General features: G+C 36.5%; 1 protein-coding gene and 2 long non-coding RNA genes across 3 annotated transcripts; 2 read left to right on the top strand and 1 right to left on the bottom strand.

The window, feature by feature from the left end:
• The first annotated feature begins 45,521 nt into the window (after positions 1-45,521).
• Positions 45,522-48,551, top strand: LOC144434715 (uncharacterized). The gene is made up of 4 exons (XR_013480841.1): positions 45,522-45,647; positions 46,714-46,791; positions 48,282-48,360; positions 48,490-48,551. It is a non-coding gene; the product is annotated as an uncharacterized LOC144434715 (long non-coding RNA).
• A 567-nt stretch (positions 48,552-49,118) lies between these two features.
• On the top strand, positions 49,119-50,017 carry LOC144434714 (uncharacterized). The gene is made up of 4 exons (XR_013480840.1): positions 49,119-49,209; positions 49,330-49,412; positions 49,524-49,597; positions 49,910-50,017. It is a non-coding gene; the product is annotated as an uncharacterized LOC144434714 (long non-coding RNA).
• A 7,538-nt stretch (positions 50,018-57,555) lies between these two features.
• On the bottom strand, positions 57,556-58,938 carry LOC144433752 (uncharacterized). Its single transcript, XM_078122114.1, has one exon. It carries the CDS (start codon positions 58,936-58,938, stop codon positions 57,556-57,558), a length of 1,383 nt encoding a protein of 460 aa, XP_077978240.1.
• Between the last annotated feature and the right edge of the window lie 13,151 nt (positions 58,939-72,089).

The raw sequence follows: 72,089 nt of genomic DNA, 5'->3' as shown, positions 1-72,089 counted from the left end.
CCAGCAGAATCCAGTGGTATCTAACATGCTGGATTCTAGCGGTATCTAGCAGAATCTAGTGAGAATCCATTGATATCCAGTGTTGGGGTATCCATCACTGTTATCCATAATGGATTCTTCGAGAATCCACCATGACCCTATCTGTTCACAATCCATTGTTTTATCATGCTGGATTCCATAATGTTATGCATGGCGGGAGGGAACAGGTCATGAACTCGACAGAAACATGTTTTATTCATGAACAGATTAAACATTATTACTCTACATTCTACATTCTGTCCTTGTCAAATATACATTTCCAAAGTGTGCCTTTTTCGTCCATGTTCAAGATATAGGACATTCCACCATGATTACTTGAAAAGCCTTTTCTATCAACCGCGATTAAAGGTTCAAAGCAGGAGTCAAACTACAAATGAAAATGTTACATGTTGTAAATGTTACTACATAACTATGACTGGACCGTTATAAGGAATACTTCATTAATTTGTACTTATACGAATCATTAAACACATCACAGTCCCTCTATCACTGTGCCATGTGCTCCAGCCTCTCTCCTCCAGCACTCACACACCCGTATTATCACACGTAAGTAACGAGATTGACTTGGTCCAAACTCGTGAATTACAACTGAGAAAAGATTTCCGCTTGCCTGGATCACATACCCGAATGTTTGCCAGATGGTTTAATTCTCGCCATAAAATCATGTCATCTCTGACACTGCTCGTTTTACTTGTCATATGAATCTGCTGACATCACGTTTGCCCAGTTATATAATTGCAAGTTTATTCCTGGCCTATGGTCCGCAATGCCGGGACTGTTCCCAAAATTCCGAAATACGATATTTGGATTATAACCTCACTTGATGAAACCGTTAAACCGTATTAACCACAGACAGTCTGATGTGGAATGTCCCATATTTTTCATTTTATTGCACCCAACGACGAAATAGTGTATATAGGTTTTTCTTTTAAAATATTCTCGTTTTGAATGAGTAATATTCTGTTGTTTATCTGAACGGTGTTTCTGAATATTTGCTTACATACTGAGCTAGTAAGTAAAAGAAGTGTCGGGAATCTTTAATCACACCCAGCTTGGTAGTCTGTCTGCTAGACCTCGAATGTTCTTCCGATACAATACGACACACGACCGAACATCGCTATGGGGTAAAAATGGAACTCGGCCGAAAAGGTTTCCATTCTGTGACGTATTGCCAGACATTCCTTTGAATCAATCAATGGTCAATATTCCCACCTTTATTGGTAGGGAGCGGTTAGAGGCAACGAGGGAGGTGACCTCATGTCGCTTACTAGCCTTTACTGCTGAACGATTGGCATGTCCACGATCACAATCCCTCTATCACAGAGAGTCTGTGGTACGATGTAACCGGTAAAACCGCTACAGTCGTACCGGTTGCTCCGTAGTTTATATGAAAACACAGTAGAGTTACTGTGATGAAAATAAAACGTACTTGGTTATCATCAATTCAGTATGAAACAAATTCCCGATTTGTGTGTGTATATATATATATATATATATATATATATATATATATATATATATATATATATATATATATATATATATATATATATATATATATATATATATATATATATATGTACGTCGCCTCCATAGTCATGGATACTGTCAGTATAATTCCTCCAAGGTCACACGACCTCTGGGAGAGAGAGACAAGAAGCCGAGACGTTGCACATAAATTAAAACGTAATGCCCTTCTGTTCTGTTTGATTATTTACTTAGACAGTAATCTCACTTCTCCTGAATTATAAGCTTCACAAAACTTGGCTGTTCATCCGATTAGCTGTTAAAACACCTCTTCCTTTCTTTTGATAGCCAGATCTAGAGACAATAAGATGCACTCAAGTCTAATCGCTTGACACCTTTACTGTTTCGAAAACATTTATACAGATTGTCAGAAATTTAAGGTGTCAGAGGAAGTTAGACCCGTGTGAATAGTGAAGGTACAGCTGTTTTCGCATTGTTTGGTATTAGAAACTCATCCCGATAGTGAATCATATCACAGTCCCAAATCACTGTCCCAGAGGATCAACTCAACCCGGTTGCTCCGTAGTTTATATGCAAACACAGTAGAGTTACTGTGATGAAAATAAAACGTACTTGGTTATCATCAATAAAGTATGACACAAATTCCCGATTTGTGTATATATGTGTAGGTTGCCTAAATCGGATCACAATCGATACGACTTTAACCTGTGCGTTTGGCTTTTTTCTTTTGCTCCATACAAGTATATTCTATACCATTTCGCATGGAATGAAACAAAATAGCCAAATACACCGTAGATAGGGTATTAAATCTAAAGTTTTCCATATCCTGTTATGTATTACATCAACTATCTGTTTGAGAAAATCATTGTAGTCGTACTTGTGGCTGTGTGTAGTTGTGCATGTATTATGAATGTGATGCAGTATTTTGACCTCGTCCACGACATAAGACAGTATACCAGTTATAACCAATCTGGAATCCATTCATACAACTTTACAAGTAATTCATCCACTCATTTCAATAGCCATAATTACTGATACTCGACCAGGGCTGACATTTCTTGTACATTACTGCCATAGTAACTGGCCGGCCCACCATACAAATAATAAAATGTGCGGGTGACCAGTGTCCAAACTAATACGAACGCACGCACACGGGCCGTTTCAGTACGGGGAGATAACAACAACAACTTTATTATAAGTATATTAGTAAATTGGCGTGTATGCATGACATGTCTATGTTAACGGTTATTGATTGATGTCTTACAAACATTTGTTTCTGCTGATCAATAACACCACAGGAATAAAAAAAAATTGCATGGCTGCTACCACATATTCAACGGAAGGGAGATCATTGCATCATATTTCCTTGATTATGTACATCAATACTTTAAAAACTAGTGTACCAAATTAATGCTCCTGAGCATCTTGATTTGTGTAGGTAACTATAACGGACTGTAAGCTACAAACACATCAAGCAGCTTGAGCAAAGCACTGACTCTTTACAGTGATCAGACTGGACGTATAATTGACATGCACAAAACGAAAGACCCACTTTCGTTTATACCAGGTTTTTATATTTTGACAAATACATGTACAACTCCATGATATATTTATTCAATGCGTCGCCGGTGTATCAAAAAGAGACAGTCCGATGTCGTCCATTTCTCGTATAATAGTAATAATACCATTGTTTCGTGGTGTGATTAATTCATATCACCTAGAATATCAATACGTACACATTTAGATTGTCTCTCATGGGAGAGTTTGTGCGACGATACCAAAATGTTCTGTTGTTTCTGGAGGTATATATAACTTAAGTCAATTCTATGAATTTTCTGGCACAATTATAAGTTGTTTTCTTTTTTGCACTCGTTTCCGTGACATAATCGATTACGCTATGCTTCGCAAAGTTGCATATATAAATATGTCATGTTATTCATTTTATCAATTTATTTGACGGGGGTGGGTGGGGTGGGGGTTACACAAAGAAACTCCCATGCTTGAGCCGGCTCAATTCATACTGTACCCATAGGCCCTTCACCAATGTTGGTAGAGGGTCTATGCTATAACTGAATAATCCATACATTATATGAGGCAACAACGACTATAATTATGTGTAAGATAAGCCATGCCGTTTGGAAACCACGGATATATCTGTGTGAAACCGTAACTGGGCGCTTACTGCTATTTAACTGATTTTGTGTGAGTCGTTTTCGGTCAGTCGAATGATCATGTTAGAAGAAAGTTTTAACTGTCACAAACATGATTAACAAATATACATGAATATATAGAAGTTGCGTTTGTGAGTATTGTTTCAGTATTATAAGTTGCGCACAACATGAAAGATGCAGTCGATCAGGTAAATTCGTAAGAAAAGGCGATGATATCACAAAGGTGCAGCCAACGAGACATTTCTGAAATTATTACAGCGAGTCAAAAGAAAATAATAAACACCATGTACACTGTTTGTATCAAGATTAAAGGGGAAAGTGGAACTTGCTTGCATTTGCCCTCCAACTGCAGTGTTACATCCCGGTGTTACATGTATGATCTACCCTTTCTCCCCTCTCCGCTGCTCTCGTGGATAAAAACGAACCCCGACCGCAAATATCTTTTATGGTATTTGGTTATCCTGTGTAGCACAAAGGCACCAGGTTTTGTAACAAATGAGGACAAAAAGCACTGGTATAACACCATTGATTTATATCTTGTGAAGTTTATATATACCAAAAATAACAAAATGTAATAACTTCTGGGAAAAAAACACACCGAGACCGCCTGCTTCCAACTACCTTTTCCCATTCCCTTGCAGCTTATATACGTTGCCCGGTGAAGTATCGGGTCGGCCCCCAGCTCTAGCCAATCCTTCCCTGACAATAGAAAAGACAAAAGGCCGGTGTACGAACAGCTTTTCGCACAAACAGCTTCGTTGGCTGCACATGCGATATGAACAATACCATGCACAGTACCAATACCATGTTTGAATGTCAAGCTACGTACTCAAATATGCGAATTTATTCCTTCGAACATCAGTATTTATAACTCATGAAATTGATTGTAGACGGCATGCTTGTGAAACCAGTCTATACCATATTACAATGTACCGCAATGTCTGAAAGCTAATAGCGTGATATTTATGTATTCTCAAAGTTGGAGAGTACCTGTACGTTGGGTCACTTGTTTTGAAAGCACTTGGGTTATCTATGCTTATTGCAATGGAAAATAATAATTATACGGTAAAACTGACCCTTTCTTTTTTATTCTGGTTTAGGATCAACGTCGATGTTGACTTATATTATCCTAGCAAAGCGAGCAACGCAGCTCTTTGCCATATCCAACATCTAAGTTCGGTTCGCATTTGAGTTTTGACTTGATATTATATTTTATCATACATTGACCGTCATTGTCCGATGAAAGGTACCCTTGTGGTATCTTGCAAAGGCTGAAGAGGCGAGGGCAACGTCATAGAGTTATTGACATGTTTAATACTAGTACACTGTATTAGATTGTAACCTCCTAGAGGTTATCCAGGGAAAATACCAAATTGAGGTCATTACGAGACGGACGGTATTATGTTTCATAATATTATACATACTCTAACTTATAGTTTATGTCAAATATTAGACAGCAAATGATATTATCAGACAACAAACAGCAAAGTGTTCGAAATCTACTGTTTATTGTGAAAAAATTGAGTGTGACAACAAGAACTAAGGACAAAGCTGCGCGAGGAAAACGTAGTAGCTGCTACATTGGGGTAAAGCCAAATGTTCGCTAATTTGATATTCTTTGAACAAAGAAATACTCATAGTTGCTTTTGAATTACTTAGTTGTTACTGAATGGCAGTGGAACGAACCCCAGGCTTATAGCTGAAACTAGTATCGCAGGTTGGCATATGTGCATGCGAAACTGTTCACATAAACGAAAACATTGATTGCGAACTACTCATATTTAATTTCATCAACCAACCAACCAACCACCCACACTCACATATACTAATACTGGGTATATGCACACACATGCATATCTGTATATACATTACATGAATCTATATATCTCTATCTGAAACTATATATAAGTTTCATTCAAATTTAGGTCAAATGCTCGTGAGTCGATCGTGAATGATGGGGCAACAACCATGGAGTCATGATGGGTGAATGGTTAGGGAGCCGTCAGTATTTACAGGAGGGGGCGGGCCGGAGGAAATCACACGTGTTCTGTTAAGTAAAACGTGACCCTCCCCATTCTCCATTTGTAAAAAGTGACCCGCCCCTTTGTCCAATATTGTAAAACATTACCCTCCCCATGACAACTGCATAAAGTGGGGGTTGTGTATTACACGGGGTCAGATGTGTGATGGCGGCGATCACCCGGAACAAAACAAATGTCACAACATGATGGAAATATAGATAAAGACAAGTAGCCGCTTTTTGGTAAAAAAAAACACGGATTGTAAAATGTGACCCTCCCCCAAATATTATAATGCAAAATATGACCCTCCCCAAGAACAGGTGTGTAGAATGTGACCCACCCCCTAATTCAATATCAATCTGTTCTTACAATTGGAAATTTCCACTCACAGAGTCAAAAAATACAACTTAAAAGTAAATTTTGGATTCACAACCAAATACTTTTTGACTCTGTGAGTAGAGATTTTCCTTTGTAACTATGAACCCAGAGACTGAATATTCATTCTCGCATAATCTGTTCCTATAGGCTATAGTGGCCCGAGACTGAATGTATTCATTCCACCATAGAAATACAGATCCATAGATTGTAGATAATATTGGTGAATGAATAAATAAATCTACATTATCTGCAATCTCTAAGAGGTGACAGTCCTCTCCTTCCTCTCTGTACGATTCACTAAATTCTGAATCACACAATCCAAAGTCGTCTGTGTCAACAGCTAATGACAATGTAGCTTTCCCATCCTTAGCGAACTTAGACCACAAATTCATCATAGCAGAAAACTGTGTATTCGCTTTATTTCAATTTCCATCCACACAGTGACACGGTCCGGTTTCGTCTTCCTTCAGTCTCATATGTAATGAAGCCCCCCTCCCATGAAGCCCTACCCGTATACCCTACCGTGCACGGTGTATTGAGTATCGTCTCTGACTGTTTGTGTAAGAAATCTGACCATGATGAAGAGAACTATGGCTAATCATGTCTTACAGTGCGAGTTTTTTTGACGTGGGAACGTGATATGGTAACTGTACTGTAACGTGTCAACCACTACGTACCCGTGTTTGGCATGATGCAGTATTTTTCCAGATACAACAATGGCAACAAAAATGCAACATTTCTAAGTTTATACGTTGATTACAACATAGCAGGACATACATTATCATATGCATCAAATTGAAAGCAATCAGACTACGCATTTTTTTTTACTGTTTTTACAAATAAGACCAATCGTACTGAAGATATCTTACGAAGTGTACCTGCCTTCTTTATCAGTTAAAACGCCATTTTCAGAGTAGTTTATGTTTTCCGTCAGTTTGTTTTGATCATGGCCACACACATGGGGAACTCCGTTAAATTGATCGGGAAACCCGCTAACATTTACCAGCTTTAATACCAGCCTTTTAAAAAACAGTGTCTGTTTCGTCTTCTTCTTCGGAAGCTCATTTCCGCCTTCCAAATATCGCCACATACTTTATAAATTACAACGTGGAACTCAAACACGTTAAAAGTTTCATACACTTCGCACAGTAAACTTTACAACAGTGATTACTGTATGGCGGAAAGTAGACGCATGTGCTGAATGCGTAAATTGAGTCTGAATGTCTATGACGTTCTGATTAGTCAGACACAAATAATTAGAGAAATTCAGCCAATCATGTGTTTGCTAACATAATTTCATAAAGTAAATGATGTATGCTACGTCATATGTAGACATGATATCAACATTGACAACAGCACATAGCGAGCTAGCTCCGTGTCGCTTGACTTGAACGAGATGTCGAGAGTAAAATAGGTAACACAAGATCAGATCCATAGTTGAAATTGAATCTATCTTTGAAAAAATGATATCATTTACTCCAAATTTCAATTGGTCATAAGGACCGATAAGGTAATTCTGAAAAACTGTCGGTCCGAACGGAAATCTGTTGGTCTCGGGCCGAAGGACCGGCGTTAATTTCGCACACTGGTCGCTGCTTGCTGTTTGATTCTGAGTGGCTCCTTGGGCATGGATTTGAACCATGACTGTGCATCAGTCAACCCAGCTGTATAAGTGGGGACCTAGTTGGATGTAGGTTGCAATGTGGAGGCTTTAATCAGGTGCGCTCGAATGGCTGCACGGATTGTATGCTCTCCGGGGAGTTGAGGAAGTTTAAAGGGTCGCGTTGTGCCGTTCTGATCCGATGCCAGGTAATAATTGTAAAGCGCTTTTATAACGGAGTGGAAGAAAGCGCTATATAAGAACTAAACATACATGGCAATACGGGGAAGGTCCGCACAAAGGGTGTATTTTTATGTTTCTTATCCTGATTGGTATGAGGAAAGGCATACTTTTCATGAGGTTTTGGTATGATCGGGTGAATCGAAATTGATGTTAATTAACAGAAACTTGCAGCTAACACTGGAATCTGGTGTATGTCTACCTTCAAAATTTCCGAACTAACGTCATTTATGCCACACTAGATCTGAGCTCCTCGATCCTTGGAACCCCAGTTGTGAGCTCGAGTGACGTACGGCGTATGCTCCCTGTAAATATTCTTTTAACAGTGTAAGCTGAGTAAAACGCCCTAAAACAGTCAAAATGTACAAATTAACTGATAAGGTAGCATGATATCAGAAAGGATATTTTTGCCTAAAATATTGGTTTTGGTTATTCCCCGGGCGGAGTAACTCCAAGATTGCAACCCTACAGTTTGCATGTAAAAGCAGCCTGAACCAACACTGACATCCATTCAAACTGATTGTTACGTTGTTCCTACTTTAGAGCAGATCGGTTGTTTTGGAAAGCTGCCACATTTCTCATCATGAATGAGCGCAAGAGCTCGAGTTCTCTGACGATTATGGCCATTACACATTTCGATTGATATTCAATGTCCATCTTGCTAAGTCGGGAACTCCGATCAAAGTCCCAGAAGGGACAGTGTCAAAATCGAGTAAGACAGATGGTAATATGCGCGGGTAGTATCGATAGGCATAGCAGTATTTACAACACATATATAGATCGATTTTTACCGACGTTGTAACTGAACATAAACATCCAGGCCACAGCCGCGAGTAACTGTACATGCATGTACTCGTATTGTACAAACTAGCCAGTTTATTACAATGTGACAATTATAATTAATGGAAGAAATGTACATTGTTTTGCATCCAATTTGTCGACATGATTCTCAAAATGCTTCAGTTGAAAAAATTGCAAAGTGTATTTCATTCATTCTTGGAAGTCGAAATTTATTAGAATCTAGGAAAACAAACAATGCAAGGAAAACATTTTCAGAATAAGACTAGTGTAGTGCAGATGAAGTACATTGTACATTTAAGGCTGGATACTAGTTTTAATTCAATTATTTTCAATTTTAAAAAAAATTGAGTTTGTAATTTTTGCATAGATTGTCGTGATTCTTGTCAATTTGGCTAAGAAATGAATTACTATAAAATTAACTTGAAATAAATGTAATGAATAAATTCTTGTTTAATTAGCTACATCTTTTGCATAGAAGTATGTGACCTAAAGTTGACTGTTTAATTTTTAGACATTTTGAGAAACTTTTCAACTTTCATCGCTGAGGGGCAATGCAATATTCAAAACCTATAGTTACAACAATCGTTGGGTTCCGGTGAGATATATCAACCAACGGTTCAAACGTAAATTTCAGAGAGGATTGCCAGTGTGCCATTACCATACCACCGCTACACGGTTATACCCACAATTCCATGCGCTGATCCGCGTAACTTCAGCACTTCCTGCAGCTGATTCACACAACTCAGTTGGTCAGTTCCAGGTCAGTTGTGCGTATGCTTGCACCATCGCGACCATGGAAAGAAACAAACGGCGCACGTTGAGCTTTAGTACCGGAGAGGTGATCGGGCGCTGTCTTCTCAGCCCATAGATGAAACGTCCTCTACAACAAGTTCAGGTGAACCGCTGTCAGACTATTCTACGAGTGATGTGAACAAGAGACAACATGGTCGTCAACTAGTCAGATCCCCACCACCATCAGCAGCAGCATCAGACAGATATTCAGAATCAAGTTCCAACACTAGTATTCAAACACCACTCAACCGCTTCAGGTATTTGCAGGGTCGCCAACAAACCGAAACAGGTATTTATTTACGGTGTACTGATTTATTGTTTTGTTTTTCACGTTGTCCGGTTTAGCATCTTAGCATTTGCAGATAATAAAACAATCATTTGAGTCTTAACAGTGACTTTACGATACTAGTAACACTGACAAAAATCCAAACCGCAATAGATGCAAAATGTATCTATAGACAGATAGTCGAATGCGTACGGAATTATCATACCGAGAAAGATATTTTCACACAAAAAATTACCATTAACATTCCGTGCAGTGTTTTGTATCAATGTATCAGTTAGTTCAGTCTGTTCACATATGACTGTACTCTGTGTCAAGTCGATATTTACAACGACGACTATCCTTTCCCATTGAAAGTTCTTTGGTTTGAAAAAAAGTAAATGGAGAGCTATGTGACAATGATTTAGTTGCTTTCCCACGCTTGAAGTTTCCCCGAGATGACTTCGAGACAGTTTGGCTGCATCCTGTCGAAGGTGGGAATGAGTTTAGGGGACGACAAAGGGTTGTTAATCTGATGATTCGCACCAAAGATTAACAACGATTTACTGCACAGACGGACGACAAACAACTATAAACATGCTTTTTGTTTTTCAACATTTTGTCTTAGACGCTGTGAGAAGAATATGTTCCAGTATGGAGACAAAACTAGACGACTGGGGCGAACAAATCATAGGCAATCAACAGATGTTTATTGAACACTTGGACACCAAAATAGATTCATTAATTTCAGAAAAATTAAAGAAACACATCAGTGAGGAAAGGAGTGTTAAACACCAGCAGAGCTAAGTGTAAGTACTACATTCATATCACAGGTTGTCATTTACTGAGTTACTGTTCCCTACTGACACATCACTCTCCTTATACACAACAAAGGCATTGCAGTGTTGCTATACGCTTGTATATATACTCTTAGTTTTATCATGGATGTATTAGCCTCACTAATAACTCAACCTGACAGGTATGTCTTGCGAAGAATTTGGCAATTGATACTTAAGGGAACAAGCAGCAAATATTGTTTTTTACAGTCTTTTTTTAAGTACAAAATTAAATAAGACAGCCTCCTTTAAGTAAACAACAAGATTTGTACAGGGTCATCTTACTTTTGTATGCTGTTAAATAAACAATTACATCATTTAGATAGGGGAAAAGAAAAAAATAGTGACCACTTGTAATTCTTGTTTTCAGTGGCTGTTAAAAACCGCTATGAGTGAAATTTCGAGAGAATGAGAATGCTGAATATGGAAAGAAAGGAGGAAGATGAGGAGTAGACAGTACAAGGTAAATAATTGTCATGAATAACTTAAAATTATCATTCATAGTGATTATTAATATATAGAGGATTATGGCGCTAATCTGTGCATTTGTGGGGAAATAATTCAAACTGCTGTATGGATCATCAGCTTCTGGGTATAGTTTTCAACATTTGTCTGTACCCTGAGAAACACTCGGGTCATGAAGCATGTATGAATTGTTTGTGAATGTCGTAGGATGGTAACTTGGTACACAAGTTAGTTGAAAATCAATCTGTTTGTTTCATAGAGTGTAAAACCTTTCAAAATGAGACAAATTCTCCTGCAAACAGCTGTTTAGATTGTGTGTCACTCAGGATTATGTGTGTACAACCCAAACAGGGAATGTTTGGGTAAAGGCATGACTGTCTGGTCCTATTTTTGCATACTAGTATGAATGTCTGTATCTTTTGGGGTGGAGATTTTGTGATGACTCACTGGCAAGTACTCACCAAAACATAAACATTCCCTATCTGGGTTCTTCACATATAATCTTGAGTGACACACAATCTAAACAGCTGTTTAAGGAGAAGTTGTCTCATTTTGAAAGGTTTTTATGTTCTGTGAAACAAACATTGATTTTCAACTGATTTGTGTACCAAGTTACCATCCAACGACCATAGGTTGCAACAGGCATGTAAAACTTGTAATTGATTGAGTGGTTGATTTATCATTTAATTGATTGAATGGTTATTTTTTGTGGTGAAATCTTATTTTGTGTGGATGTTTACACTCACTGCATAATGCGATAATTGGGCAAATAACCAGTGAGTTTGTACTGGATAAACAAGCCACTAATTAATGTAAAGCTGATAATCTCTGATAAGACATTGCATGATAGGAAAGAAGAAAAAAACAGTAAGAGGAAAGAATAATCATAACTTTATTTGAAATGTAAAGAAATAATATTAGAAATACAGAAAATCATGAGAACAAAACTGATTGTTTGTCCTTCACCCTGTGTAGGTACATAAACTTTGATAAAGCATATTTTCACAGCAACCCATTTGTAGGTATTTATGAGATTGGGGTTGGATTTAGATAAGAGAAAGATAATGGACAATATGTCTTTATTTAGGCAGTAAAGAGATATACAGTTGAAAGAGAGAAAATGAAAAAAAGTTTCGCCACATTTTACCACAAGGTTTATATCGTCACAAATCAATGAGTTACTTTATCAATATCATATACAAGGTAAGATTCATTTCGCCACAGAAAAATAAACAATCAATCAGTTACATGGTCGCAGGTCCCTGTGCTATGACATACACAAATATGTGCTTCATGACCCGAGCATTTCTCAGAGTACAGAAAAAATACTGAAAACAATAACCAGAAGCTTGTGCTGTGTACAGCAGTTTGAATTTCCCACATTTGCAAAGATTGGCCATATTCCTCTTTATATGTCGGGTTGCTCTTTCTCTCTCTACTCAAGATGATCATGTGTCTTTTCTATTGTTGACTGTGCCTTTGCCTTATTCAATCACCAGAAGTTTGTATATATACATATGAAAAAATACCGCTAATCACACTAAAGGGCAATATCAATTATCACTATTAATACGGTTACCACTATTAATATTTATTTCTGATAACAATATTAGTAATCTAAACTATACCAAATGCTCTCAATATACAAATAAAGTAATCAAATTTGATATTTATCTTGATTTTCAAAGATTGTAATTATTCAGTTCTTTGACTGGTATTTAATATATCAATCATGATGATGAGCCATGTCATCTTAAAAAATCAAGATAACTTTCTTTTTCAGTTAAAGCAGCTTAGAATTTTGACTATGTTGATAGTAAGCTCTGTCTTGTGTGTGAAGTATTTTTTATTTTAATGAACTTGTAACTCACTAAAACATTATCTTTTCAAACAGATGATGAAAAGACGAGAGACAAAACTGATTGAGGAGGAAAGGACTGTGTGGAAGGACGTCAGAGCTGAACTGATGAGCGATGAAGAAGTAGAGGAGGATGGTACAGTGAATGTGTGGCGGCCGAAATGGCGTACACATGAATTAAATGCCATTATAGACAGACTGAATGCACGTTTGAAAGAGTGTCCAAAAACTTCAAAGTTAATGAAAAGGCGGAAATATGTTGGAACTTCAACGAGAGAAAGGCCTTCGAGGCCGTATCCCATCGCTCTAGTTAGTCATGCCTGAGTATAGAGTATAGACGTATAGGTGAATCATAGGTGTCCGTCAACTTTTTTTATTTTCATCATCTTCTCCGAAAGTAACGGCCAGAATACTTTGATATTTGGTGTGCATGTTCCCTGGGATGAGGCTATTCAGATTTGTTCATGCCAAGTTGATCTGTATTTTTTAAATTTTTTATGATTTTTTTTTCAAAAATGATATTTTCATCATCTCCTCAAATACTACTTGTCAGATTGCTTTGTGTGTTGATGCACAGAGGGTAGCTTACTCAGATTTGTTAATTTCAAGTCAGCACGTCTTCTTTTCTATTTTTGATGATTTTTTTTTGTAATTTGTAAAAAAGGATTAATATGTTAACGAGCATTATGACTGACACCATATTGGAAATCAGTCCACAAGACTTTAAGTAAACTGCCACTTTTCAAAAGACACTATTGACATCAAACAAGCAATGTAAAAAGACATGAACGTGTCTTGCCATTTCCAAAATGCAAATATTTGGCAAGTAAAAATAATTAAAATAATTACAACTTTGCATTATGTTTTTCGTATCTTTCCCCGTTTTACATGTAAATCCGAAAAGGTTCTCTCTGGTCATGCCAGTGGTTAGCCCTGCTTACATACGACAGGCGGTGCACGAGTCTATATTGCTGACTTGACTCTAAACAAATAGTAGGGACAATTGTCAGAATCGAGTCCCAGATTACTCTGTATTCAAGCACGACTAGTCAGTGATCATACCGGGACTGCTTTGAGTACAAGCGAGGTGAGGCATGTTGAGGTATTTTGTTGACAATTATAAATATTGCGAAATATCAAGTACAAGGTTTAAATACAATGGAATGATGAAAAAAAATTGGTCGAGCTCTTTTGATTGTGTAATGTCTTTTGCTATTTTTATTTTTTTTTGTAATAAATATTACGGGAATTCAATATAACTTACCTGTGTTTATCAAGTTTTTGTTAATTTGTGATATTGTGTGAGTGTTGTTATAGTTGATTGCATTGAGTGTGAGCTACAAACATACAGAGAATAAAATAGTTGTAAAAGAGTTACCTGCAGGATAAAGGAACTCGCTGTCATTGATTACCATTTGGAAAAAATATGGTGATAAAAACTAGATCTAAAGAAGAGTGAGAATGAACCCAATATTTTATCATTCAAATGTCAAGCAGACGTGCCTATGCACATAACCATGAAAGAGACCCCTTGCCATCCATGACAGAAATGAGACTCTTAATATGAATATTGATGAATATAGGGATAATATTTAATTGCCAGAATCCAGTAGTGGATATTGAGAAGGATTCTCATTTAGATATGAATATTCATTATTTTAATATTGATTTTAAGGATTGACCTCCATTTCTATTCATTCATGACTTTCTTCGGAATCCAGCAGAATCCAGTACTGGATAGAACAATGGATTCTAAATGTTCCATATCCAAGGGAATCCACCATTGGATAGTTGATGGATTCTCTACAGAATCCATAACATATACCACAGGATTCTGCTGGATTCTTACAGTATCCAGCATAGAATCTAAAGGAATCCATGATGGATTCAGCCCTTTTCACACAGTGCTAGCGAATGTCATTTTCAAACCGGACATTCCATTGAGATTACGATAAGCGGTGGGTTGGGCCATATATGCATATGTATACTTTAATATATTCAATCTCTGCATGGAGATGTTGACAAACACATTTATGTCATTACTATGTCTTATCAGTTTATGGTAATTGTGTTTGATGAGTGTGTAGACGTTGTCATTCACACATTTTAGTTAACGCATTGGTGGTTATTTTTACAAGCCCCTCCTGAGGATGAATATGCATGAAAATTTAGCTATTGTCCTCTGTTTGTGCTTGTCGCTAATACGGTTCTCTGATTGGCAGTTATTTATATCCTGATGACATTCGCTAGACCTCGGATGTTCCATCCTCGATAGCGTTGTTCGGCTGTGTGTCGTATTTTATCGGAAGAACATCCGAGGGCTAGCTGATAGACTATGCATTTACTTATACATGAACCCAACTTTAAAAGTGTTTAGCTGTTCATATCTTACCTCTTTTAACAATCACATAACTCTGTTTTTTCAATGTCCGTAGTCTTAACCCATGAACCTTCAGTAGTTATAGATGGGGGGAGGAACAGACCATTAGCGGTCCAAGTGCAACAAACCCGCGGGTTTGCCTGGCGAAAACGGGTGTCATAAAAGTTGTTTGCATCTCTAAAGCTGTTTGTAGCGTTACTTATAATAGCCTAATAAATTGATAACAACTTATATAAGACGGAGATAAGGTTTGCCTCAATTGCAGTCCATGCAGACGGCCGAATAGAGGTTTTACAGCTGTTTACTTGTGTTATGTAAGAGCCCATCATCACATGTGTAAATATTGGTACTCTTTGATAACAAGTCAACTTGCTTGGCTAATGGCTTGTCCCAGTAATGAATGGGACTCGGAGGGGAGGGGTCAATTTTACAAATTGAGTCACAAAGTGGTGACATATTTAGCAAAGCATGTACACCTTGCCACGTTTGACCCTAGCCAAACTTATTTTCTATGTATATAAATTAGTGAGTGTTTAGTTTGTGTTTTACTTGGTAAAAAGTAAATTATTATGTTATAATTAGACTACCAGTCGTTTGTAAATCAGTAGGCATTCGCATATTAACCTACCAGATTGCTGAGTTGTGCTAAATAAGACTATTGAATTTGCATACGCTATAAAATGGACAGTGTGGTTGAGACTTTACACTTAAATATTATTCCCCAATATTTTTCTCCGTTCAGCCAAGGAAATTATGAGTGACCTAAGGGGCCCTGTCACTACGAATCGGTAGACGAGTAGTGACAACCCTTAGGTCATGAATATTTTCCTACTGAATGACGAAAATATTGGGAATGATGCAATTACATCATAGCCAGAATATGAAAAAAAATCGAGGAAAGTAATTGCAATTTTGAACATTTTGACGTATTTCGAATACAACAGCGTTGTCGTGACATGGAACGCCCAGAGTAATTATACCGCACTGTTTGTTATACCTGGCTTGTGCACGGTATAATGTACTGCATAATCTTGTCTTAATGTATAACTGGGCTGCAGTATGCTGTTTCAGTAATGTATCGAAGAAACCTGGCCTGAACCCTCTGTCCTTGGGCATACTTATAAGACCTTTAACTTAACTGCTATTCACTTCTTTTTCCTTTCATCTAGATCTTACCAAGCGACATATGGATATTTGTGGGAAATTATTGAAGCAACCAGAGTTTAGTCCAAAATTAGAGTACGAAGAAGATTGATATCCTGCTGGATGACAATCGTACACTTGACATTATCATTGAACATTTTGAATAAATAAACGATTGATAACATGGGAAACGAACGTATCAATCTTTGAGACAGGTTAGATTAGTATCTTTAATGTCAGTCACTATTCAATTCGTGGTGCAGTAGTGTGACTTATTCTTAATACTACTCACCACAACAATTTTTCTCCGTAATTAAGTTCCCCTCGTAATTTTGGCAAACTAATTTGGTCCGAGCCGTACTCTTGCATTTCATTTTTGAGACCATGGAGGCTTCCCTTATGCTTCCATGTTCAGGCATATGTTTTCTGACTTTGCTGGCTTGGTTTTCCTTCCGTAAGGAAGAGATGTATTTGGTGGGTGGAAGTCTGTGTGTTTACTATATTATCGTAGACATTTAGCAATTGTGTCAATTCACGTAACATTACACCTACAAACTATTAGGCGAAAGTTTGGAAATTGTTTTACGAACACTGTACACCTCCAAATTTTAATAAGCTATTAAAATGTAACAAGTATCGCGTGGGTGTAATGTAGTATTTTAGAAATCCTAAATATACACGTAAATGGTTTGAGACTGTTATATTTTGCTTTGTTTTATTTTATTTAGTTTTTAAACGGAAATGATATCTCGAAATTAAATGTGTCTATATTTTGTTTTGGATGGGCTAAAATATGATCTCGAGATATAATCTGTTAGATTTAAGAAAACGAACGACAACTTTCATTCCAGTCAGGCAAAGTTTCTTTGCTTTTGAAAATGATCACGAGGTAGATTTTGCTTTCAGAAAATAACAATATCTCAAATTTTTGTTGCTTTCGAACGTAGAAAATGAAATGCAACTTGTTATATGTGTAATAAGATGAGAAACAAGTGACAAGTGGTTCCCACATACTGTAGATTTCCTGTGCATTGAAATATCTGATTCATCATTTGAAAACTAATCTTGGTAATCAGTAACCATAATGATAATGCTCAATGATCGCTAGTATCAATAAAGTCAATAATAAATATATACCTACATTTGGGGGGTGAAGATGTCGCGAAGCTGAACAATTGATCAAAACGGCTTCTATTGTTATTGACAACATTGTTTACATTACGAATGAACAAAACCAGAGACTTGAGGGCGCTGTATTAAATTCTTACTGGACTGGATTATCAGCAGTTACACATCTCTGCAAATGCATATCTATTTAACTAAAAAAAATAAATTATACATTTGCACTTAGGTAGCAATTAGTGTTTAGTCTAATGATCGCAATTAGTATTTATCCCTGTCAGTGGCAATGAGCAATACGAATCTTTGGATTTGACTCTCTATTACCGAAATGGCAGTGGTAAGTATGTTGTACCTTCCGTACCAAACCATCCGTACCATGTTTTTTTCAGCAGCAGTGTATAATAACACAAACAGGTATATATACCATAGGTAGCAATATCATTATCAGAAATTAATTTATGTTGCTTTCTGGTTAACATTTGTAAAAAAATAATTTTAATAGAAAAAGTTGTATTAACTGCAAGTAATGATAGTCTCCCATGGCTTTAGGCTGTGTACTGAGATACCCTGACGATATTACATGTTCCATAGATTCTAGATAAACATGTACAAAGAAAACTAAATTTTACCAAAAGTAATGTGTTTAGTGGTCTAGTAATAAATAGCAATATTCCATTATATTCATATGGTGTGATAATAACATCTCACAGTGCGACCTATAAAATGCTATGTTAAAATATACAGTGGTGTGTGTGTGAAGGGGTCATTGTCGAAAATGAGGTCGTTACTGGGGGGTCACTTTGGCTTTGGTTATCAGAGCTCTCATCGAACTCTCATGTTTAATGACGGCCTCCTTTATTCGCTTTGAGATTCTTTGTATGCCTCAAGGTAATTGCAGTCTGCAGTACACATATATTTTCTTTAATGCATCACATTGTTTCTTGATTCGATTCAATGCTTTTTATTTCAACCGTAAAGATTGCCTTTTTATTTCATAATGTTGCAGTGGCGTAGAAGTGTTCTCTATTCCATGTAGTAAAGTGTGACAGCTTTTCCAACACTGTGTGTTCACTATCACTATATCTTTCAATGTTGTGTCCCACGTTATCAGTACATGGCCTAGTTGTAGTGAGTTCTTCATTACTGCATTCGTCAGTAATATTCATTCTTCCAAATTACGAATTTTTTGTGTCGGTACCGGTGCTTAGTTCATTTCATAGTGAGAGGTAGTCGCAATTTGTGAAATTTGCAATTTGCATTAGCATAGTCAGAACATATTGATGAACAATTATAACCACCGAGGTCACATTGGTAATATCACTCACTGACGATAACGCTACGAACTTCAAAAATCCACAGTCAAAGCGAGTTCATGCGTTTGGACAAGACATCTCCCAAATTCGGTTACGAGGATCGTTATCTCAGTCACACTATGATTCATACTCAAGGCATTTAGGTGAAATACAGGGTTGTTATTTCTGTTAACTATTCATACATACTATAGTGTGAACGTTTTTCGAAAGGTGTTCATTGTCACCATATTTAAATGTTGTGTCCCGCTTTACCTGTTGTTGTGAGTCCTTCATTGCTGCGTAGCTAGTCCACTCCGCACTCATTTCAATTAACAAAGCAAAAGGACGGAGGCCAAGGTTATCTTTTAGGTCATGGCTTAGTTCATTTTATAATGAGGGGTAGTCGCAATTGTGATGCATATAACCGAAGCACTATATTGCCAGAACATATTGACCGATACATTATAGCCACTGAGATCGCATTGGTGATATCACTCATCGACGATTACGCTGCGAACTTCAAAACGTCTTCTCTCAAGACTAAAGACAGTCAAGGTGAGTTGATGATTTTGCAATAGAGCTTCTCCCAAACTCGGTTACGAGGATCATTAGCTCGTTCACACCCATGGGTCATATATATGTCATTTAGGTGAGTTGCAGGGTTGCTATTTCTGAGGCGAGAATTGTTTTAACAAAATGGTTTTCTTAAAAGAAGCTGTGGTATGTAGGTGCTTAATGATTACGTACTGTGTCATTGATATTTTTTTGCTATCTTAGTTTGCTACCATAGCCTGGTCACATACTAATGTGCAGCTGATGGTACATTGTATTCTCATATTTGTTTTGAATTTTGTATACAGAAATGATGGATTCACACACCAAAGAAGGCAACGACAAAGCCAAATCGAACATATCAGCCGTATTGATGGTGTGCTGTGAATTTAAGGACCGTTGCATTGGTTCCAGAATCGATGCTATCCCAAATGGTACCAAAGAAGAGTTTGATTTTTATAAAGTTAAATGGGACAAAGAACAGGATCTGCTCCAATACATCGAGCGGTGTGCCGAGGTTATACGCAGTAATGGAATACAACAAGTTATAAGTATGGATGATATTGGTGCCTTGGTACATGCTACCTTAGCGGAAATGTTTCTCCACATCACAGGACCCTCGTTGGAGTCCGTATTACTGTCATTCCACAAGTACTACACACGTATGTATCTTGACCCGAAGGAAGCGACGCTAAATTACACCATCATAGATGTTGACGAAGCAGATGAAAACATGTTAAAAGAAGCTCTAGCTGCAATGGGAGGTAAAGGATTTCTGAAGCCATGCACTGATACTGCATCATTTGGAGTAAAACGTGTCTCGTCAGTAAATGACATACAGAACTACTTAACAACATGGTCTCAAAGTCAAAGTCATAGTATGCATGGTTTTACCAAGTCATTCATGGATAAATATGCCAACTCAGAAATGTACCCGTACCTTGTAAAGAACTGCCTCATCTTAGAGGAACATGTCATGGATAAAAAAGTGTTATGTGCAGAAGGATGCGTCTTCAATAGAAAGGTCTATCACTTCGTCCTGCTTGAAATTACGTTCTGGAAAAGTCACCCTTTGTCAATGAAAGGCGAAGTACTTCTACGTTCGGAGACGAATCCCTATCTTGCAGAAAGACTGTGGGCATTGTACGACGCCACAGTTAGAAAAGCCATTGCTAAGGGTTTTGACAAACAGTTTTTCAATATAGAATTCTTTCTGTTGCCCAACGGTGATATCAAGGTGTTGGAGGTCAACCCCCGGATGAATTCATCTACATCACCTCTAAATCGTAGCTGTGTTGAAAATGCCGACCAGTGTGCAACCTTGCTAAACATTAACAGGTGTGTTGAACCAAAGCCGCCCGTTTCAAGTGGTCTTGATGGCATGTGTGGTTTTATTACCACACTTGCCACAGGTAAAGCAGAAGACCTATTTGATTTTGAGAAAGCAGCGGAAATTGGAGAAGTTATTCCAGTGTATAAGCCTGGTGAGGAAATAACATCAGTTGGAGAAGGGGGTACAACTCTTGGTTTTGTGACCATCACAGGCAGTACATACACAGGTAATAAAAATGTCCATGTCTGTCTCCATAAATGTATGTACACACATTTTGCATTTACTTATACATGAACCCAACTTTAAAAGTGTTTAGCTGTTCATATCTTACCCCTTTTAACAATCACATAACTCTGTTTTTTCAATGGCCGTAGTCTTAACCCATGAACCTTCAGTAGTTATAGATGGGGGGGGGGGGAACAGATGAATGGGACTCGGAGGGGAGGGGTCAATTTTACAAATTGAGTCACAAAGTGGTGACATATTTAGCAAAGCATGTACACCTTGCCACGTTTGACCCTAGCCAAACTTATTTTCTATGTATATAAATTAGTGAGTGTTTAGTTTGTGTTTTACTTGGTAAAAAGTAAATTATTATGTTATAATTAGACTACCAGTCGTTTGTAAATCAGTAGGCATTCGCATATTAACCTACCAGATGGCTGAGTTGTGCTAAATAAGACCATTGAATTTGCATACGCTATAAAATGGACAGTGTGGTTGGGACTTTACACTTAGATATTATTCCCCAATATTTTTCTCCGTTCAGCCAAGGATATTATGAGTGACCTAAGGTCATGAATATTTTCCTACTGAATGACGAAAATATTGGGAATGATGCAATTACATCATAGCCAGAATATGAAAAAAAAAATCGAGGAAAGTAATTGCAATTTTGAACATTTTGACGTATTTCGAATACAACAGCGTTGTCGTGACATGGAACGCCCAGAGTAATTATTCCGCACTGTTTGTTAAACCTGGCTTGTGCACGGTATAATGTACTGCATAATCTTGTCTTAAAGTGGCCATATGGATGAGAATTTGGTATTTATTTTGGATTTTTATTTGATAAAACAGCTTCACTATGTTTTTCTACTTGAAAAAATAATGCGAAAGAACATATACTAAGTCCATGTTCATAACGTAATGCATTGCAAAATGATGCAAAAAGCGTAAAAAGTTTATTGTACGTACAATAACAAACATTTTACACATTGTTTAATGTTTTGCCGTTTATTGAGATGTGAACATGGACTTGGTATATGTTCTTTCGCATTATTTTTTCAAGTAGAAAAACATAGTGAAGCTGTTTTATCAAATAAAAATCCAAAATAAATACCAAATTCCCATCCATATGGCCACTTTAATGTATAACTGGGCTGCTGCTGGTATGCTGTTTCAGTTATGTATCGAAGAAACCTGGCCTGAACCCCCTCTGTCCTTGGGCATACTTATAAGACATTTAACTTAATTGCTATTCACTTCTTTTTCCTTTTATCTAGATCTTACCAAGCGACATATGGATATTTGTGGGAAATTATTGAAGCAACCAGAGTTTAGTCCAAAATTAGAGTACGAAGAAGATTGATGTCCTGCTGGATGACAATCGTACACTTGACATTATTATTGAACATTTTGAATAAACAAACGATTGATAACATGGGAAACGAACGTATCAATCTTTGAGACAGGTTAGATTAGTATCTTTAATGTCAGTCAATACTCAATTCGTGGTGCAGTAGTATGACTTATTCTTAATACTACTCACTACAACAATTTTTCTCCGTAATTAAGTTCTCCCCGTAATTTTGGCAAACTAATTTGGTCCGAGCCGTACTGAGACCATGGAGGCTTCCCTTATACTTCCATGTTCAGGCATATGTTTTCTGACTTTGCTGGCTTGGTTTTCCTTCCGTAAGGAAGAGATGTATTTGATGGGTGGAAGTCTGTGTGTTTACTATATTATCGTAGACATTTAGCAATTGTGTCAATTCACGTAACATTACACCTACAAACTGATTGAGAAACACGAAACACTTACACACATGGTATCTATTTCCCGTGCGAGAAGAACGGCCATTTTCTAGTCCTATAATGCTAATAGTCTATAATACTAAATTGGAATTGTTTGTTTGTGTCCACCATTTACGGCGGCCCACAGGTGACAGACGAAAATTTCTGCTATAAATAACTGATTTTTGAGGGCAAAATATTTAATAAAAGGATAACACTTTTATTTCATATGACAAAACATTAATTTCTTGGGTCAATAAAGAAATATCAAAGCAAAAAACTACAATTTCTGTGACAAATAAATTCTTTTTATGGAGAAGAAAATTAATTTGCGAAACGAAAATTTTCATTCGTGTGGCCCAAACTTTATTTTCGAGTGATAATATTTAAGTTGCGGGATAAAATGTTTAATTGTTGGTGTAATGTTTGAAACATTAGAACCGTTTTTTCTAAAGTTTTCTAACAATACTTAAAATACCTCATTGCAAACTATTAATCCTTAGAGCAGTACACCAAGTTTTCGTGAAAAAACTCTGAATTTGTGGAAAAAGTATTTAAATGTCAAGCCGGAATATGAATTTAAGTCCCTTACAATCTTATACTCTGACTGCAGAAACTCGCGCAAACATAATAATCACCCCCGTGTTTTGTTTTAGAAGTCAAAATGCCGCGTGAATCAATAGCAATTTAAAAGTGTTTTTTTTTTTCCAATGTCCATAAATAAAACCAGTTATCAGTACATTGTAAATGACATTTCGTCTTATAAGTACTTTTTAAAGTTTTGGTAGTGTGTTAACGTGGGCAAAGTAGTAATGATATGAATACATAAAAACAATGGGTGAATCTCAATTATAGATCTTGGTGAAACTAACTTTCCTTTTCCAAGGGATTTTGTTTACAGAATCTTTTGATTTCATTGTATGTAAGAGGCATCTCTGAAGTAATTCATGATATATTGAAGAATAAGCTTACTTGGCTAAACATCGAAAAATGTCGGTTTCAAAGTATTCATTTACACATACATATACATACATACATACGGTAGGGCAGATAGGGGGTATTTCTAATTTCATCTATCTATGAGTTAAAAAAGTGCCCGTACAATACTCAAGCCAGGTTATTATCTTTGAACAGAAAAAATGGATTATGTACCATGGTCGTTTTATGTATGCGTGACGACAACCCATGCGTACGTCACTGGTTTTGCGGTGCTCGAAATATATGTCAAAACGTTCCAAATCGTAATTATTGTGGGGTTTTTTAATTTTTTTGAAATAACTTAAGCTTGAGGATGTCTTATTATGTTATTCCGTAATATGTTTCTTCATTCAGCAGGAAAACACTCGTGACCTAAGGGTTTCTCACTACTCGTCTAGCCATTTGTAGTGACAAAGGCCCTCTTAGGTCACTCGTATTTTTCCTTAGCTGAACGAAGAAAACTGTTTGGGAATAATATCTACATACATCGCACAAAAGTGACAGAGAACAGCATTGTGCACTTCTTACTAACCAAATTGTTCCTTAGCAAATATCTGATCAAACGTCAATGGTTGATGAGAATTGATTTGTTTGTATTCGCAACATATAGATTAAAACAGTCGTTGGAAAACGGTCAAGTCGTACGTTGTGTACACAACATCATTCTAATGTTTGCATAGCGTTATTTATTGAGACAGGTCGTACCCAAAATCAACGTTGCGGTTAATCATATACTCGAAACAACCCATATGTTTTACTTGTCACTGCATTACACTTGGACTTTGCTGAGTGATGGGAATCTAAATTAACTAATGGGATTTCATCATGAATATCTGGATTGCGTATAATAGTTGAAAATATTGCATATTTAGACAAAAACCAATTGATTTTTTTTTTTTTTTTTTTTGGGGGGGGGGGGGGGGATTAGGCCCTGCAACATATTTTTGTCTGTCACCACGTGCACGATAGCAATGTTTTCCAAGGGAAACTAGAGAGCTATTTGATTGCCTAGTAAGTTTACAGTAATTATGTGCATATATGCTTTCAATTTCACCATTTTCCTCACGTAGCATTGTATCATACATACATACATACATACATACACACATACATACATACATACATACATACATACATATACATACATACATAACATACATACATACATACATACATACATACATACATACATACATACATACATACATACATGATGAATGGATCTTATCCTAAATGTAGGTAGTAAAATTGGAAAGTAGGTGGTCAAAATAGAATCAGAGTGTGAGGGGGATAAGATCGGGGGGGGGGGTCATGTTTTAGAGAAAGAAAGTTGGGGGAGTGCCACTTTTCAACACTTAATAAATTCGGGTGAGGGTCACATTTTACGCAACAGCCGGAGCCTGTTTTTCCCCCGGCCCTATATATATGTATGTATGTATGTATGTATGTATGTATGTATGCCCCCCTCCCCCTGAAGGCTCCCTAGTGTAGGGTACGTAGACTAAATAAAACTAAAGCAACTACGTCTTTGCGATCAGTATGCAGTAATATCATGGTTTGTCAGGACAACACGTTTGATGATGGTGTACCTTGGTGTTCACCATAGCACTGATGCATCACATACCTAATGTGAACAGCGACACCTACGTTGGCTTTTAGGCAACTTGTCACGACATCGGATAGTAGCCATAGGGTGATAAATTTCCAAAGTGAAATCAAGACCAGCCAGCAAAGTGTTGACCACTCTAGTACATACGGTATTTGACTTGAGTAGAGAATGGACTTTATTATACAAATCTCTTGCTCTATCCTCGAGAGGCGCCCTAAGGAAATGAGAATTACCAACAGTACAATAAAAAAAATGTACAGTATATCTGTCACTGTGACAAACACAACTTTCCGATGTTCGTAACTTTCCGCAATTGTATGACTCGGATGTTTTAGATTTGAACAGATGTTTTATGTGTAACGCGAGGTCATCGTGATCGCTCAGCTTTCATGAATTGAATAAATGCTTTGAACAATGCTTGCATTTCGCAAACAGTATTCTTCTGGAGATGACAACATTATGTTTCACCAGTGTCAAATAATGACTAATTACAGACCAGTTGGAAGGACAACTACTCATCGATCACATTGTTTAGCCACTCTTCATATTTGTCAATAATATTTGCATTGAATTAAAGCAAGGACAATTTTCAGTCTAGTCATTCATGTTGTTGATGATTTTATCATCCAGTCATTTGAGTATAGTATAATTTATGTTTATAAGAATTTAAAGTTGGGATAAAGATTGCTTCACTTCAGAAGGGAGTTAGCTGATGACGGAGACAGCTAGGCCTAGACAAGAACCTTCTATCTGCTTCGTATCTACTTCTAAAGTTGTTCCAAGTTAACCATGAACTTTAAATGAGTTATTCCCCTAACGTTCAAGGATCTCGGATGTAAAAGTGGAAAGAGTTTGCAGAGAGATTGAGATCTGTGTGGAGAAATAACGTTAACATTACAGACCGACGTGAGGCAGTGACGTAGTAAATACGACGTCGATCTCATTTTGTTACAAAGGTGGGAATTCTACTCGAACAGGAACTGGTAGCATATCAATTGCAGTGATGGGATAGAAAATCACACGAGGAGAGTATGCGTCCGAAGGCGTGGAGTTGTGAATAGATGCAAAGCGATACAGACTATATGACAAATGCTGTAAATGTTGCAGGTCAACGAGAACCAACTAGTTGACATAGCGGAGATAAGTCAAGGACGCCTATTGAACAGTTTAATGTTCAAGAGATCTCGGACTCTCATGCAGACCAGAATGGAACAGTTTGCACGTGAAGTACATGTTTAAGCCTTTTGATGGACAAAGAACTGAATCATACGGTAGTCATTTTTTTTTTACAGATTGACATTATTTTCATTGCTCAAATTTATTTATGTTCGTGATCAACTATTTTATTATTGTTTGTGCAAAGCTGATATGACCTATAGAGAAATGTTCCTACAATGCCTTACATTCAATATGCATTTCAATAATAAATGTCTTCAAATTTATTAGTTTCCAGAGGGATGATATAGGACGGTTGGCAGATTTACACTGCAGCTCCCAAAAAGAATGGTCTTCGCTGACAAAACTACTACTTCAGGGACTGAAGCCCTGTGTATTTTTTTACGAAGACTTGCTTATCCGAATAGTTTGGTGGACCTGGAGCAAGTATTCGGAAGGGCAGCAAGCCAGTTGTCCATTATCATCAATGAGACGCTGGATCACATTTATGGCAACTTTGAGCACCTAATCCATAAACTTAGGCAGCCATGGATGGACTTGCAACACCTACAACTGTACTCTAATGCAGTAACTGTTAAGGGTGCACCGTTAAACAAATGTATTGGGTTTATAGATGGCATAGTAAGGCCCATCAGTAGACTTACAGTCTTTCAACGTGCATGCTACAATGGGCATACGCGTACTCATGTTATAAAGTTTCAAAGTGTGGTGTTGCCAAACGGCATTATTTGCAGCTTATTTGGTCACATGGAAGGCAAGCGTCACGATTGTGCCCTATTAAATGAGAGTGGTTTACTAGCACAGCTACAACAGCTACCCCAAGATGTGGAGGGCAACTTCTACATCTATGGAGACCCAGCATACCCCGTCCGACCACAGCTTATGTGTCCATTCCGTGGTGCCAACGTAACACAAGCACAACAAGCTTTCAATGCCGATATGTCAAGTGTCAGAGAAAGTGTGGAGTGGGCTTTTGGTAAAATCACAAATACGTTTGCGTTCCTTGACTACAAAAAGAACTTGAAACTGTTCCTTCAACCTGTTGGCAAGTTGTACTCGGTTGGGGCTATCCTTACTAACTGTCATACATGCTGCTATGGGGGGGGGGGGGGTTGTTAGTGATTTCTTTCAAGTCAATCCTATGACCCTTGAAGAGTACTTGTATCCTAGAATAAACTGGACATTGAGAATTTGACTAGACTGTACTTAGTGAACATTGTAACAATTTGAATGAAGCACAGTCTAAAACTAAATACAAAGTCATGAACTGACAGGCACAGAATCAATCTGTAGTATACTAGTATATAATCGTATAAACTATACTTATAAAAACATATACATACTGCAGATTAATTCAAGTGCCTGTGCATGAACTAGAAGTACTAGTAGTACAAGCAGTAGAAGTAGTGCATGATTCAGCGAAAGGAAATTAGCTTACCGAAATGAAACTCTCACTTGTTCACCGGTCATTGAACCTAAATCCATTCTTGGAATGTTTGGATTGAATCTGATATTCACTGAATTGGCTTCCAGCATGAATATATCTACAGCTTCGTTATCATTTTCAAGTAATGGTTTCCAGTTGAATATAGCAAGTGCTAACAAATATTTACCATGATTTTTAGCACAATGACTGAAATTCAAATAAAATTGTGCTATATCCATCATGTACATTTTCTCTGTATTTGATCATGTACATGTATACAAATATATGTGTGTGTGTGTGTGCACATCTTAAATAACTCACTAATTGCTATGATATTCGTCGGCCAGGTACAGAAAGATACAGACATTCCACCACCATATAGAGGAAATGGTGGTGTGCTATCTGGAAAAATGTTCCCTGACCTTGCAGACTTTGATATTTGATGGAACATTAATTATGGTGTCTTGACGGGATGTTGTTCAAATAAAAAATAATATCACAACTTTTTGATTTCGGTCAAAAATTTAAAAGTCAATTTATTGACCTATTAAAACCAACAAGCTCATTAAATTATTTTAGCTCAACAACCATTACACAAAAATTTACTTCTTCTCCATTGCCGCCTTTAAAATGTCAAACATGAGTTTATCCCAAGCCTTGTCTGCTTCCATTGTCTGCTCTCTCTCTCTCTCTCTCTCACTCTCTCTCTCTCTCTCTCTCTCTCTCTCTCTCTCTCTCTCTCTCTCTCTCTCTCTCTCTCTCTCTCTCTCTCTCTCTCTCTCTCCTTTTCTAATTTAAACTTTTCTTTTTCAAGTTCAAGTTCTTCTTTCTTTAGGCCCAGTTCTTCTTGTTTCAGCTGATTTATGACTCTCTCTCTCTCTCTCTCTCTCTCTCTCTCTCTCTCTCTCTCTCTCTCTCTCTCTCTCTCTCTGCTATTATTTGCAGATATAGTCTATTTTTTTTCTTGCTTTGTTATTTTCCCTTGCGAAAAGAATTAGATATTTGGAAGAAACAAAATTAAAAGTATTAAAAAGTATGAATTGATAGTTTTCTTTTCAGTGAAGTTGTGTTTGTTTACATATAGTTGAATATTTTTGTATACATTGTGATTGGCCTTGTCAAAAAGACGACGTGTAAATAACAAGTAGCATGAATCCTACCTCTCTCCTCCTTCCTCTTCAGGGCTGCCTGCCTGATGGCAAGAGCTTCGTCTTTTTCCTTTTCAACTTTTTTTACTCTCCCTCCATCTTTCTTCTTTTTTTTTATTAGCGAGGCAAGGTCTGTCAATAGTTGCTCTCTTTCGCTGAATTCTTCTGCTGTTCCAGATCTGCAATTTGTTTTTAAAAGTTTGTTACTACATAATTTCAATTTTACAAGGGTAATAAGCAACATACAATAGTGGTGATGGGTATAGTTATAATAATATAGAAATCATAATTTTGATAATTTTATTTTGTTAAAAAGAACCCTACATGCTTACATACAAGTTTTCTAAAAATTCTTGGACTGAATTTGATTGATCATCATCATCATCATCATCATCATCATCATCACATTATTAATAAAATGACAAAAACAACAACTTCAAGTGAAGTACAGTGGCCATTAATTTCAATAAAAGCCTTTCTCACTTTCGTGCACTCTCCATCTCATCTTTCTGAATTTTTTGCAGGAGATTTTGCGTCCTCTCTCTAACAGTGCGGTTGGTGTTGCCAAGGACTGTTCCTCCCCAAACCTCTCCTTTAACATAAGGTTAAATTCGCCTGCCACCTTCACCCATCCACCAGCATTTTCAATGGGGCTCACCAGCAGCACTTCCTGGAGAAGGAGAATATCGAGTGCTGGGGTGAACCTCACAGGGTTTTTTTCTGACATACTGTAATCAATAATAGATTACATGATTAGCCTAAATATTACATTAATGTTTTGGTAATATGACAAATAGTGCAATGACAATAACCGTATGGCTCGACATTATGACAAGACAAATAATTAAGCAGATATATTTACTTGAATAATCTCGTATGTTCACAATAAAATCACCCTGTAGTATCGACAATTGCAGCTATGTCATCATCATCATACATCGCGCATCGTGATTTCTGTGCAAAATCAGTTACATGAAGGCGCTAGGCAGCCACAGATTCAAGGCTGCATTTTAAATATATTATCAAGGAAAACAAAATTACTGAGGTGTATTATGTTGTGAAGGGTCAACCTTGCTAAAAGCATCAACATTTTTGATTATATTATTGATGATTTTACAACGAATTTTAAAAGAAATTTCATGTTGTCTACTTACGTGTAAACAGCTGTCGCCACGTTCGAAACGCCCGCGAAACTTGTCAGTACGCAGAGAAGTAGGTCAAAATTGCGACTTAGTAGCACAAAATCTCTACGTCACACGTGCGCGTACACGTTGAACGTGTAGCCGAAACTAGAATCTCAGAAGAAAAAAAAGCTGTTCAACGGGCAACATAACCCGACACATTGGGTAGGTAGGTCGATTTTTTTTTTTTACAAAGGATGTAAAAACAAACCACATGTAATGATGGCAAAACATTTGAAGTTCAGTTTACATTGTACTTATTCATTTACTTTGATTTAATCTCTTGCAATTTGTCTGTATGGCAATTGATTTCCATCAGCTCTAGTTAGGAAATGTGCACAATTTACGGTTAAACAAATTTTGTAGCTCCTCTCAAAATATGTTCAGGTCACCAACAGGAATTACTATATTTTAGCAAAATTTGCCATTTTAAGGGGTTAAAATTACTATTTCCCGTTTTTTTCTGGAAAATCGGAATGCTATTTCTGTTACTCGTAGGATGTGCGTTGCCTGTTCCGAACACGTGAAGCTTCTCCGGACATAATTTCGTACCAGCGGATTTATATCGTTCATTCAAGAAAGGTCAACATTCTCTCTTGTTTTCACATTTCGTCATTTGAAATTTGAATACTTGATCCATAAACAATGCGTTAGAGAAATTATACGCGTGTCTATCGCGTTGTTGTAAGCATGTTGTAATGCAGATAGTGCAGTGAATGATGAATATGAATATTCAACATTTGAAACATTGGAATTTTGGAGTTTATAGCATTGTCACTTGTCTAATATATTGAAATGGAACAAAAATACAAATAAAATTTGAAGAGTATTTATTTACATCAATTACATAATTTGTACACTATTAAATTCATTTCATATTTAATTTCCTTTTCCTTGGTATCATCTTTGGTACTTCTTGTTGGTTTGCTGGATTGACCTTGATCCAGTGCTCCCGCATCACGGCTTCCAGTATGGCGAGGTCATCTGCAAGACCACGGATATTGGACTTGATCTGATTCAATTGAGCATGAACCTCTTCCCCACCTTGTTCTACATGGAATCCGCATCCAAAGTGCCACCTCCTTAACCATGGAATCACATGGTCTTCCAGAAGGTGCATTTTTGGAGTGATGGAGCTGTTTGGAAAATATCTTAAGAAGTTATGTAGTATTCTGGAAGAAAATAAAATTCAAACTATTAAAATGATAATACAAATAATGTTACAGCTACAAGTTCAATTGGATAATGATGTATCATTAAAGTCAGTTCGATAATATGCCCATTCTGTACTCACCAAGCTCATTAATTTCGTCATCTGACAGATACTTTGATGAGCTATATATTCTATGGCATGCACCAAACTTCAAAAATAGCAGTTTGTATTTGTTTGCGACTACATCTGCCTCATGCTCCAATTCTGGACTGCAACATATCTTTTTTTACTTCTTCACCTAAGCAGGAAGTCAATTTGGCAATGTCATCATTCTGTTTGAAAAGAAAAAGATTGCATTATGGTAGAGATTTTCAATTGTACATAAGTTCTGTTCACCATTGAAGTTTCTTTGTTTTGTCATTGTGATAAAGTAAAACAAACACATTTCCAATGAATTGAAAGTACTCTTCAAGAAAAAAACATAACTGTAAATATTCACTGTTGTTATCTGTGGTATCAGTTACCATTATATCTCATTTAAAGGAGTGGAGTAAATCAATGCATTATTTTACCTGGAGACATTTGTGAACATGATTACCAACAAGCTTTCTGCCATGGTATGCCTGTTGATACACCCTGAAGGATTTTAGAGTGACATCTAGATTCTTGACAAGAGGCCCATCAACAGGTTTCAGCATGTTGTTTTCTTTTTTCTCATCACAGCGTTTTTCCTGGTAGAAATGAAAAATAGACACTGAAGGAAGTAAGATGATATCACTGTCGTAGCAGGTAACTAATAAATAAACAAATGTCAGCAATCATAAACCAACATGTACACATGTATTGGCAATTTAAACATGGATCGAAAACGATATAATTTGTACCTATCTGTATACATCTTCTGCAATAAATGAGTCATGTACTAATTTTTGCAGAAGATGAGTACAGAATAATGTAACATCAGTTAAAAATACTTACCAACTCATTTTTCTCAGTGATGAGATCCTTTAGCTGGTCCTTGATATCTGTAATGATATTTGAGTGTTCATCCTCATCAACAATAGATGTGTGCAGGAGAACGTCTTCAAGAGCCATAATCTTTTCAGCTACATCATGTATAACGTCTTCCATTGTGTTGATTTCACCAATGGCAGCTACGTATTTGTCGAATGGTGTCTGTCCAGTATTGTTGCGTACCATATAGATGTAGGCAAGTTTTTTGTCGATGTTTTGCACCTAAACTTCAAACACGTTAAAGAATTTTAGGTATATACCCAGGTCCAGATGTAATGCTGGTACACATACCTATGTATAGAAATAGACAGAAAATAAATTCAACTTACTTATTGTATCAAGGATACAATTATTACCTGAAATGAATGGCATATTAGTAATCTTTACATTGTACATTTTATTGTTTCTTCCATACATGTTTATATGTAGATATGTATGCATGTGAAATGAAATAAGAATAAATATTTGTCAAAAAGCAAAATATGTTTTTACCTGATCAAGTTCTATTTGAAATATAGGTTGGTAAATAACATTATGGTACTGTTTAGCCTTGGATATTATACCTCCGACAGCCTTGAGCAATGTGTAGTCATCTTCAAGCATCTTCAGGTTTCGTGCCTCATAGTTTCTGTCTTCTTTTGGTGTGCATATGTCTGACTTTGGGATTAGACACCATAGGCAAAAATGGCTGCCTGGAAAAATGAAATTAATTTTAAGTATTTTGTTATTCTTTTCAGATGTTAAAAATGTAAATACACTTGAAGCAAGAAGAGATAACATATGTATGTGTAGAAATGTGAATATAGTTTCAATCAAAATTCAGGGAACTATCAGATGAGTAAAACATATTATGTACGATATAATATTTGGGTTAAATACATACCACTTGGTCCACTAAGGCCATACACAAGGCACAGATATTCATAACCACCAAAGTGAAAAATTCTTGGTTTCTTGTCGCTGGGAAAGATATATATATATATATGGTCATAAGTAATATTAAATTGATTTTTGAAACTACTATGATAATTAACCATTACTGTATCAGAAATACAACTCCTGCAAACAAACAAAAAACAAAGCAAAAAAATATACAAGTAATGTCATTTGGTTATCTTGAAAGGTGCAATAAGTTCTTACTTCCAATGTGAAAGCATTAATTCCTTTCGTTGTGGAGAAAATTTTCCCAGCCCCATCTTCAGATTTTGAAGTGAGTCTCCTGCCTCAAAGATAGCAACTACGACAGTATATCTTTTGAATTCAGGGTTTGTACATTACAGATTTGGAACATGATCTTGAATGATCCTCCGCCTTTGTCCCCTCCAATATTTATCCACAACTCATCACAAGGTATATGGCCATCATGCCACGTTAATTTGCAGCTCCTGTAACAGGGGAAGAAAACAAGTATTTATGACTATGGTTTACATTTTGAACCAATTGTGTTAATATTAACTGGTATGATAAAAAGATTTATGGTAGACTGTAAACCACACTTACTTATATCCATCTGCCTGGGCTAACACCGTTTCTTTCAGACTCTCAACAGTAACACAGGGGATGGCTTTTATTTCTTTTTCCCCATGGTCTAAATTAAACACAAAGGGCAGGTTTTCTGCTATCGTGTTGTCTCCAAGCAGTTGTTTTTGCTGGACTCGCATCGCTCCTTCACCTGCACTCTGCAAACCCCATTTTTTGAACCGCAAATATGCATGTCATAATTATTAATAATTAAGAAAAGGTTGTTCACAGTATAGACAGTTGGGAAGCTACCTTTTGAGTTTCCTGTTGGCCGTCCATGACAGGCCTATGTCATATTTTAGAGCCAGCAACTCAGCACCCAGCATGGTGACTTTGTTTTTCTTTAGTTCGTGGAGGACATCTTGGATATCTGACCTGTTCTGTTTTAGTCCATCAAGATGCTGACTCATTGGTGAACCTTTACTAATAGTATTTCTCTGTTGCAGTATTGTCCTGGATCTCTGCCTGACAGTCGCAGCTGATGCTTCGTCACTGGATATACGAGGTTGCCTCTGATGTACTACAACCAATTTCTACAATGAAGAATGTTCAATATTAGTATTTTTGAAGACAGCAGTCCCAGCTTTGTCCAGTTTCCTATTTAGTATTTCTGTGCCTAGCTTTTCCAGTACTGGAGACAATGGTGCATCGGTCACAAACAACTGTGGGTGACTGTCGTGACATTTGTGACTTTGCAGTCGTTCCCAGCACACGTCAAACTCACAATTGTTGCACTTCACCACTATTGCCATTACGTGCTAATAAAGTACCGAAGTGGGGTGTCAACTTGTTACGCTAATGACAAACACGTACCACAGAATAAATGTTGACACGGTGTTTCAAGGAGCCTGTTTAATAGACTCTGACAGATTGTACAAAGAAGATCAGCGTTGAGTTCTCCAGGTAAACTGAAGCTCAGTGGTTATACCATTTCTATAGATGATGCCATCTTCTTTCTTAAATATTTCTTGAAATTATGACAGAATGGATGATGGTGTTCTACCTGCTCTACCGTGGTCTGTGACAACTTTTGTCAGCCATTGTGGGCTCCCGGCCTTCCCCGCTTTTTTTTTTTAAGGTCTGCAACCTTTGTTTTGTTCAATAAAAGTGTTACACACCGGGCAATCTCTGATTTTATCATTATGGGGTACCATTCAAGGTGTGAAAAATTGAACCCTGTTTTGTTATATAAACGTGTGTAACACAAATGACAAATAGAAACTTATAATAATAATAATAACGACTTTTATTTCAAAAAGAAAAAGGGTGACCCTGTTAGGTCCAGCCTAATCTTCCCAGGGGCCCTAAAGCAAATGTACACAATACAACAACAAAAACAAAACAAGGTAACACACATAAAAATTGAAAAACATTAAAAAGTATGAAACGTAAAAGAGATAAAATTGTATGACCACAGACAATGTAAAAGGATTAAAGAGATTCAAATAGGTATGAATTTAAAGATTTTTTGAAACAAGTTAAATTCGTAATACTGATAAGGTGAGTAGGTAAAATGTTCCAAAGTTTGGAGCTTTCAAAACTAAATGACTGAGTAAAAATACGACAATTTGGAAATGGTAAATACAAAAGATTGTTGGTGCAGGAACGGGTGCCCATTTGGTTACTTGAACTCCTTTTATGAAGGAGGTCAGAGAGGTACATAGGAGCCAGGTTATGTAGACATTTAAAAATCAGAATGTACTTATTAAATAGAAATCTCTTTTCAAGTGGTAAAATATGAAGTCGTTTAAAAAGGTCAATACTGGAAATCCCTTTGGATTGCATTTCAATGGTAGAAATATTTAAAATTAGCCGGATTGCACGCTTCTGAAGTTTATATAATTTGTCAATATCACCTTTACTTGCATGAGACCATATGTTGCAACAAGTATCAAAAAAGGGCTGAATATAACTAAAGTAGAAAGGTTTATTAGTAGATACATCTAAGTATTTAGCAATGTGACGAAGAGCTGCAAGATTAGAAGATACTTTTGCATGCAAATGTTGACAATGTGAAGTCCATGAGAGTGTATAGTCAATGATAAGTCCGAGTGATTTTTCAACTTCGCTGAAAGAAAGAGACGCGTTGTTATAGAAAACAGAAAAGGAAGTGGGCAAAGAAAGGTTCTTTTTAGGGGGAATTACCATAGCTTTAGATTTATTTGTATTAATGATCATATGGTTTTGATTACACCAGGTGTGAACTTTAGACAGATCATCGTTAATAGTTTGATTTACTATGGAAATATCAGGGGAGGAAAATAGAAGAGTAGAGTCGTCAGCATAGGTATTAGTATGGCAGTGTTCAACTTCTAAATGGAGGTCATTGATATAAAGGAGGAAAAGAAGAGGACCAAGGATAGAACCTTGAGGGACGCCAGACTTAATAGATAACATGGAAGAATTGCAATTTTTAAAGGAAACAAACTGTTTTCTGTCCTTAAGATATGAAGTGAACCAATTTATAGCCGAAGAATCAAAGTTGTAGAGTTTAAGCTTGTCAATAAGCAATGAATGGTTAATAAGATCAAAGGCCTTAGAGAGATCGAGAAAAATGATACCACTCCAGTTATTGTTATTTATTGCAGTATAGCACTGATTAACGAAATAAGTGAGAGCAGTCTGACAAGAATGACCCGGACGAAAGCCCGATTGAAACGAATAAAGAAGATTAAACTTGTTGAGATAAAGATACAGACTTTGGTGAACGTGGGATTCTAAAAGTTTGGATAAACATGGTAGAATAGAAATGGGTCGAAAATTGGAGCATTTATCAGTAGAATTACTTTTATGAAAAGGAAGCACCTTAGCAATTTTCCAAGCAGATGGAAAGTGATTATTGATTATGCAGAGGTTAACAATTCTAAAAATGTGTGTAGCAATATAAGGAGCTGTAGATTTCAAAATCTTAGCGCTTATAAAATCATACCCGGTTGACTTAGAAGTATCCAAATCTAGAAGGAATTTCAAAACCTTCGTTTGCGAGATAAGTGGAATTCGGAAGCTGTAATGAATGTCTTTAGAGTCAACAAAATTATTTAACTTAGTTGGATCAAAAGTCTCATGCATAATATCTTTGTTGAGAGCGTCTGCAATGTCAGTGAAATGTCTGTTGAAAGCTTCGGCAATATCCATAGAAGATGTCAGTTCAGTGCCATCAACATATAGCTTTGAGGGTTTAGACGGAGAAGACTTGGGATGAAGATCATGAATGGCTTTCCAAATATTGATGTTATGGGATTTGTCGGCAATAAGCTTAGAGTAATAATTTTTCCTGAGGGATGATGTAAGCATGTTTACGTAGTTCCTTTGTTTCTTGTATTCAACGGTATTATTTGAAGCTTTCAACTTGTCTCTAACGTTGCGTGCATTATGAAGTTCAAGGGTATGCCAGGAAGGTAGATTTGCATAACGAACTCGTTTGGATTTGAGTGGAGCATGCTTGTTGAAGATACTGGAGAAAGTTGAAATCCAACTATTTAGGGCAAGTTCAGGGTCGTTTGTAGTTTGCAGAGTTGACCAGTCTGCTGACTTCAGGTCACTAACAAAGTTGTTTACATTGAAGTTACGTAAGCATCTGTAAGTGATAATGTTATGGTCCGATTTTCTGGTTGAATGGATTTTTCTAACTGTCATGATGGGGGAATGATCGGAGAGTCCGTGAGATATTGTTCTTGTGTTAGAATAATTTATAGGGTTGGTGGTATATATATGGTCAATTAAGGTGGAAGTAGTATCAGTTGTTCTGGTAGGTGTATCAATGAGTTGTTTGAGACAAAAATATTCAATAGTAGATGTCCATTTTGCGTTATTAACTAACAAGTTAATATTAAAGTCACCAAGAAGAATCAGCTCGAGGTCAGTTTCATACAACTTATCCATGATATCTTGGAAATGATCAATCCATGCGGCACTACTATTAGGTGGTCTGTAAATGTAGCTCAGAATGAAAGGGTGAGTATTTTTAAACGTAATTTTGACTGTAACTTGTTCAATGAAAGACGATTCGAGATCAGGCATTCGAGTAAACGAGATATTATCACTCAGATAAACAATGATGCCACCTTGATACTGCCCTTCTACAACTTGATACTGCCCTTCTACGTCTGACTGAATATCAATGTTGTATGTGGCTTTAATTTGCTGAGCATACTTTGTACAATGTTTTGGAACTTTGCCCCGTTTTGTTTCATCATGATTTTGATTTCTCTTACCACATACTCTACAAAGTTTTGCCAAACACTCTAAATGAAATGTTGAATCTGACATGGCCATGGCAGTTAAACTTTTCAAACAATATAGGCAGTTAATGGAGGATGTGACGGGGGAAAAAATTTCGGTACTCTTTCAAAAAAAATTATGCTCATTAAATGAAACTGGAAAGTTAAAGGAAATAGTCTGAATTTCTAAAAATATTAAGTGTTCAGCTAGGGAAAACTCGAAAATTTGCCTAAATCGTATTTTTGCGAATGACGGAAACCCGGAAGTCACTGACCTGTACGATACACAGATAACGGCGGTAGAGTTGACTTCTCAGACAGAGGGCCCTCTATCACTGAGGTCGCAGAGCCTACAGAGCTTAGACCCTACATCAGACCCTGAGAGGTTACTTAATAGATATTGTCCAAATCAATCATTTCGTAAACTTAAAGCTATCCTGATGACCTTTCAACCATGTACGAGTTAAAACGTCCATGTATGAAGATGTACACGAACGGCCCGTCCGAAATATTCCTGATAAACTTCACTTTATCACGGTTATCACAAAAGATTTTGTAGTAATCGTGACTTTATCGATCAGAGCTGAGACGGCGCCCTCAGCCTACCTCAGAGTGGAAGAATATTTGCTCAGAGCAAAGTAGTGCGCTATATTTATGCTTATTCCATTTACTTGTGACCACGTCTACCTAATTCCTTACTGAAAACGTATTTACAAATAAATTTTAGACTTATTAGCACATGTATATTTAAGTTTGTTAAACAAGACAGACGACGACAGAGTTTGACTTGCAGTGATACATTTAAAAAAGAGTGTTCGGTCTTGCCATCATGTCGGACGACAGGGCGCAGGAAGACAAGGTCGTTTATTGGTGAGATGAAAGAATGTAGAGTAATGCCATATGGTTTGATGAATTTAGCGCTAAGGAATGGTTTGTGCCATTGATTTTTTTATGTATAAGTGTTAAATCTGTCAAATATACTGTGTAGATCGACCTCTGGGTGGCCAAGAACGACGAGAGGAAGTCAAGGTCGTTAGTGGTATGGAAGAATGTAAAGTACCATCAAGGTTTGACGAATTTATCAGTAAGGAATGCTTTTATGAATTAAGGCTGACATAAAGACATTTATTTAACAGACACAGACACACACATAGACAGACAGACACAGAGACACAAAGACATATATATACATACATACACACATGCACGCATGCATACATATACATACATACATACATACATACATACATACATACATACATAATATTACATACATACATACATACATACATACATACATACATACATACATACATACATACGGATGTATGTATATACTGATCGTGTTACATATACACAAGGTACACAATATAAATGGGCAAATTTTCAAAGGAACTGTCTTAATCAACAATTGCTTCTTTTTTGTCGCACTTCTATAGTGCTCTGTCGGACATCGTTATTGTATAGAAAGCATGTTTTAAAGATTTTGGCATTCATATGACGTCCCATGAAATAAAAGGAACAAATCTCATTGTGATTACTTATTACTGGTAGATACTAATCACTTTGTTACGGGTATCTTTATTTATCAAAGTTTATACATTATGCAAATGACTCATTAATATTCATGAAGGTTCTATCAAAACCTAATTAGTTCTAGCCATTACCCTAAAAATCATGTGCACCAAATTTCGTTTGAATTCAGCCAGCCGCTTTTTTTAGATACCAATGACAGAGACACACACACACAGTCACGTCACAGACAGACAGACAGACAGACAGACATAGCCTGTGGGCCGACCCCTGAAAAAACCCTCTAGAAATAGGAGTTTAATTTGTTGTAGGGGGTCTTGTTGACCACAAGATCTTTGCAGATATTAGTGTTATATAATGTGCTAATACCAAATTTAAAATGTTCTACAAAAAATATTTCCACATATTTAGTAAATTTGACCAAAACTGTCATTTTCTTTACTTTTCACCCAAAATTGACATTTTTGACAAGAATCTTGATGTCTTCAAGATCTTGGTAGATATTTATTGCTCATTGTATCATTATAACAAATATGAATACTTGTAATAAAAATATAATATTAAATATTTGGTAAATTTGACCATTTTTTAAACTTTTTTTCACCCAAAATCAACATTCTTGAAAAAGGTCTCCAGTCTTCAGGATCATTACTTAAAGCAATCAAATACTGAAAATAACCATTTTTATGGAAAATAATCACATATACTTAGTAAATTTGACCAAAAAATGGCAGATTTTTCATTCCTAAAGTACAACCTTCCCTAAAAATGTGAATGCTGTAGGTATTTTGTGGTAAAAGCTGGAAGGCAGCATTTTAAGGGTAATTTGGTGGTGCTGAATAAAAAAAACGTGCCTTCCAGTGGAATTTCGAGATTTTACCCTCAAATTTGCATAAATTGCGAAATGTTGACTCTTTTATCAAAAACTATATAGAAAGAAACATCTTTGAGTAAAATACTTTTATAAACCCTTCACAATGCCTTTCCCTACTTCAGGCAAAGTAAGGCAGATTAGTTTTTCTAGCAATGTATCATGGGTAAATTCATTGAGCGGCCATGTTAAATCCTTAGATAACATTTTTGTGTGCATTTTTAGTAATTTATTAATTGTGTTTGGGGTATTTTAGGAATATTTATTTCTCAGGATTCCTTCTATTGAACAAGTTTGTTGCAGACTGAATTCCAAAAGACATAGTGTTAACCAGATTTCAGAAAAATATTGTTAAAAGATGGTCCTGTGTTAAAAGTTGGAAGTCAACTTTTTCTGGTTAATTTGATGGTGAATAAAAAATGCCTTTGAAGTAAAATTTTACCACTCAAAAGTAGTATACGATTTCCATAACATTCAATTCTTACATACTCGTTTTACAATTGAACACTCATAAACAATTCAATAATAACGACAATAATTTATTCATTTTGAACACGATATTTCTAGAACATAAACGAAAAGCGGCAGAAAACAAAGTTGCTAAGGATTCAACATGACTGCCTTATTGAATTTTCCCCGGATGCTTTACCCTAGAAATTATCTTAATTAGTTAAAAATTGGGATAAAAGCACTTTCAAAGGTTTCAGAAAGTCTTTTATGCAATGGTCTTTCTTTTCTCTCCACCATTTGCAGGACGTCCAATTTATGTAAAGTGTATGCTGATTTCGAGTTGTAGAATCTCAAAATTGTTGTTTAAAGTCATGATTTTTAGATTGAACACCATGGAAATACCCTTGCCAAGTTGCCTTCCATCTGTTTACATTCGTTTGAATGAAACATTCTTGCATGACCATTTTCTAGCAACATTTTCTGAAAGCAGATCTACACTCTGAGTAGCTTTGTTTGTGTTTAATACAATCAACAATGAATTCTTAGAGACAAATTGACTGATGAGCAACCCTGAAATACTTAAACAATTATCTACTTACTTTACGGTTGTAAGTCAACAGAACATATAGGAAAAAAACTGCATACACAGAAAGTTACCAAGGATTCAACATGGCGGCTATGTTGAATTTTCCTATGATACATTGCTAGAAAAATGTATATTTCTTTGTTAAAAAGAGGAAAGTGGCATTTTGAAGGCTTTTTGTAAAAGTGGTTGTACTCTAAGATATTTCTATCAAAATGATCTCAAAATTTCGCTTGGAAGGCATATTTTTTTGGATTCAGCACTATTAAATTACTCTAGACAAGTTGCTTTCGACGTCATCTACAGTAATGGCGGCGGCGACGACACTTGTTCTAGAACATGTAGCATTTCTTCATACCTTTAATTAAGAAATAGATATTAATTGCTGAAGTGCATGAATAAACGCAACATGCAGACTGTGTGATTAAAGAGTTAGTTTATATATTTTAACAATTAAAACTCTAGGTTTAAGTTTCTATTAATATCGAAACAGAACAGCTTTAGCGACCACGGGTGTCAATTTGAAACTAAGTACGTATTCATAACGGAGCATGCGCACTAATCTTACTTGCTACATGCAAAAGTCAAACATCAAACCCAAGCTTAGCCTAAAATACTAAATAGCGGAATGGGTTATCACTGACTATCATAACACTAACACAAATATATCAGTTTTGAACACATACCAAAAGGCAAACCACAGATATAATGATTTATTCTTCTGATCACGAAATCTCAGTGGATCGCTAGTGGCACTCTTCTTGAGCGTAGACTTACGTGAGCGCCATCAACGACGGCTACTTACATTCTGCCGTGCAGCGAAAAGCCAACACGAGAAATTCAATGGAAAGGTTACATACATACTTGAAATTGGGACAGCCATTTTTGAGTTTTTAGTTATTATTATTTGGGTTTTTTCTCATGACCTGACTGACAATGTATTTCTTCGATACAACGAATTAATCTGCACCCTCTCTAACACTGTACCAGGAAAAAATAAAATGAAAACGCTACTACTGGCACTGCTGACACGAAGGGTGTATCCTGGCGAAAATTCGTTTATCGTTAAATTTGGGGACCTTTGATTTTAAAGAAGTACTAGTTGTTCACAGTTTCCTTCTGACTTTAATTGTCATTTGCTATAAAGGCAGATGCCAAAGTTATAAGTGCGATTGTGAATTGAAAGCACCACTAATTAACAGACAGACAAACCTAAAAGATCATTTTTAAGTTGCTACAATGAAAAACAAACTAACTAACTAACTTACTAACTAATATAACTAACTAACTAACTAACTAACTAACTAACTAACTAAACAAATAAATAGATGATCAAGGTCATCCTATGTGAGAATGGGTGAAGTAATTTCTGTAGTATAATTTAATACATGTTGCATAGTTGTCCATTTAGTCTCACACCGCATCTATAAAAATTAACATGGACAATATACGCTCTAAGATTCTTTCCCTACAAATTATCACGAATATATATATTTTTTACCAGCATTATAATTTTAAATTTGTTTACATGGCTGAAGTCATGCCTAGTATCCACATCTTTTATCTATCTGAATGAAATAGCTGTTGTACATAGACGTAGTAAAATGATAGATATAATTTATCAACGTAAGTTGACCGGAAAAAGGTGGACCTTAACGTTTAAGTATCTCGGTGGTGGTGGCCGGTGGTCGTGGTGGTGGTGGTGGTGGTGGTGGTGGTGGTGAAATATTTTGTTGTTGAATATTTTTGAATTCAATTGTTCATTCAGCAGACATAAGACATGTTATCAAATACAATCATGTAAATACTGTTTACATTCAAGCGCTTTTTATAGCAGTGAGAATAATACGAGATTTAGTCCATGTTCCGCGTGTCTAGAGAACATTCTATCTGCTTTAAATAGCACAGTAGCGTCCGAGTCCATGGAAACGATTCACGGAATAACGCGTGACAACACGTAGTAAAGAAATAGAACATTCTCAAAGTTGTAGTCGTCGAAGCAGTTTTGCCGACACATCGCTACGCCTTGTATTCTCGTTTACCGAGCGTATTTTTCCGGGTGATATCCCCAGAAATTCCCGTGAGTCTTGTTTGACCTCGTTAACCATGGGAGCCAATACGTCTGAGCACATGATGGTTGTTGGAGACTACGATGAGACAATGATAATGTACATCACTAGATACCCTAACGGTGATGTCAAGAAGGTGCAGTTCTTAGGCAATGTACAGGTCTTCCAACTTCCCCCTGTCACTTCACGTGAAAGTGTAAGTAACAGTCCCAGGAATGAAAGTGCCAGTCCTGACAGCGAAACCATCATAAGAAATGGAGTGAAGGTGCGCATGCAGAACTGGTTCAAGAAGAAGAAGAAGCAGAAACGTAAGGGTAAGAAACGGGCACCAAAGAAGAGGCCTGACGAGGCAGAAAAAACTTCTCGTTGGAAGAAGATGCGTAGTTTCTTTCAGCATTTGAATTGTGCACGCAATGTAAAGGTCGCTCCTGAAGTAGGGCCTAATGTTGACGATGACGATGAACTTATCATTGATCGGGGAGAGTAATCCTCAGCCATCAGAGCCTCCCGCATCCCGAGCGCGCACGTGCAGCAACAACGCCAACCAGCTTTGATGCCATCAAGTATAGTAGGCCGCCTTCACCTTTACAGGATGACACCTTCCGTGCCCGCGAAAGGCCACCACGAAGACCTATAGAATACCCCTTCCTACCTATACACCACCAACTATACTTCCCAATATGATTGTGTACGATACAATCGAAGAGGAAGAGAAGGAGAGTGAGTGAGTGGATTTGAAGACCCATCTAACAATCACAACTTGACGTTCTACATATCAATCGGGGTTTTCAGAATAATATTTTGACAAAAGAAGAAGCTATTGCCGTGGTGACGATGAATGTTTAGGTAATTATTCGGTAACGTCAAGGGCTAGAGGCACGTATTCCATACTTCGTGCGTTTTATAACACATTGATAGTAAACAGAGACTGCGTGGAGACAATATGTCGGGTGGTAAAAGAGGGAAATTGAAAAAAGCAATAGAAAAAATATTTAAAGAAAAAAAATGACAAGTGATCGTACACCAACACATGATCGGACGTTAAACAAATGATCGGACGCTATCAGAGGAGCGTCTTGTAGACGTATTTAGAGATACGAATTTCGCTAAAGGTACATCACATTGAAGAATGCAAAATGTGTCGTCGGAGAGAAACAATGTCACACGACGATTGGATAAACATCATACAGAGACGACAGATGAAAAGAAGTGAGACTGATTATAGCTAGTAGTCGCTATAAGCAATAATTAAGCTAATATCAATGATGAAATGATGAAAATGACGCTGGACAGACAACTGAAAAGTAGGTGATGCCGACCTATAATTACCTATCGAAATATTAATTGAAAGGAAAATGAAAGAAATAGATCTTAATGCATTTATCATAGAAATGAAAATAAAATTGGAAGATATTTGACATGTGTATGTAAAATCGGAACACTTAATAAAAGGGAAACATGCAAACGGAAGAAACACTATTCTTATAGTATAATATAAGTTGGGAGAAAAGAACATTTAATTTGATATCAGATCTAGAAAGAAAGAACTGTAGAATATATGCAATATATGCAATTGAAGGAAATGTAGCATCCATAAATGTGTCATCAGAGAAAAGGATGCCAAGGGAAGAAATGCAATATCATGAAAATTTTGCCACTGAAACATTGACATGACTGAACATGACAACACGGGAGAAGTAATGAAAGACGAAAGATGAAGAGTAAGGAGTGTCGAGCTTAAGGTGGCGTCCTTCAAAAATGGCGTCCGACTAGTATTCTGTCGCCGGGAGCATGTTCACCGTTGGTCCTGCACTTCGTTGAAAACCGTTTGTAGATTGGTAGAAGTAAGCAGGTGTATATCACATCTGTCAATCCCTAGGAGAACCATATATCTACAAAAATTCACCAGTGGCCACATTTTAGGAGGTAAAGTACAGTTTGAAAAATATCGACTGTCGTAAAGGGTGTACATGTATCGACATCAGCAACGGTCCCACCAGTGGCACCACAGTCACTTGTGAGCTAAATATTCTATTCCAGGATGGTAATATTCTAGTCTAGGATGATCATGATAAAACAAAATAATGACGTTATGAGGCGATATTCAAAAAATCCCGTTACCGGTCAGATAATATATTATAACATCATTATTTTGTATTATTATCATCCTAGACTAGAATATTACTATCTTGGAATAGAATGTATTAGCTCACACGTGACTGTGAGCATCGAAAGGCCACTCTCAGTAGTCCCAGAGAGAAGGAAAGGACAACTTACTCCGTGTGCAAGCAGGACTACTCAGGGCCTTACCAGTATGAAACTGTTCTTCCAATCTGTAATCTGTAAGCTGTACATCTGTTGAGAAGAAATTAATAATACAGATATCGTGGAAAACAATGGAAAACATAACTACCTGAACTAGACACTCACATATGAAAAAAAAAATAAAGTAAAAATAAAATAAAAAATCTACCTACCCCAGCTATTCTGAAATTGAGCATGATCGGAACCACACATTTTATTATTTTTTTGTTAGGCCTAAAGAGATATGTCAATGTATGTAAATTATTTTGTAATGTAAACAAGTGATAAGAGCCAGTAACATTAGAAACTATTAACTCAGGTATGGTCATGATATATACTTATTTTGTCTTTGATAATGACCTAAGTTACATGTTTAACAAAGGATATTGGCTACTAGTAGATACAATAGATATGTGTAAGTTTATTCTGTTGAATGAAAAGGGATATTCTTTCTTTAATTTCACATTGTGTGAATCATGCATGGCCCAGGATACGGCATGAGATTAGACACATCATAAAGGTCCTTCGCTTTGGAAGCTGCTCACACAAGCCTAGGTATGCCATGTCATAGTACAGTATATGTCTTTGAATCATGTACTAAACTAATGTATGTTGTCAGGAGATATTAATATACATATAGATAAGTTTATTTCAATCAATATAATGGATATTCTATCATCATTTTCAGATTGTACCTGTGTCAGACGATTGTGATGGTTATGTGAAGAGTGATAAGGGCCCGTCGCATTGAAAGCTGCTAGCAAAGGTATGCCATGTCAGTGATATTTATGTCTTTGATCATTCTCTAACTTATATGTATCAAGATATATTGAAATACCTATTGATAAGTTCATTCTGTTGGATGTATCTGATATTCAAGCCCCAAATTCAGATTGTACCACAGGGGCTTGAAATTGGTCATATTTGCTTACAACTATTTGTTTTTTCTTTATTGTTTACTTTCTTTAAAAAAAAAGTAGTTTATGTATGTTTACTTTTTACACCATGTGATAAAGAGTGTCTGTGAGTGGGACAAGGAAGGGTCAATGGTTGAGGGCGCTCAATACAACTAACTCATAAATAATTAATAAGGCAGTCATACTCATAGTATAGTAAAGTTGGTTTATTAAAAATCAAAAGAAGAACAAGTTAAAATTGATGTAGAAAAAAAAAAACTCTAGATTTTGAAATCATCACTTTATTGCATGGCAGGGAAAATATACTTTTAAAGAGCAAAAAAAAGTAAACAAACATAAAACAAATTTTTGTGATGAAAGAAAGTCAACAATAAACAATAGCAACTATTTGTAAACAAATATGGCCAATTTCAAGCCCCTGTAGTTGTACATGCACAAAACAATGATGATGGTTTGCGAAGAGTGATAAAGGAGCCTTCAGTAATCACAAGGAGTAGGAATGGGGGGGTGTCACATTTTACCAGTTGTTCATCGGGGAGGGCCGTATTTTTAAAAAAAATGGAAATTAGAGGATGGTCACATTAATTATTGTATGATTTTGGGATAATCCCACCCGATACCACCGGTTCCAAATCCTACTGCTACCACATCCTCCACTGCTACCATATAAAGTAATGTCATAACGTATCAGTTAAATGCACTGAAATAACTTACAGATGTAGTGTAAGGAGAGGAGCGGGTCTCACAGTACTAAGGAGTGTGGCAAGGTATTGGGGATTGTGGTGTTATCAAGATACTGTCCTCAGTCCTGAGACCTCCTGACTGATAATCTTCAACTCTAACAGCTACACCACAGGGAGATGGTGTTAATAATGCCTTTCATTGAAATATTTGAACAGGGGGAGGGTCATATTGTAGAGAAAGGAAATTGAGGGAGCATTTGGCATTACAGACTAGGGAGAGGGGGTCACATTTTATGCCACAGGTTGGGGTTAATTTCTCCCAGCCCTCCCCCTTATAATTACTGCTGGCTTCCTAAGGGCCCTTCGTACATGGAGCTTCTAACAGAGGTATTGCATGCCATGGAAGACTTAGATCATTCTCTAACCTATGTGTGTGGCAGAATTGTACATGGACAACAGGACAATGATTTTGGTGATTGTGGGAAGTGTGATAAAGACCTGTTGTATTGAAGGCTGCTAATGCAGACATGGCATGTCTAGGTACTTATGTCTTTGAAAATTCATTATATAATGTTTGTGTAAGGAGATATTGAAATGCCTAGACTCATATAAGTTTATTGTGTTGATTTTAATGGAAAGTTTATCATTAATTTCAGATTGTATGTGAACGATGACAGTGATTGTGAGAAGAGTGATAAGGGCCCGTTGCATTTGAATCTCCTAGAAGAGGTACATGTATGTATGCCATGTCGTAGACTTATTATCTATTTGATCATTTACAGTAACAAGTCATTAGATATTGAAATACCTATCAATAAGTTGTTGTTTTTTATATTCAGTATAATGGATATTCTATCATTTCAGATTGTAGAAGTCAAGGATGTCATGGTGGTTAAGAGACAAGTGATAAGGGCCCGGCGTACGGGAGGTGGCTAACACAGGTATGTCATGTCATATTACTTATGACTGTGATAATGTCATATTACTTATGACTGATTATCACATACTGCTAATAAACTTTGTGTGTATGAAAATGTATCAACTATCAATAGATAAGTTTATGCTGTTGACTGTAATGGATATTATCATTTTCAGATTACAGCAGTTATTGAAAGGAAGATAATTTATGAGACAGATAAGGGTCCATCTCATGGGAGGCGCTAACACAGTTTTGTCATGTCATATTACTTGTGTCTATGATCATTCTCTAAATTGTATAAAATTATGTATATATCAAGATATATGGTAATGCCTACATATAAGTTTATTATGTTGAATTCAATGGATATTTCATCATTAATTTCAAATTGTAAATGGACAACAGAACAATATGATTGTGAGGAGACTGATAAGGGCCTGTTGCATTGGTAGCTGCGAGCAGAGGTACATGTATGCCATGTCGTAGATCATGTATTTGATCATTTACAGTTACAAGTCAGTAGATATTGACAAGTTTTTTTTTTATATTTAATATAATGGATATTCTGTCATTTCAGATTGTAGCAGTCATATGCAGACAAGGATGATCATGGTGGTTATGAGACAAGTGATAAGGGCCCGTCGCATTGTAAAATGCTAACACAGGTATGTCATGTTATGGCACGTATGTCTTTGATTATTTATTACATTATGTATGTATCAGAATATAATGTATGGATAAGTTTATTTCGTTGAATTTTATGGATATTCTATTATCCTTATCAGATATATAGCTGTCTCAGATGCTGGTGCTGGTTGTAAGATGAGTACGTGATAAGGGCCCGTTGCATTGCAGGCTGCTAACACAGGTACGACATGTTAGGTTTCTTACATCTTTGATCATTCTCTAGCCTATTTACGTGTCAGAAGATTTTGAAATATTTCATTAAATGTAATCAATGTGCGATCATCAATTTCAGATTGTAACAGTCATGCATAGGAGAATGTTATGAGATGTGATAAGGGTCCGTCACATTGGTAGCTGCTAACACAGGTATGCAATGTCATAGTACTTAGGTCTTTACAGTGGTCATTTATTGAAGTATGTATATTGATATGAGTTCATCTTATTAAATACATAATGGTTGGTCATTCACAATGGGACAATGAAATAGACTTGTTTAAGTATGCTGTGCTTAATCAATGTTAATCAAATAACTTTATTTGTCAACACCGTGATATAAAAGTGTATAGAGATTTCTCGTCTTTATTTCACCCTGCTTATGCTTATTTTCAATTCATGTACATTTTATACCAAAACCAGTGCAATGTGGCTAACATGTAGTTCTCTTTTATTTTTTGACAGATATAAGAATTACAAGTGAAGTTTTACTGTATATCATCTATTTAATGCCGTCGACCATATACATATCAAGAAGTATTTAATTAATTGAAACCAGATCTATTTTTTTCCTCAATTATTATAATAATGTTCAAAAAGTTTCTCAAATATAACAGTATTGTTTATTTTTACCAAAATATTAAAATCACTCTTGTAAAGTGTTTGGCAATTCTGTTTAAATGACCCTGGTCACTGCTTGCAAAGAATATGTTCAATGTTTACAGTCTTGAGGTCATTTTTCATAAAATCTTCCAGTTCTCACAACCCCCCCCCCCCCCCCCCCCCAACCATATCAAATGGGTTGCTGCAAGCAGAAACATCCCTGCTGCAATATTGAAAACTTAAAAAAATAATTGTTTGGTTCCGGTTACCCGACCCCACCTAGTTTTTCACTCCGACCCTAAACTTTTTTTTACGTATATACGAGAAAAAAATGACAAAATCATGGAAATTATGAAGTCTTGTTAGAAATAGTGTATGTGGAAACTGACATGTATGGATAATGTATATACAAAGATTGCCTGATTGATTGCCTGCGAGATTCTAACCGGTTGGGTACATGCCAAAAGAGAGGAATATATATGCTATATTGTCTCTTCGCTATAAAGAACATACTTCCAACCAAACAAGATGCATAACGGTATGATTATGGAGAAAAAGACTGCTGGCTTCCCTTCCTGAAACCACGTAACATGCAGTATTTCACTCATATGATAATTAAATTTAGCCTCATTAGTTCACTCAAGGATATTACCTTCAATTATTAACGATAGAGTATCATATTCTGAGTGAGGTATTCACTGATTGTGCTACAGGGAGTTGCTTTACTCACTGCCCCTTTTCTCCATTTACTGCACATGAAAAGACAATGTGTTTCTTTGCCCATCCTCCTTTAAACCCAGAATATTTATCATTGCATGATAGGGCTTTGAATAATATATCACTTTGCTCAAGGATATAGCCTATTGTATTAAGTATCAAGATGCGAGCATTGTATACTCAAGTCGGTCAGTACAAAATGTAGGTACAGGCTAGGTCAGGCCAGGCCAGGTATCAACTGAATTTTTTTTTATCCCATTCAGATCCGAAAATGTGAACTTGTCATAGTATATTTTCGATTTCTTGTCAGGTATCAGTTATCTTTGCTTTCAAAATCACCATGCAATTAGTGTCTTGTTCCAGGAATCATATTTTTCACATAGCTGTCATACCCATTCTTGTACATACTGGTGCATTCAACTACAAGCACTTTTAGAATGTTGAACATGAAAAACCAAAAAGACACTCATGGAAAAGTAGTCACATTTCTTGCAGTTTCAGTATTGATAACACAGGACGATTTTCACAACTAAAATATACCATTGAAATAATGTTTAAGACAAGAATGTACGAAAATGGCTTGACTAAATGAAGTGACAATTGCTCATTCAAAAACACAATGTCTTGGGATACTAGTCCAAGTGTGTCACCCTAACTCAGAGGGTAAACCTTTGGCCGTTTGCAAAAATTGCTTAAGTACATCCTTAGTACATTACCCCGACACATAATTATTTGTAACTATTCCCAACAATGATTTTCCACTTTGCCACTTTGTACATTTTTAATATCATATAATCATCCAGTTTTACATTCAAGTAACTACGTGACAAGTATGTTCATTTCTGTCGAGTTGTAACTAGCATACATTTGTCTAGGGGTCTCTCCATTGGTGACTATTTTTGGGGGTAGTGTTTGTTTGTTGTTGTTTATTCATGTAGTTAAGACTACACCAACCAGATCTTTGCTGTTAACTTGTCAATGTGAGCCCACGGACGCAATTTTTTGATCCGCGATGAACAATAAAGTGCGATGAAACGATGCAGTATTCGTAAAATTTGATTCCAAATTGTAGACAAAATACGTGGAAAAAGTTATAAATTGTGTGATAAATATCTAATCCCACGTATGATTCCGCGGACTACAAATTCTTGACTACCGGCTCGAATTTGTATATGTCCGCGGAATCATACTCGGAGCATGTGGGATTATATATATTAATTTATTCAATTTGTTTTTCAAGGAACGAAACTTTCGATGTTGACATGTAACATGATATAATCTAATCTAATATAATATAATATAATGTAATGTAATATAATATATAATATAATGTAATATAATATAATGTAATGTAATATAATATAATATAATGTAATGTAATATAATATAATGTAATATAATATATAATATAATATAATGTAATATAATGTAATATAATGTAATGTAATATAATATAATATAATGTAATGTAATATAATATATAATGTAATACTAATATAAATAATGTAAACATATAATAATGTATTTGAACGATGACATAGAAATCTACTCTTGTTCTAAAAACTACACATCTTTCACCAAATAGACGTCATCGTTCAATTTAATTTGTTACAAACACATTTCTTATTTCCTCGATAAAGGAGTACAAAGGAACGTCGTGCAAACCACGAATGACGCATGTATAAGAAAATACGTGTCGGTACTATTGATGAAATCCTCCTATTCAACTCAGACACTTAATCTGACTACTTCAACAACAGGTTCTCCTTTTTCTTCTATACTGTAATGTAAAGTGTTTTGTATGAGGCCTTAGCATTTGAAATAAAAGCAAGTATGTAATACTCAATCATTGCAGCGGACAGTAAGCACGTACACATTAAACTCGAGTGTATTTTATCCCTTTCATCCAAAGAAAACCTAGATTATAAAAAGGACAAAGTGACAAATATGACATGGGGGAATTACATGGAATGACAGGCATTGGAATCTCACAAAATGGTAACAACATAGGAAGTCTTACAGTGGCATTAACGACGGATGTGTTAGGGAACCGTCATTACACAGGGGTGGGGTGGGGATAGGGGCTTGGAGAATTGTTGTCACCCCCCCCCCCCCCATGAATAACCCCTTGCCTTGCTTAAGAAATTTCAGGAACTCCCTTATACATAAACTTTGACTGGCTCCAACACACACACACATACACACACACACACACACACTCTCTCTCTCTCTCTCTCTCTCTCTCTCTCTCTCTCTCTCTCTCTCTCTCTCTCTCTCTCTCTCTCTCTCTCTCTCTCTCTCTCTCTCTCTCTCTCTCTCTCTCTCTCTCTCTCTCTCTCTCTCTCTCTCGTTACAGAAAGCAACATTAAGCAGAAAGCGATACCTTCATGGCAGTCACCTGCCTCATGAGACGCGTAAATGCCGCTAACAATTGATAATGAATATTATGCGTGTGTACGTGCCAAGGGAACAACGTTAACGCCAGGGAGATATAGAGAGGTAAATCTAATAACAAAGAGGAAAGGTACGTGTACGACAGGTGGGGAAAGCTAAACAAACAGACAACACAATACGGAGACATGTTAGTATAGACATATTCTACATATGTACATTCTTGTACACTCACAATACCCTTATTTTCCCCGGTGTGAATTCATCGAACTCAGCAGTGTTTTTAGCAATACAATATTTAATTATACTAGTACTCTTCATCATAATTGTAAGTTACTATTTTAGTCTGTGTATATTCTTAAACGATCGATCTAGATTTATTCATTTATTTATAAAACGTATATAGCACATTAAGAATTTTCGCGTAACGTATTATTTTTCAATGAACCTGTATTGTTATTCAAAATTGCAACACGCTGAGATATCAAAGTAGGTGAATTGTTTGTAAAGCAGCAGAGGTCACCCACAAGGCACCCCATTAAGTCTTCGATTATTTGCCGTGAATAACATTCTAAAGTAATAATGGTAATATGGTAATATCAATCATTTTTTTTGTTATAGGCAGCCTTGTATAAAGACTTCACCACAGATAAACTGAAAATGACTTTAGCTGGGCTCTTCGTGTGTGAAACCTGTAGATGGGAAATAGGATATCTCAATTTCGTTTTACAGTGTCTATAGTGTCGATTCTGAACGCAGGCTCTCTGAGCCTCTATGTTCAGCTCTCTCACATATCCAATAGCTGTAGTAGCTTGTAAAGTCCAGATTACATGTAGTATATGTTTCGTCTATATTATATATTATATTTCAAGTCTATATTATATTTTAAGTGTGTCGAATGGAAATAACACATATAAGCAGCTACTTGGAGGGGGGGGGTGTCATATATTTACTAATATCGGCAACAATTGGCTTTACTGACCATTCATATCATTTCAACCTGTTACACGCTTTGTGAATTACACTTAATATTTTCCTCATTGGCATATATACTGTAAATTTTGGTGGTTATCGACTGAAATTGACAGACTACTTGTTGTGCGACATTCATGAATATTCGTATCCACGATCCAGCGTCGGTTGCTAAGGTAACGTATTTCAATCGATCATGGCCCCTTACGTTACTTCGCACTTTCGAGTTAACTAAATTGAAATTAATTCTCGCTAAGTATTAATTGTTATGGGATGTATCCCACTTTTATGGAATACAGGATAATGAAATTTAGACAGTCATTATGTTGATTGCAATAATTCATGTCACATTCGATGACTGATCAACTCACGTGATTGATGAAATGTACACCATCCGCTATTTAGAGGTGTGATGAATTAGTAAATGTGTTTTGTGTGTACTATACTGAACTGAAGGGGGAAGCATAGTGCGATCTCCGGGGGATCGTCACGCTCTACAAACACCAGGCGACATACAATTTGTAATGTCATATTCCTTCGGCATTCAACAGTCTTGGGCACAGACAAAAACAACACATAGAAATGAAACGTAACTGACTACTGTAATTCACGTTTAGAATTGTTACCAATACATATGAAGATGAAAACTTAATCGCTTTCCTTTTCTAAAAAAATAACCCTATTATACACACACTCTGATATGCTCTTCAATTAGAGTATATATACTGTGTGCTCGTCCCTCTTGCCCCCTCTCAATACAATAGACGGTACACAAGGTCAGGCATGGAATGTATTAATCAACGTTGCTCAGTGCCCACCGGTTATGAATATAGCGACGAATAGACCTTCTATAGCGACAAGATGTAAGAACGTCACAGTAGATAAGCAGTGAGGTGGAAACACGGACTTATTGTTGTTAGGCTCAAGTCTTTTATTAACCTCACCACTATATAATTGAGATAGTGTATTTGTATGTCCCTAATTCGCCGGTGAATTTTGGTGACGAAGAACATCGAGTTGACAGTTATGTTATCGAAGTACCTCAAAACATGTTTATAATTTTATTTGGTTCGAGAGCACGATAACAGATCCACTGTGTGGGTTGTCAATTATTTCATGATTAGACCAGTTCCTTTCTAATAAAGATACTCTCTTTGAAAAGAGGTCTTAAATCACTCTATTCAGTAGTTAATTTTAGAAGTGCATTCTCTATTCCTTTAAAACGCACCAGTTAAGCTCCAGACAATATTAAAACTGGTGTGAACGTTTTTCTCATGGATAGGTGGTACTTTTATTTTAGGACGAGCTAGAGTGTCACGAATTTTACCATTTGTCAAGAGACATTGTCCTCCCACGGACATGAACATCCATTTCCTATGACTATATGCATTGACAAACACGCAATCACTGTTATCAACCATAGAGAAGCAAGTACCAATAGTAGCTGTATAATTGACCCACAAACAAGGTCCAGAAAGAAACAGAATAACTTGTGTACTTAGCAACAGCAACTGGAGAGCTAATCACTGAATAAACTTATAAATCGCAAGGTTACATTGATTAAGGTGCAGGAGGAATACCTTTGAAGGGTGTACAGTATGTCGTCAGGGAATGTTTGTCTTCGTGTTGTATCTCAGACCACTATAGAAAATATACTGATCTGAACTTATATTTACAATGTCATTCATCATGCTTGTTTTCTCCTAAGAATAGACAGGACTACATTGGGTATTGAAATACATGGAAATTTAGTGACTGATTGGTTTCTTCTAACTCGAACAATCGGTGTCTTATTTGGTAAACTGCCACTTGGGACCTAACTTCGGATTTCTTTCTGTTTTAAAACAACGTTTTGTGCACGACCTTGCTCGTTGACCCACCCTATTAAAAATGTCTCCAAATCTCCCATCCGTCTCGTAGTGTTGTTACTACAGCAATCAATCAAGCCAGTTTACGTTGTAAAACCAATATTCCCTCTGAGTCTCTTTTATGTTGTACTTGGTCAATCAAAGTGTTTGTCTTCAAGAATAGCGGAGTGTAGTAAACAAAAATATGCAAGGGGTGTTGATGCTACCAGAATCGCAATTGTCCAAAAACTGTGTGGGGCTGTCGCACAATATAAAGGTCGTAAAATTTGTTAGGGTGTTTTTCACAATCACAAATGGGTTGGAAAAAACACATTTATTGCAAAACTGATTTTATGTACGGTTTTAGCCCATAAAAGGGGTTTATAAAAAAAATGCTTGTGAGTGTTAGTATACGTGTCTGTACCAGTAGAATTTCTTAACACAACTGGGGTGTGACCAATTACTCCACGGATTTATCTTTAGCGGTGTCAGATTAACACAGCACGGATAATACACTGTGTACTGATCAATATGGAAACATCTTATATTGTATTCTGCGAGTATCAACAATGGATTCAAGTGTTTTCAAAGAGCGACATGTCACACAAAGAACATCATTATATGACCACTCCAGATTTTAACGAGAACAACACTTTTATTGAATAACACTGAAAAAAACACATATAATAGCAGAATTTTGACATTTAAAGATTGCATTTGTAATTTCGCAATGAAAAAAAGAAATGTATTCAAAATTATTCACATAGTTATATATATAGGTAACCATAGTGACATTTCAGAAATCACGATTAAAGCAACTTGACTTTTTGCATAAATTTACTGATGGCGTCGGACGGTGTACACACAATACTAGGCAATGATAGACACACAGACACTTACTTTTAAAGCATACTCGTGCATATTTTAAAAATATTCGATTTTGATGCAAAATAAATATTATGATTGTAAACAACTCAGAATGTAATGACGAGAATTTCCATTTATGAATACATACAATGGAATTATGTTATTGATTGTAAATGCGATGGAACTAGAACATTGCTGTATATCGCTAAAATGAAGTAGACTTGGTGTAACATGGCTTTTAATTAATACTCACACCCTCAGACAACTTCTAATGCAAAAGAAAAAATTCCATATCGGTGCCGAGGACACCGGGGATGTAGAAGTAGTCAAGTTGAAATGTTGAATTACGTGTATTAGTTAGAAAGCAGCTTTAAAGTCATCAAGTCCACGTGTAATGTTTTCACTAGTCACTGAACTGTAAAAGGAATAGTATACCAATGCTTATCCATGTTCAATGTGATTTGGTAAAGGACCCTGTTCTGTTTATTATGTCTAGAGTTGGAATATGTATAGCTCTGTGTCAAAAATGTAACGTCCCATGAGTGAGACACCAAGCCTACACCATTTTAGATATAAAACGACATGTAAGGAGAGTAACTACATAACATAGTTCGATGTTACAGACAATGATTATCAAGTTGGGTATAACTTTTGGTTTTTCCTTTCACTTAGTATTTTCGTTACTCTGGCCACTCTGTTATGTTTGAGTGATTCTTACGTGTCCTCCGAAATGATTGCTAGGGGTAGTCTGTTACTGTCGTGCCCCTTACCCTCAACCAGGTTCTTCATCTGTTTCGTTTTCTTCGACCTCAGTTCACCCCTTGTGTCTTTCTCCCCGCTCTTACCTCGTTTGCCCTTCCTCGCTGCGAGTTTCTGCATCTTCTGTTGATGTTTATCTCGTCCGAATACGATGGCGAGACTCGAAATCTTCTTGTTCTTTCCTGTCTTGGAGTTAGATGGGGTTTTGGGTCTCTCGATCTGGGCAACTCTTCTATAGGACACAGAACTCTGATCGGCGTAAACAGCGAACAAATTGTTCAACAAAGTCATATGTCCACCTCGGGAAAACCCGAAATAGTCGTCCTTTTTAGTCAAGTCTGGTCGACTACTGACAAAATTGTCAACATGTTGGACGTGTTCGCCTTGAGTTGACGCCATTTCTAGTAAAGTTATCGCCGAATCTAAGGATTTTGTTGTGGCTGTTTTGTCCGTGAGCAACGGTAAACTTGGTACACTAGTTGTTCTCCGTTGTTTGGTTAGTAAGCTGGACGAGTTAGGACGGTGTGTGATGCTGACTTTACTGTAAACTGTCTCAGGCGCCGAATAGCTAGTCACCATAGATTCATCCTTTAGCGTAGATAGCGATACCGCCGGTTTCAGTGGCACATTTAGCGGTACGGATTGACGGTTTCTTCGCGTTCTTTCTATCCTCCCATAGGAGAGTTTAATAGGGGGAAACATGAATTTTTTCGCTCTTTGTCGCTGTCGTTCTTTCTCATCAGCTAATCTATCGTTCTCTAATTCTTTGGCATGTTGTGTCCATTCAAAAGCGTTCCAGTGTTCTCGATTATCGGCCATGTATGGATTTGCTTTCCCTTCATTCAAGAGAAGGTCCCCTATTTCAGACAGCCCCAATTTGCGTGCATGTATGAGGGGTGTGCAACCATCATTGTCTGGGACATCAACGCTTAAATGATAATACTTCAACATACGAAGTAACAATTTGATCAATTCTTCGTTTTGCGTTTTGACCGCATATATTAATGAAGTATTGCCGTCCACATCTTGTCCGTTTAAGTTCACACTTCCAGCACCGACAGAATTGAAAATTCGTCTAACCTGTTTGGTTCTTTTGTATTGGCACGCATACAACAACACAGTCTTTCGTTGATTGTCTTCCGTTAGGACATCCGCTCCTCGTCTGACCAAATATCGGAACGTTTTGTCTCGCTTCTGTTCATCCATGATTAACAACGACGCTATGAGAGGCGTCTGCCCTAGGCTGTTTCGACAATCCACCTTCACACCGAGATCTACTAGAATCTTCACGTCCGCAAGGTGAGCTTGTGCAACTGCATCGAAAAGTCGACGAGCCATGATGTTATGTTTGTACTGTATGTATTGTCTATGATACTATATCAGCTCTGGTTCGCATACATGCTAACGGTGAGATGTCATCCCCGGCAACTGGTAAGTGGCGAAGCAAGACTAAGCCTATTTATGTTGTTGACGCCAAAGCAATGTTTGCCACCGGATTGTTCTGTGGACAAAGCGAAATTTTTTCACAGTGAATAGGTTCTTTGACGTTATAATCAACACATCCCGTGTCCTTTTCGCACACAATCACAATAGCCCGTCACATCTTTGACCCACCGATCATAAAAAAAGAACGGTTTCTATGCCAATCAATGGAATTATAATGGGATTTCTAGGGTGCGCAAGGGATCATGGGAAAACTCAATCGCGTCAAATACATTACGGAATCGCTTGTGTAAATATAGAGGCACCTGTGAATCACAAATACATGTACTAATGAACACTACATACACTGGAGAAGAGATTACCTGTAGACGATTATTTTATCCCAGATGCAAATAGATGAAACAACTCGACAGATTAATTTAATAAAGTTCAATTTAAAGTGCATACATACAAGTTGTTGGCATGGCAACACTAACAACTTGCAAGTACTCAACAGGGAATAGTGCAACTAAAACATATGGCCTGTGCATCTCAATAGGAAAAATAACCAATGTAATTCACAATGCTTTGTAACTATGTATCTGATGTGAGTCTGACCACCGATTTTCATACTATGTGTACGTTTAATTCATCGGTTGATTTTGGATCGGAGTCATTCTCGCAAACCAGAGCTGTTATTTCTTCCGCCTTATTACGAAATAACGAACCGGACGGCAAGTTTCGACGGTGCCGTAAAAGAGGCCGTGGTTTGCGATGATGGATCGGATTAATCGTAGTCTTGGTCCTATATACAGTGTACCACTGACGATAGTAATGGAGTACATTGAGTAAATTGCGTACGTAATACGGCCAGTCTGTGCCATCCTCGATAGCGATGTTCGGTCATGTGTCGTATTGTATCGGAAGAACATCCGAGGTCTAGCAGCTAGAGTAGTATCTAGACTACATTGCCACCGTGACCGTTGTTGAGTTACAAACTATGTTGTCATCGATATCCAGACGAGGATCGGAGGGAGGGAGGATGTTGAAAGGAACCATGGGGGTATCGGCACCAATTGGCACTATTTAAGGTTGTTCACCCCTAGAGCAGGAAGGACAAGACACACTTCATCATAACATCCATGGGATTTCCGCTGTTTATTATTTATTACCATTTAAACACCAAAGTCATTGAACTCTTAGGGAGCCTTCAGTATTTACACTAAGTGACCCTCCCCTTTGTCCCATTTTGTAAACCATGACCCTCCCCATGACAGTTGCATATACTGAACGTTAATCAATATTTCCATTATATGTATACATACACATTAAATGATTTGGACTCTGTATTAGAAAGCAATATTTGTACATATAAAGTGACAAACAGTGAAAGACTGGCAAGTTACATTTCTCTTATAATCATACACAATCTAGTTAGTATCTAAAACGTGTTTTCCATGTTGTGCATACTCTGCCGGTTCTGGTCACATATAAAAATTCCCTGATATCATTGTCATCATCATCATCATCATCATCATCATCATCATCATCATCACCTTCACCTTCAGTATTGCCATTTTCAGTGTCACTTTAATCTGACTGATTGTCACTACTTGTATAACAGTCCGTGTTCTCTGTTACATTCAAAATTAAATGTACATCTAAGGAATCTTCTTATACATGAACACTTTCTTCACAATTGTCAATTTGTTTTGACTTGAACCCAAGACTTTGAACATTTCTTACCATGCCATTGGATCAGGCATTTTATTCTTAAATAAAGTTAATAAGTAAATAAAGTTTTTTGTGAAAAGTCAAAAGTCAAAAGTCAAAAGTCATCATCATCATCATCATCATCATCATCATCATCATATTTTAACAACAACATGCATGGACAGTGTGAGTGATAAGGTGAGATGGTACACTCAACAAAATTAAATGTATCGTTTTATTAAATAATTTTCTTACAATATATGTAGTTTTATTTTTGTATTTTGGCATGTAAACTACTCGTAAAAATAAATGTTGAGTGCTCATCTCACTTTTACATCTCAAAACACAAAGAAAATTGGCAATCATTGAATCTTCAATTTGATCACAAAACTACGGATTGTAAAATGTGACTCCCCCCCCCAAAAGACATTATAATACAAAATATGACCCTCCCCCAAGAACGTGTTTGTAAAATGTGACACCCCCCCTCCCCCCCCCCCCACGATTTCACCAGCTCTCCCACTCTGAAGGCTCCCCGCTCACTTACGGCATCCGAGACATCATATTACCTCATATAATGAGTCAGATATGGATTATTAGGGGAGGGGGATATGAACCTCAAATTAAGAATAATAGAATACGAATTTTGTTGGATATTTCTAGATCTAGTTCTTCAGTATGACAATGTTTGGGCGAAAGACGAGACCCACAAACTGGTTGGGTGCCAGGCAATCTGATTAAAATCCGATGTGGTAAAAGCGGCTAGATGTCCTTATTTACCTATATTCATCGTGTTGTGACGTCTGTTTTGTTCGGAGTGATCGCCGCCTTCCCACGCGATCACTCCGAACAAAACAAACGTCACAACACGATGAATAGAGGTAAATAAGGACATCTAGCCGCTTTCACCACATCGGATTTTAATCAGATTGGGTGCCAGGCTATTTCCTAACGTAAATGTAACAACTTACAATGACAATATTAATGTAATACTTTATGCAGAATTGTCTATGAGACCAATGACATATACTCTCTGATGAGTTGGAAATCATGGCACATGTGGTATGACTTGATGACTTGGTAGTAATACTTCATTTCAGAGTTCAAGTTGGCATATTGACCTTTTAATACGTTAACGTTAGTATCAGTAAAATTGGAGATAAATGGTCATAGAATAGCGGGAAAGCTATCAAAACAAACGAACAAAAACATGTAGTCGTGAGGCTGATAGATTCAGTGTTGCTGTTGATGTACTGGGGAAACAATGATCTAGTCTTCAAAGATAAATATTATTGTATATGTAATGATTTAAAATGAATAAATTGATATAAATATTTATACTCAATGTATATAACACCAAACTATATTGTGTCTATTCTATTTTCTGCACGTTATGTTACATGGCAGGGTCACATGGTAAACGAAGAATAATCAACTTTGTTCTGGCGATTTTCCGGATTTCTAATATCATTTTTTCAATATATATTTCAAATGAAGTTTTAAATATTGTTTCCTCTCATTGTTTTTTTTTTACCTTTTGCATATCGTTATCACTGTCTTATCAGAGTTTACCAGCTTAGCGTTAATTAGTAGATTGCTAATCCGTGAATAAACTCACGGGCTATAATTGGCATATAAACACATCGTTTGCTTCCATTAATCGGATCGACGTCGAGGGTTTATGGATCAGTAGATGTTTACACTCACTGAGCAATGTGTTAATTGGGCAAATAACCAGATCTGCTAGGGGAGAACTCCTAGGACTCCCTCATCGTCAGAGGTCACTCATGAATTCTATCAACAATCAGATGCACCAACCTTTTGACTGTCATAAGTTGTCTTAAACATTGTTACCCTATGCTCATTTTAGATGATATTGTCTTTTAAAGATGTGAAATCCAAGTTTGAATAATACTACCATAGATGTGCTAACCTTTACTATAAGGGTCGATGTCATTTAATTTAAGCACATGCTTCAACCCTATTTATAAACATAGATTCTCTCACAGCCCTCGGAGCTTCGCATTACTAAAATCACAGACAAGAATGTGCTAAAATTAAAGCTCGAACATCCTTGTACTGTGCGCCCTCATCGATCACATAGAGGTAACCATTCGTTGACATGTGACTCGACTGCAACGCTCCGTGATTTCGCGAAGCCTCTGGGTGTAATTCGCTTGGCTTTAATTTTGGTAATGCGAAGCTCCGAGGGCTGTAACAGAATCTAGTGTAATCACAGACATGTAACACACAGATTGGAAATCTTTGACCCTTATATCGATGACGTGTTATTTTTTAAACAAAACCGACAGTACCGTACCTGAAGAGGAACTTCAGTAGCTTACGTCGCGCAAGAGACCCTTGTAGCGTACCCGAGGCAAGGATCGAGTTGATACGGAGTCGGTCATTTCCCCGATGATAAAATTGATTTAAAGCTGAAAACTGATCAAAAAATTGTTTTTCTTTTGAGGAATGCAATATGCCTTTTACCAATTTTAAGCATATTTTAAAAATGATAGAAATATTCTGAGCTATTACATTACAGCAAAATGTACCGGTCCGGAAGGTATTTTCTAAAATCTTCTGGGTCATCATGAAGATAGGCCGGCGTTTATTTCGAGCCCTGTCCCTCAAACCTCAATGACTTCGTCAGCAATGGGAAACACATGCTGCTCCGAGATAATAATCTTGTTGTGTTGAACTCAGGGGTCGGCCAAAAATAAGAATTTTTTTTTCTGATGTCGGAGATGCAAATTAGTGTCGGTCGGGAGATGAGAAACAGAAAAATAAATAAGGCCGCCCTTACCATACGGATTAAGGGCGTTTACTTCATAAACACGTACGGGCATTCGTATTAGGATAGTCTGTGTGTTTAAAATAGGACATCTAAAGGTAGAAAAGGTTTTCCGCTAACTGATATCTCTCTCTCTCCCACACACACACACACACACACACACACACACAAGCACATATACATACGTACATGCATGCATGCATGCAAGACTGTCATCTCTCATAAATATACGATTAACGGCATCAAAATCGACCGTGTAAACCAAGTCAAAGATCTTCTCGTTGTCCTCTCATCTAATTTAAGCTGGAAGTTACACATTCAGGACATCGTCAAAAAGGCCAAGGCTTACAGTCTAATTGGTTTGATAAAGCGCACCTGCAAGTATTTCCATGACAGTTCTTGTATCATTAATTTATATAAATCGCTTGTACGGAGTCAACTAGAGTATTGTCTACAAGTTTGGTCACCCCATCAGAAGTATTCAAAGTCTTCAATCTCGTAGGAAATTGCTGACACAAAATGGTTCACCCACAGGTGATCCAGTTCTATTCAAGGTGTACGATATTGTGAGTATAAGTCATTATATCTGACAAAACAGTGTCAAAAATCATTTTGAGTTGCAGCTAGCGCAGCTTTGACTACCACGTCAGCACTTTAATGCTAAAAATTAATATTGTCTATACCTTGCAAAACACTGACATATTTTCAAGTCTCAGTACTTTTAGAAAAGATGTCCTAAATGAAATAGTTGATGTGTGAATTTAACGCAATTTCGGTAATTTTATCTTCTTTTAATTTATTTTATTTCTATTTTTACTAGTGGTGTCAATATTGTATGCATTTTAGTCTTTCGAATTTCAGAGTGTCTGTAAACGGGGTAATCCTGTAGACATCTCAAATAAAAAAAATATTTAAAAAAATGAATTTAAAAAAATACATACATACATACATACATACATACATACATACATACACACATACACACACACACACACATACACACATACATACATACATACATACATACATACATACATACATACATACATACATACATACATACATACATACATGACATATCTTTTGCCATACATAGATATTGCAAAGAAGCTCTCTTCATAATCTCTTTATTTCTAACCTTCAGGTTCATGATATACTGGTGAGACCAATTGAACAGAAACAATAGGAGTATTTTAAGTTGAGAGCCCATACCAGCCTGAATGCTGCATCCCGTCATGTCAGTATTCCACGTAAATTCGACCATACTCCTGTACTCATTGACTTGCATTGGCTCCCAGTTGAGGCCAAGATTAATTCAAAACCTATACTCAAGATAATCAATCACGTAGCACCATTATACCTGTCAATTAATTAGCATTTATGTTCCAACACGAAATATTCGTTCTGCTGACAAGCTACACTTAGTCCAACCCCGTGGTAATTTTAATAAATTTTATGGCCAGAGGGCTTTTTCAGTGTGCGTACCGCAGTTTAAAGACACATGTTTTTAGACAACATTTCAAGTGATTTAATTTAAATGGTCGGTTTTATTGGAAGCGATTGATTTTAACTTGTTAGATTTTATACAATGACAATGTGAAATATTTTAGTGGGACAGTTTTATGCTTAGTGCATCTGTGTGTGTGCTGTTATTTTCTTTACATTTACAATTGTTTAACTTCAGTCTATACAAGGTGCTGAGACGCACGTATAGCGCGTTTTCTTACAAGAAATAAAATAATAATAATAATAATAATAATAATAATAAATAATAATAATAATAATAATAATAATAATAATAATAATAATAATAATAATAATAATAATATACAGCAGTATATTGTAAAGTACCCGGGGGAGATACTTGTCAGGTAACGCACTCTTAGCTACGTTAGAGGAATGTAGCTCATTCAAATCTTGAGCAGTGCATTGAATACTTCCGATTTTCGTGTCATAGCGCTCGGCGAATGTGCCGATATAGTTTACGACAGACCCTTTCACAGCATCATTCATCTGCAAATGTTATCAACCGAATTCACCGACGATACGCGATTGGGACCTTGGATAGTACAGTTTCTTCGTAACACGTAAGTACTATTGTTACAGAAAACCCCCAAATGCTAAAATCTTATGATCAGAATTGAGGTGTTCGAGACACACTGAATCCTGGTCATAAAATTGTAGCATTTGAGTGTTTTTTTTTTTTTTTTTTCTTCCAATAGGAGAATTCCTGTTGTATTGTTCAAACACAGTCCCTCTTTCCAAGTCAATATTTAAAAACGAAGAAACAAATAAACGAAATCTGTAACCCTGTTCTAGGTATGTGAATGTTACAAGGAAGTTCAACGTTCGCGATAAAGATGGCTTCGAGCACGGAACTCCTAGCTTATCCAAGAAGTGCAAACTTTCTTTAATATTAACATGTATCCATAACACAAAGAGGGATACTTTTAATTATTTCGCTATTATCTTTTATTGACATTTAAGAAACATAATTCATTATATTCAAAAGCTTTTGCAGAATGTTGCTGCGCCTCATGCCATAGCTGAGCCTCATGCCATATAGCTATAGTACGTATTTCCTCACCTCCTATAAATGGATTATCAAAATAGGACTGTTCACAAAACGACTGAATCCACATGCAAATATAAACTAGTATTTATTTTGAACATAAAGTTCAGTTGGAAAGCGTAGACACTGTGTAGAATGACATACACACGTTTTTCTTATGCTTTCTAGTTTGTATAATGGCATGCCTCCCTAAAGTGTAAATTCTGAACTCATTTAGAATTCAATATGAAGGACAATTAACATTAAATGGAAATACAAAATGGAGTATAAACTCAAGTTGTCACGAGTGCATTCACAGTTGTTACAATTTGGAAACAATAATACTTATATAGGCACTATAGTACCATTGCAAGCAGAGAACACCTTTCCTATCTGCAATGGTATTATCTGTTTAGTGTACTGGCGAACGTAGGTATGTTTCTCCATCAAGTTGTAATGTTTACCCATCAATAGTGCTGCTGCATTAGGAGAGGGAATACCCAAAGAATATTTTGCGCCGTCTGGTAGCGTTTTAAGCACGTGGTCTAACAAAGACTTGGCAACAATGGCAGAATCGGCGTATAAAGGCACAATATTAAATTCTTTATACATTGACCAGACTACGATATATCCTAATATTATGGGACTTCCCTTTTCATTACGTTTTACAGCAATGAAGGTGTAAACATCGTCAGCCAAACACCAATATTTGAGAAAATGCGGTCTAGCGAAACTGCAAACTTGTTCATCATATTTGACAAGGCTGTTAAACTGAACTGCATTTATTGGTAAGACATCAAACTGTTCCACCGTGTTCCTTCTCTTCATATTTGAGTGGTCAACATTTCCTTCCATTACTTGAATCTCGGAATCGATATGTATGTAACCATATTTGTTAGAGTATCGTCTTGATTGCGCTCTACTGCCAGCAATGCAGGATATATTTCTCACGCCGTCGAACGGTATATACTTCTTAAACATCATCTCTTGTAGCCCCTTCTTTTCATGTCCCTCTTTGGTGATTGATAATCCAGTATGGGTTAGATTCTCTGTTATGTTGTTTACAAGTAAAGTACCTATGTAAATAATCAAATGATTCAAGAAATATAATACAAGAAGTATTCTAAAGCATGTGCCTTAGTAGCCTTGATCATGACAATTTGCTATCTTAACCTTCGTCACGTCGAATGTCAACATTATTTAAAACATGTAATATACAATTATGTATGCCATATATGAAAAGTAAGCTTTACAAATCTATCTACTGATACTACCTCCTCGTCCAGAAGATAAGTACTAACAACATAAAAAACTACCATTCTCTCTTGGTGACACTAGTTTGAAACAGTGCTGTCCATATCGTGCATGGCCAGGAGATATTGAACATTTGTTTAGTAACATATTTTATTTCGGGAGGACTGTAAGTGTAATTAAATTTCAAGGAGATTAATACCATTGATATATCCTATATATGTTTGAACTCGATGATCACCTCGCGAATGTTTCCTCTTTGTTGACTACAAGTAGTCAGTTGCACTCCAGAAATAAGGATTCTATTTATATTTATTAGACCACTAGCACACATTTTCAGAGTGTTTTAAAGTGGTCACATAGATTGGGAATGGGTGTGTATTTTGACTGTTGTAATAATAACAATTTAATTTCGAAAGGTTTGAAACAACATAGATCAAAACAGTTTTTGTGATGCAAATAGTTGGAAATATTTAAATGAAACGATTTGTCATTGCACGCCTTCTTGTTAATAAACAGTGTAGACACAAGAAATCACAGCGCCATGTCCAGACTGTGCATACACTTGTCATTTCAAACTTCACCAGGTATACATGAAGAGTTAGTTTACCTGTGTTTCTATGTGGTTACGAGTACTTAACTCTGTTTACAAATTATGTTTAAAAAACCGTCTGCAGGTACTCCCACACGTTTTAGCACATTCTTATTTTATTCAAAAGGCTTAGCTAATTATCATGTAATATATTACAAACAGGGTTATGTCGTTTCATATTTGTTGTCACATACAATATTTATAGTACAGTTGATTTATCGGTTTAAAATCCAAAATCAATACCGATGTATCATCATCCATGTATCAACTTTCAACTTACCAATGATTTCATTAGCTTTTTCAGCAACAAAGATACCATTTCGAGAACACTTACGCATTGTATCGACCAGGCTTTCTGTGTAGTACCTACCAACTGCTTTCGTTAAATCACTGATGCTCGTCATATCATCTTTGGTAGCAGGTCGAAATTTGATTTCTGTGCTGAAAGATAAAATATCAAGAAAACAATTATGCTCGTCTTAGTATAACGTAGTTATTCTAACCACTGCAGACATATAAGTAGAACCTCTTAATTAGTTTAATATCTTAATGTCTTGGTTTAATAAAGAATAGGTTAGAAAGATTAGAAATAGCTTTATTGTCCACAGTTTAAACCTGGAAAATGTTTTCTAGTCAATTTCGACAGTGATCAAATAACAATAATCAATAATAATAAAAACAATAACAACATAATAAAAGGAAATAAACGCAATGACTCGGGTTAAAATTACAGACTTTGCAAAGTGCTTATCAACAGTAAGTGAAAAGTTGAGAGTAAGATAGCATATCTAGCTATAGGGTGAAATTTAAAAAAGTTTTTTTTTGATTTAACATTGAAATTGTTGAGGTAATAAAAGAGAAACATTTTACATCTTTAAGAGACAATATCATCTCAAATTAGCATAGCGTGGAAATATTAAAAAAAAACTTTAATACCATTATGACAATAAAAAGGTTGGTACATCTCATTGTAGGTTGGATGCATGAGTGACCTCTGGGGGTGAGGGAGTTCTTGGGGTTTTCTCCCTGGCAGATCTGGAGTTGTTTTGTTTTTATTAAGGCAATTTGTAGATTATTCATAGCCTTTGAGGTAATATTTCCAAGCTTTGAAAAGCTAACGTAAATGTAAGTTTTAAATGAGTTTCACATGTCACATAAAAATAGGCCCGTAACATTGGTATAGGGGTATTAATATTGCATGTATAGGCATAGACCCTACTCGTGTAGAGTCTGTGGTATAGTAACGTCACTGGTATGTTAGAGAACATAGGTGGTCATACCTTAGGCTAGTGTATAATAGAAACTGGAATGTGGTGATTTGTACTGTCGATAACATATAGTGTCCGAAATAGAAAGTGCATTAATCCCTTCTGACAAGTTCATACTGAAGTGTGGAACAATTCAGATTAACTTCTTTTATAAACCATCTATGAAGATTACCATTACGAAAGCTTTAAGTTCAGTTTTGCCCAAAAATCAGTTACATGACATGTTCTGTAACTAGTGTTGTAGCTAAGAAATTCATGTGCATGTATATGTCTAGTTATGTTTGAACTCTTACGTGAAATATTATTAAAGCATTGATGCAAGAAACAGGGACAAGAAAAAATATTTACATATGATGTACCACATTTCAGACAAGGATATATATATGCCATTGTAGAAAGGGATTTTTTTTCTTTCATCACAATCCAAAACACGATGACCCCCCTCCCTATCCATAATTTTCAAAACAGCATGACCCCCTACTGCCAATTTCAAAAAGAGGGTGACCTCACCCCCCGACCGGTCCCCCCCCCCCAGGCGGAAGAAACTGACCGGTCCCTAAACATTTTGCAGCGATTGACACCAGTTGCAGCGTAGTGAAAATTAAACAAATTGAAATAGTTGTGTGAATATTGGAGAGAATTATTGAGCATATAGTTCCAGTAACTCCCCCCCCCCCTCCCCACTCCATCCGGGTCAGGAGCTTCAAATTGTGTTAAGTCGAAGAAAACACTTGGTTACATCATGTTTATTATCCTCAATCAATGACGGCTTCAGACACTCACGGAGTTCGTGTCCGTTACATCAAAACGTGCATAGAAGTTGTTGAGATCGTTTGCAAACTTAACTGGGTCATCTGTAATTGCACACTCATCATTGTTTACTTTTCCTTAGTCAACACCCCTGCCTGATCTGTAGGCAAACTGTAATCAAGCCGATCAAGTGGTAACATATACCAGGCGTTCTTAACACTGCAACGAATGACACCAGTGCCACAGTGCAAAAAGAGCACTAAGGGAGCCTTCAATATTTACATGGGGGGGACGGAGTAAATCGCACATTATCTGTTAAGTAGAGCATGGCCCTCCCCCATTCACCATTTGTAAAAAGTGACCCTCCCCTTTGTCCCATTTTGTAAACCATGACCATCCCCATGACAACTGCATATACTGAACTTTAATCAATATTTCCATTATATGTATACACACAAATTAAACTCTGTATTAGAAAGCAATATTTGTACATATAAAGTGACAAACAGTAAAAGACTGGCTAGTTACCTTTCTTTTATAATCTTACACAATCTAGTTAGTTAGTATCTAAAACGTGCTTTCCATGTTGTGCATACCTTGCCTGATCATGTCACTTGTAAAAGTTCCCTGATATCATTGTCATTGTCATCACCACCTTCACCTTCAGTATAGCCGTTATCAGTGTCACTCTAGTCTGACTCACTGGTACTATCTGACACACTGGTATCATCATCATCATCACTGCTACAATCACCATTATATTTTAACAACAACATTAACGGACAGTATGAGTGATAAGGTGAGATGGCACACTCAATAAAATGCATCGTTTTATAAAACAATGTTCTTACAATATATGTATTTTTGTTTGTATTTTGGCATGTAAAGTACTCAGAGTTGTCTGGTCAACGATCTCTGTTAAAGTCCGTTACATCAAAATGTGCATAGAACTCGTTGAGGTTTTTGGCAAACTTAACTGGGTCATCTGTAATTGTACACTGTCGTTTCCTTCCATTCCATAATACTATTCAAACCTTGACAAGCATCCCTGACAGTTTCGTTACTTAGTTTCTCTCCTACATTTTTCAGCTTTACTGTGAAATTCTATGTTCATCAGTTTTATTTATGTTGCAGAAATACAGATCTCTTTTCGTGTAACCATATTTTGAAACCCTTCGTTAATTTCTGATTTACTAAACATTTATCGGAAACAGCGATGGATATTCCTTACCTGGCAGATGCAGATGATCTCAACTGATCAATGAGAATAGGTTTTTGGAATTGGGGAGTAAAATAACGAAAGGTTGACTTAGAAAACCGATGTACAAATCTCATTCCTCGGGTTGTCGTGTGTTTAACTAAAGCTGCCATGTTGTCAAGGTCATCCATCAAACTGTAATGAATCAATTTGACCGGCAACAGATCCCATCAAGTAACATACCAGGCGTTCTTAACACGATTGACACCAGGTCCTATGCCACAGAGCAAAAAGAGCATTAACTCAGGTTCATTAACCTCAATCGGTGACGGCGTATGACGCTCAGAGTTGTCTTGTCCACGATCGCTGTTAAAGTCCGTTACATCAAAATGTGCATAGAACTTGTTGAGGTTGTTGGCAAACTTAACTGGGTCTGTAAGGGCTGCCCTATTTGTTTTTCTGTTTCTTATCTCCCAACCGACCCTAATTTGCAGCTCCGACATCAGAAAAAACAACACTTCTTTATTTCTGACGACAACACTTACAAGTTACAGAAGACGCGTAATGTATACTGTACTGCAAGGTCAACCAAGACAGGCTTAATTTTGTACACATGCATGGCGTGTTTACATTATTACTTGTATACAGTAAATCCCAAAGGAGTACTGAGTTCTAGAAATGTCTACATGTCTGGTAGATTATTTTGACAAGTTCACAGTGAAGAAAATTCTTTCATAGAACTTAGAAGTAATGACTTTCAATTAATGACATAAAATGATAATTCCTCTAGCACACTGATGACAATCAGGCAAGTGTTTTAAAAAGTTATATACTAAAGTTCAAATTTCATAACTTGAAAAAATTACTAGCGATGTCAATGCCACTTTGTTTAATAGGACGAATGTATTAGTACTCCTGATAAAATCATACAATAGTTCATGGCTATAGAT

The sequence above is a fragment of the Glandiceps talaboti genome, chromosome 4 (genome assembly GCF_964340395.1).
Source record: "Glandiceps talaboti chromosome 4, keGlaTala1.1, whole genome shotgun sequence".
Lineage (NCBI taxonomy): Eukaryota > Metazoa > Hemichordata > Enteropneusta > Spengelidae > Glandiceps > Glandiceps talaboti.
The sequence above is the reverse complement of the archived record's forward strand: the minus strand, read 5'-3'. Positions and strand labels throughout refer to the sequence as shown.

What these genes read in the sequence shown, in the direction of transcription:
- LOC144433752 (XM_078122114.1), bottom strand. Translation starts at nt 58,938, where the DNA reads ATGGCTCGTCGACTTTTCGATGCAGTTGCACAAGCTCACCTTGCGGAC.